This window comes from Brassica napus, chromosome A10 (genome assembly GCF_020379485.1).
Source record: "Brassica napus cultivar Da-Ae chromosome A10, Da-Ae, whole genome shotgun sequence".
NCBI classification, from domain to species: Eukaryota; Viridiplantae; Streptophyta; class Magnoliopsida; order Brassicales; family Brassicaceae; genus Brassica; species Brassica napus.
The window spans coordinates 8603925-8676013 of NC_063443.1; the positions used below are offsets into that span (position 1 = coordinate 8603925).

The 72089-nt window shown below is 33.3% G+C and overlaps 4 protein-coding genes, 3 long non-coding RNA genes and 1 pseudogene across 19 annotated transcripts; 6 read left to right on the top strand and 2 right to left on the bottom strand.

Moving 5' to 3' along the window:
* The first annotated feature begins 13570 nt into the window (after nt 1-13570).
* On the top strand, nt 13571-22295 carry LOC111201415. Of its 5 annotated transcripts, none has more exons than XR_007317133.1 (7): nt 13652-18319; nt 20728-20968; nt 21053-21284; nt 21380-21458; nt 21592-21741; nt 21856-21949; nt 22067-22295. It is a non-coding gene; the product is annotated as an uncharacterized LOC111201415 (long non-coding RNA). The 5 variants fall into 5 exon arrangements; XR_007317134.1 differs by having other exon boundaries at nt 13653-18319; nt 21592-21687; XR_007317131.1 differs by having other exon boundaries at nt 13653-18319; nt 21380-21741.
* LOC106370245 lies at nt 18270-20078 on the bottom strand. Its single transcript, XM_013810291.3, has one exon. It carries the CDS (start codon nt 20061-20063, stop codon nt 18996-18998), a length of 1068 nt encoding a protein of 355 aa, XP_013665745.2. The 5' UTR covers nt 20064-20078; the 3' UTR covers nt 18270-18995.
* Nucleotides 22296-25999: 3704 nt separating the features above from the next.
* LOC106447621 lies at nt 26000-28177 on the top strand. 4 transcript variants are annotated; one of them, XR_007317137.1, is made up of 6 exons: nt 26000-26849; nt 26934-27165; nt 27262-27340; nt 27474-27623; nt 27738-27831; nt 27949-28177. It is a non-coding gene; the product is annotated as an uncharacterized LOC106447621 (long non-coding RNA). The 4 variants fall into 4 exon arrangements; XR_007317138.1 differs by having other exon boundaries at nt 27474-27569; XR_007317135.1 differs by having other exon boundaries at nt 27262-27623.
* Nucleotides 28178-29852: 1675 nt separating this feature from the next.
* On the top strand, nt 29853-32029 carry LOC125579141. 5 transcript variants are annotated; one of them, XR_007317142.1, is made up of 6 exons: nt 29853-30702; nt 30787-31018; nt 31114-31192; nt 31326-31475; nt 31590-31683; nt 31801-32029. It is a non-coding gene; the product is annotated as an uncharacterized LOC125579141 (long non-coding RNA). The 5 variants fall into 5 exon arrangements; XR_007317143.1 differs by having other exon boundaries at nt 31326-31421; XR_007317140.1 differs by having other exon boundaries at nt 31114-31475.
* Nucleotides 32030-40209: 8180 nt separating this feature from the next.
* On the top strand, nt 40210-40848 carry LOC106370244 (arabinogalactan protein 22-like). The gene is made up of 2 exons (XM_013810290.3): nt 40210-40438; nt 40560-40848. The coding sequence occupies exons 1-2, from the start codon at nt 40321-40323 to the stop codon at nt 40631-40633; spliced, it is 192 nt and encodes a 63-aa protein (XP_013665744.1). The 5' UTR covers nt 40210-40320; the 3' UTR covers nt 40634-40848.
* Nucleotides 40849-47393: 6545 nt separating this feature from the next.
* LOC106375430 lies at nt 47394-49730 on the top strand (annotated as a pseudogene).
* A 1025-nt stretch (nt 49731-50755) lies between these two features.
* On the top strand, nt 50756-53047 carry LOC106371305 (plastid division protein PDV1). Of its 2 annotated transcripts, none has more exons than XM_022693246.2 (2): nt 50756-51496; nt 52259-53047. In XM_022693246.2, exons 1-2 carry the CDS (start codon nt 51188-51190, stop codon nt 52739-52741), a joined length of 792 nt encoding a protein of 263 aa, XP_022548967.2. In that variant the 5' UTR covers nt 50756-51187; the 3' UTR covers nt 52742-53047. The 2 variants fall into 2 exon arrangements, with proteins under 2 accessions (XP_022548967.2, XP_013666812.2); XM_013811358.3 differs by having other exon boundaries at nt 52271-53047.
* Nucleotides 53048-64362: 11315 nt separating this feature from the next.
* On the bottom strand, nt 64363-65889 carry LOC106370243 (ethylene-responsive transcription factor CRF3-like). The gene has a single exon (XM_013810289.3). The coding sequence runs from the start codon at nt 65626-65628 to the stop codon at nt 64540-64542; it is 1089 nt and encodes a 362-aa protein (XP_013665743.1). The 5' UTR covers nt 65629-65889; the 3' UTR covers nt 64363-64539.
* Between the last annotated feature and the right edge of the window lie 6200 nt (nt 65890-72089).

Genomic DNA, 72089 nt, shown 5'->3' on the forward strand with positions numbered 1-72089 from the left:
TGTTTTATATGCACATCATGAGTACTCTTATATTTGACTAGTCCGGTCTAACACAACGTTAGGTCTCTGTATGGGTTGAAAAGCCTTAGGCCTTTATCTAAACGCTAAATCTTGGTGTAGGTTTCAAAACTTTATGCCTTGAATTAGCGGGACGAGTTAGTGGTTGTACTGGTCTAAGTCGTGGAGTAATTTTTGTGACTCTGACCGGATTGCCCCTATCCCGTTACGTAGCGCTTCCGAACCATGGTGTTGGGTTGGACGGTCAATCATGTTCTTGTTTGATTGTTGGCTGTACGGTCAGTTATCTATGTTTTTGGTCCACTCTTGAGGTATCCTCGTGAAATCAAAGTCTCCAACGGATACCCGGTTGATTTTGAAAATAAATAATTTCTCTCTCCACCTATTGTCATGGGCCCTAATTCCATCTTTGATCTTATGACTGGACCGAGGAGAAATCAGGATCGTTCCCGGGAAACCGGTGTTTCATTTTATGATACAAAGCTGGCGTAGCTCCTCTAAGCCGAACTCCAAGCCTTCTTCGTATGTCCTATCATATAGGGTCAGAAGGTGTGTGACTAAGTTAGGACACATATGTGTAAACGCCATCCTAAGATGAGCTAGAGCTTCAAGGATGTAAGTCGGGATCTGGAAGGTGAGGCTGCAATCTTTGAAATATGTGATATAGGCTTCGCAGTACTGTGGGAATCAAAATTTGCACTATCAGTAATGAAGAAAGAAAATCTTTTTACGGGGGTCTGGATTTCTTTTCAGAGCCAACGACAAGTACTTAAAAATATGCAAAAATGAAATACGATAATACGAAAACAAATTTAAAAACAAGAGACTTTTATTCTGAATTTGCGTATGAGCATTCTAAAGATAGAATCATACATGACGTTCGTCTGGAAGCGAGACTACAACAGATATCAAATAACACCTGCAGTAAAATCTATCTAAGCTTTCTAGAGTAACCACACATATTAAGAAAGCCTATGTGAGTCACAGCTCGTTTAGCAAAAGACGAAAATAAAGCCTAAGTTTCTAATTGCAGAGAGTTTCAGTAGCTAAGTTTCTTTTTTTTTCCTTCTCTTTCCCAGCCTTGTTTATATAATCCTCCACGGTCGGCTGTGTTGCCATTTTCCCGCAGATCCATATCTTTCATTTTCTTTGATCTTTCCTTATTTGTCGAGATTTAAGCTTATCTCTTTTGGGAATATTCCATTATCCTGTTTTCTTCCTTATTCTTCTCCAAGAAACGTAAAATAACATTGAGATTATGATACTTTTCAATTTAATTCTTAAGTGGACTGTTTCATGTTTTAGGTCGTTTCGGTTCATTTTATGACTTATGCATTTTTACGATTTTTCTCTAATTTTTTTCAATTTGCTCTGAGTTGCAGTTTTTTGTGCCGCTGGTCTACAAAATGATTCGTCAAAAATATATTGGTGTTTAAGTTAACCATTTCTGACTCGATGTTTGGCTTAACTTTACGGAAAATAAAGTATTCCATGATTTCCGCAAAATCTCAACAGCATCTCTGACTGCGACGAAACGAAGAACTTTCAAAGTAGATCTAAGTGAGAACATAATGGATAGAGAAGGAGGGTATTATGGGAGTAATGGGCGATGTTGAGCAGTGATGAGAAGCTAAGGGCGATAATCGACTGCTCAAAGGGCGATGTGCAGAGAGAGAGAGAGAGAGAGAGAGAGAGAGAGAGAGAGAGAGAGAGAGAGAGAGAGAGAGAGAGAGAGAGAGAGAGAGAGAGAGAGAGAGAGAGAGAGAGAGAGAAAGAGAGAGAGAGAGAGAAGAGAGGCGATGTGGCCATTTCTTTTCCTTGTGTTGTCTCTTTCGTTTTACGTTGACATTTTTGTATGCTTTCAGAATTGTTTTTGTAACGGCCCGGTTCCGGCCCATAAAATTTCCCAAAGAATATGGGTTTCTCTACGGCCCATTTGGCAAAACCCTAGGGCTTACCCTCTCCTTTCCTATAAAAAGAGATGCAGTCTCCCTTTTTGCCTCATCACAAATCTGAAGCGAAGCTCTGCAGAGAATTCCCGGAGGCCGAAAACCCTAGCCGTCGAGCTCTCTCTCCTTCTCTCCTGCGCCGCCTCTCTCTCTTCTCTCTCTCCCGCGCGTCGCTCTCTCTCTCTCCTCGCCGTCGCCCTCTCTCTCTCCTCGCCGTCGCCCTCTCTCTCTCCTCGCCGTCGCACGCTCTCTCTCTCTCCCTCTCGCCGGCGCCGTGAAGTGGTGGTGCTAACCAGATCTCAACCTCCTCAAATCCTCGTTTCCAGATCCAGATCCAGATCTAAGACTAAGGTGGAGTGTCTCGATCCCAACCTTCTTTCATGATTCTGTATACTCCTATATGTTGGAGTTAGGTTTGATTAGACCCTGATTGGGAGTTAGGTTGATAGGACATGGTTTTGCTAGGATGATAGATGAATGGATCATGATGCATAAGAACCCTCATACTGACAAATGGGACTGATGAACTGAATTGAATTGTTGTGGTGATGATTGATTGGTATTGATTCTTGTATGTTTGGATGTGTTGTCCCATGTGTTGTTGTGATTGAAGTTAGGATGCTAGAGAGAAATATATGCTAGGATGATAGATGAGTAATGTTTATAAAGTTATTGAAGTAGAACTTGAATGCGATGTGTATTGTGTGTGACACCGATAACGGGTGGCGTCTAGTGATTGAGTCCAAGTACAAGTCTAAGTGAAAAGGGAAAGTAAATGAAAAGAATGGGAAGGAATAAGTGTAAATGATAAGGATGTGAAAGGATAAGTGAAAGTATAGAAGAATAACGTTAAGATTAAGCATGGGTGGGCTCATATAGAGGGTCTAAGGAAAGTAGGTGGGGTAGTAGTCCACACTAGGCTACCCATAGGAGATGTGGCCAATCCACATGAATATGGGGTAGTAGTCTAGTTGGGGCTACCCACTGATGAAAAGGATGAAAAGATGAAAAGGATGAAAAGAGGAAAAGGATGAAAAGATGAAAAGGATGTGCATTGTAGGGTTTTTAGATCATGGTCGGGTAACAGGGAGTTAAAGGTGTCATAGGATTGAGTTGGAATGGGAAGATGAGTCGGATAAGTCTAGGGTTTGACGTGTGTGGCAATGAGTGAGATCATTGTATTGATGGGTCGCTAGGTTGTTAGAAATGAATGGAAGTGAATGTGGAAAATTATAGATGACGTTAGGAAATGATAAAATGCATTAACTGATTGTAGTGGTTAGTCAGTCCTAGTTCCCGCATAGAGTAGTATAGAGTGTCATGCGGGCAGGCTGGTCTAGAACCACTTCACTGAGTAACTTGTTGCTCACCCCTCCATTTCCATTTTTTCCCTGTGCGCAGGACTGTAAGTAGAAGTATATGGATGTGGGTGTGACGGTATTTCAAAGAAGGTTATGCGCTCGTCTCTCGGGACCAGTAATGGGACACGTAGGGTTGTCTAAATGAGTAGACACGTGTCCATAACGCCCCTTCGATAACCCCGGTCGGACGCCGGGGGATCGGGCTGTTACAATTGGTATCAGAGCGGGTTAAGATCCCTTAGTTCTGTCCTAAGGGATCGGCATTTCCGATGTTTTTTTTTAAAAAAAAAAAAAAAATCGTTTTCGAAAAAAAAAAAAAAAAAAAAATTTCGTTATTACTAAGTGTTTTTGGATTGTGAAAGATTATTTGAAAATCCCACTACATCCATACTTCTATTATGGTTCTGATTGAAATTTTATTGCAGGATGTTTTCGCTTGACCATTACGAGTGGAGGATGCCGCGTATGCACTACGGACGGAGGAACACCAGGGAGTATGCCCAAAGGCGTCACTATGACATGGAGGGTAACTTGGTGCTACCCATGTTTCCGGATCCTGAAGAGCAGTATAGGGAGTTTCCATTCAGGTACCCGCACGAGCAGACTGTGAGGCATAAGGTGTTGATGCCACATTTCCAGAGGATGGCTATGGAGGAACGCCTACTGCAGGGCAATGCGAGGTTCCAGCTTGCAACCGAAGAGGGGCCCCCGAGGAAGCGTGGCCGTCCATGCAAGCCGCCAAGTGCAGCAGGGGGACCCCCAAGGGTGTTCACCGGGAAGTGCCAGTGTGGAGTGCTGATCAAGAATGCTCAGGAGGACCGATCAGTCGCTGGATACACTGAGGACTTCATCAACCAAGCCAAGCTGTGCAAACCGAAGAATGCAGAGACGTGGTGCATATGGTATAAGAACGGGCTACGCAAGGAACTCCAGGCGCAGTTGAGGGGTGATTTGGAGCCCTTGGAGTTCGCGCTAGTGAGGCGGATGGCAGGTTTCGCCATGGAGGCAGAAGAGAAGATTGCAGCCGATGTGGCCGCTCTCTCGAGCATGGAATGAGGAAATCCGGGTAGGGACGTCGATGGCCATGAGGTGCCGGTCGGGGAACTCGCTAAGGGAAAGCGGGGGCGTCCGCGAAAACCACCTACAGTGACATGTGATTGTGACGTACTGGTCCAGATGGTTCAGAAGCCACGCAAGGTGAGAGATTACCTGGAGGAGTTCTTGGATACGGCCAAGATGTGTCAACCGAAGCCAGCTTAGGAGTGGTGTCATCTGTTTAGGGCTGGACTACGTGGGGATATTCGTGAAGAACTCGTGGGAGTTCTGGAGCCTCTGGAATTTGCACTGGTGAGAAGGATGGCCAACCAAGCACTGCACGCGGAGGAGTGGTTGGCGGAAAGGGAGGCGGAGGCCGAGTATGATCGCGTCGCAGATGGCGATGAAGACCTTAGATCCGAGACCCGCTGCCCCTCGCCATGTCAATGTGGCTAGACGAGACCCCAGGGACGATTCGTAGGAGTAGGACACGCGTTTCGCTATTGGTTTTATTTCATTTATTGGTTATTGGAGTTGGTGTTCTTTCCATTCGTTACGGCATTCTGTGTTTGTGCAGATGTGCGGAGTTTTCTCTTACAAACTATTGTAGTCCTACTCCTTTTTTTTTTATTTATGACATTCATTCGTTGGTTTTAAAGATTCCAGTAGAGCTATCATGCTTTGTATGCCTCCCTTGATTGTTGTGTGAATGTGTGAATTCATTTCGGTAACGAACGATTGGTCTGAAAGATGTGGGCTTTGGAATTCGGGGACGAGTTCTGATTAACGGGGGAGGATTGTAACGGCCCGGTTCCGGCCCATAAAATTTCCCAAAGAATATGGGTTTCTCTACGGCCCATTTGGCAAAACCCTAGGGCTTCCCCTCTCCTTTCCTATAAAAAGAGATGCAGTCTCCCTTTTTGCCTAAAACCCTAGCCATCGAGCTCTCTCTCCTTCTCTCCTGCGCCGCCTCTCTCTCCTGCGCGTCGCTCTCTCTCTCTCTCCTCGCCGTCGCCCTCTCTCTCTCCTCGCCGTCGCCCTCTCTCTCTCCTCGCCGTCGCCCTCTCTCTCTCCTCGCCGTCGCATGCTCTCTCTCTCTCTCCCTCTCGCCGGCGCCGTGAAGTGGTGGTGCTAACCAGATCTCAACCTCCTCAAATCCTCGTTTCCAGATCCAGATCTAAGACTAAGGTGGAGTGTCTCGATCCCAACCTTCTTTCATGATTCTGTATACTCCTATATGTTGGAGTTAGGTTTGATTAGACCCTGATTGGGAGTTAGGTTGATAGGACATGGTTTTGCTAGGATGATAGATGAATGGATAATGATGCATAAGAACCCTCATACTGACAAATGGGACTGATGAACTGAATTGAATTGTTGTGGTGATGATTGATTGGTATTGATTCTTGTATGTTTGGATGTGTTGTCCCATGTGTTGTTGTGATTGAAGTTAGGATGCTAGAGAGAAATATATGCTAGGATGATAGATGAGTAATGTTTATAAAAGTTATTGAAGTAGAACTTGAATGCGATGTGTATTGTGTGTGACACCGATAACGGGTGGCGTCTAGTGATTGAGTCCAAGTACAAGTCTAAGTGAAAAGGGAAAGTAAATGAAAAGAATGGGAAGGAATAAGTGTAAATGATAAGGATGTGAAAGGATAAGTGAAAGTATAGAAGAATAACGTTAAGATTAAGCATGGGTGGGCTCATATAGAGGGTCTAAGGAAAGTAGGTGGGGTAGTAGTCCACACTAGGCTACCCATAGGAGATGTGGCCAATCCACATGAATATGGGGTAGTAGTCTAGTTGGGGCTACCCACTGATGAAAAGGATGAAAAGATGAAAAGGATGAAAAGAGGAAAAGGATGAAAAGAGGAAAAGGATGAAAAGATGAAAAGGATGTGCATTGTAGGGTTTTTAGATCATGGTCGGGTAACAGGGAGTTAAAGGTGTCATAGGATTGAGTTGGAATGGGAAGATGAGTCGGATAAGTCTAGGGTTTGACGTGTGTGGCAATGAGTGAGATCATTGTATTGATGGGTCGCTAGGTTGTTAGAAATGAATGGAAGTGAATGTGGAAAATTATAGATGACGTTAGGAAATGATAAAATGCATTAACTGATTGTAGTGGTTAGTCAGTCCTAGTTCCCGCATAGAGTAGTATAGAGTGTCATGCGGGCAGGCTGGTCTAGAACCACTTCACTGAGTAACTTGTTGCTCACCCTTCCATTTCCATTTTTTCCCTGTGCGCAGGACTGTAAGTAGAAGTATATGGATGTGGGTGTGACGGTATTTCAAAGAAGGTTATGCGCTCGTCTCTCGGGACCAGTAATGGGACACGTAGGGTTGTCTAAATGAGTAGACACGTGTCCATAACGCCCCTTCGATAAACCCGGTCGGACGCCGGGGGATCGGGCTGTTACAGTTTTGCTTGTTTTATGAAAGTTTTTGCATAGAAAATTTCCAAGTTAGTTTTACGAAAGATTTATTGTAAAACTTGTTCTGCTTGTTTTACAAAAAACATTCCAGAGGAACTTCCCAAAAATTGTTTTACGGAAAACTATTTCGTAAAAACGTTATGTTTCTCTTAAAAGCCTTCCAAAAAAACTTTTTCTCGATAAATTTATTTGGACATAAATCTCTTTATTTCCTTCATGTGAGGAAATATACGGAGTTTGTCGTATATTTGTTCACGTAGGCACGACATATGAGGTATTATTATCATGACATTTCTGGCTCATTATTTTAAATGGTATGATTCTCTGGTGATTTTAGTTGTTGATTTCTTTAGGACCGATGTTGACCCCAACAAGTACCCATGCCTTATACGCTTGGTAGTCTATTCCTAGAGGGGAAGTGATGTATCGAGCTCGTACTATGCTCCCCAATGCTCATGTAGATCATCGAGGTCTCTGCTCCTAACGATGGATCCAAGATGAGGGCTTAATTTTTCTCTCGCCATCACTCTGTTGTACGAATCGAAGGAAGAAAACGATGAAGTCAAAAGAACAGATAAGAGATAAATCAAGAGAAACAAAAAGAAACATGATAAGAGAGAGAAGGCCATGAATATGGATAGTTATAAACTCGACAACCCATGGAAACCGAAATAACGCAGTTATCGAGATATAAAAAGAATTCTCTTTAATTCTCAACCGCATGATGGGAGGCGTGCGATCGTGGCACATTAAATCAAAGCCAATGATCATGACAGGTGTCAATAAGTGAACTGTCTAAATTAAACTCCCCATTTCACCTAGGTCTCTTTAATTATGATGAACGAGCTATGCTAGATAATGGACCCTAATATTCCAATATTCAGCTCATACGTACTCACTAAAAAGGCTGGGAGAAAATTGTTGAGTCCTAATCTTGTAGCCACCTCGGACGGAGGAGTCGGATGGGCCGAAAACAAGCAACAAGCTCAAACCCGACGGAGAGCTCCATGCGCGGGCTTGACCGAGTCAACAAGAATCCCGAGATATGTGCAATTTAGTTATCAAAAGAAGGAGGAGATGTCGGAAACCGTTAACAATTCAGTCATGATAGTATACTCACACATACCAATTGACCTCGAGCTCTCAGTCCTAAACATTTCTCGCTTATTACTCTGTTCTTGTGTCAGTTTTATTCCTAATACTATTCATAAACCTTGTAAACCCATTTATAATCAATATAAGTCCATTTTTCTGTATTTGAATCTAATTACATCGTTGTGTACGAAAAATATTGTTTTCTATCAAGTCTTTCTTCCTTGTTTTTTGTAGACTAACACTCTCAATTATTACAACATGTATTTGTATACTCTTAATTGTTAACAGACTAACATGTTTTACCTAGAATCTATAACTACAACTCCTGGCTAGGGATTTCAATTGGGCCTAGGAATTGTAGATATAAATTCTAGTTAAAACATGTTAGTGAGTTAACGATTTAGAAAAAAAACATGTTGTATATTATAACAAATTTATTAGAACTTTTTGAAAAGGTATACAAATGCAAGTGTTAGGTGAATTTTACTGTTCGAGAATCCAAATAAAAAATCAATAAATTATGTACATTAAGAAAATAATTTTCTTATCAATAAATTCTGTACATTAAGAAAATAATTTTCTTATCAATAACATTAACATAAAATAATATGTTAAACGTAAACGTCATGGTATTAAAAAAATGAAACTCAACACCATATAAGTATGCGATTTATATTTTTTTTTGGAGAGAAGAACCAAAGTTTTTTTAATAGATTTGAAGAAAACCTTAAAATTTGAAATGGTCTCTCTAAATTTATTCATTAGTTAATAAGTTTATATATAATTTTTATTTTTACATATATAACAATAAGAAATTTATTTAATAAATAATAAAATATAAAAATATTAATTTTTATTTCAACTGAATCTTGTAACACTTTCATGCATTCTCATATGTATTATCACTGAATATCATCGATTCATTAGATAACATATCGTCTCCTCATCATCAGAACTGAACTAACCCTATCAATAAATTCATGCTCATCATCCTACCTTCGCCATGGTCACTTTATGCTTTTCATCACCTTGAAGGATCACTATGATATCCATCAAGAATCATTGAGAGAAATCACATCCAATTGCATATAGGAGTCAAAAGAACCGGATAAGAAATTACAAACAAAAATCAACCGATTCAATGACGATTGTAACGAAAGCAACTTACATACAATCGGAAAGAAATTTGTATAAAACCAATTAGAACATGGAGCTGAGATCGAAATCTATTGCCTTACTTCTTTTGTCTGTTGTATGATGCCTTATGTGATTAAGAATCCCATGGTAGAGCCGTAGCGAGACCATATTTGCAGCACTTGAATTTCAGAATCTCCAAACTATATATCTACTTCTATACTTTCAGTCTGGAAGACTTTCGTTTGCAAAGAAAAAACACAAAAGAGAGAGTTGGATCTTTCTTAGTAAAAACGTATTTTAGCAGTAAGAGGAGATAGTTGACCAAAAAAAAAGAAGTAAGAGAAGACAATATATTTAATGGGAAGATGAGAAAGATGTCCATGTTAGCAAAAGTATCGGGATACGGGAGTTAAAAACTTCCGCCTGTGCTCACTTTGACTCATTCAAAATTGTTTGGCGAGAAAGAATATTTATGTTAATATTTTTGTTTTCCAAAAAGAGATTCGGAATATTCGTCTTAACTATTTTCTAGGTTCTGATTCAAAAATAATAATAACTAGGTGAAGATTCGCACCTTGCGAGGAATGAATACGCGAAATGAATACTACATATACAAATTAATTTTAAATATTATTATTTATTTTGGGTTCATTACGTATTATGAGATAATAAATATATTGAATAATTTAGAAGTGAGTAACTATTATGTATATAACTAAATTGAAGTAATCACATAAATCAAAATAATCCCTCTTATTTATTTACAATTATTTTATTGGTAAATAAATAAAAAAAACATTTTATTTATTTTATATGCTATATAATTAAATTAAAATGATATTGACATAGATATATAGTATATTTCAATATTTGAATTTATTAATTGAGGCTTCCTACTTATATAATCTTATTAAAATTTGTATTTTTTGTATCAAAAAACAAACCATTAATCACAAAAATTTTAGTGTGAGATCATTAATAATTTTAGTAATTTTTAATCATTTTTAAAAATTCTTTGCAAATGTCAAAATTAAAATATTAAAATCTAAATACTTTTGCAATGGAAATTTTGAAATTAACATATTTATTTATTTTTATATGGTAAATATTTGAGTTTTAATAATATTATAAAAAAATACATATGTATATATATATATATATGTATAATCTGAAAATTATTAAATGAAACTTCTTATTCATATGATTTTATGATCATTTGTATCTTGTTATAACAAAAAAAAGTTAAACCATTGATCTCAAAAAATTTAACGTGAGAGTTTCAACAATATTAGTAATTTATTGTCGTTTTATAAACTTTAAAATATGACATATAAGAAAATATGGTGTTGAATCTAATTAAAAAAATCATTGTAGTATGTAAAATTTTAATGTATGTTGATTTATTAGTTGAAAGATAAAGAAGATGATGTAGAGTGTTTAAATGTGAAAAGTAATGTGTTGACATTTGAATACTATCCAACATGTTGAATTACATTTGCACGAGTCTCATAGTACTCTATAATCCATGTCTCTTTCTCCTTCTTCTCTTCCACCGGGTCTTTCCTCGCCTGTGGCGTCTTTTCCGGAATCTTCACTTCCATCCTTGAATCCATTTATTGAGACAGTTTGACTCCAATCTAAGTTAGCATGAATAGCATGACTTGACATTTTATTTTTTACAATATGCTACCAACATCAATTGCTTCTACCTTCTTCTCCTTACCCTTCAGATTTCTTGATGATCCAATGACTCTTTGTTTTTTTTCTTCTTTTGAAACTTTAATAAGATTTTTATCATCGTAATCTTAACTTCATCAATTTTTCTCTCAAATAGCATTCTCTCACGTTTTGTTATATCCTAGCAAATATTTGAGAATAGTTTTGGCATTCTAAAGACCACAACAATAGAAAGACATATCTCAAAAATATTTTGAAAGCTTGATAAGTTGAGAAAAACAGCAAGAAACTTCATCTTGTTACTTCTCAATGTGCTTAATGCCAAAGTTAAGGTCTTGCATGGACAAAGAGATATAAATCAAGGAGTTCCATTTAGTAAGAAAATCATGATTTTTCTTATGAATTCAATGACAAAGATTTGATACATGATGTTTGTTATTTTAATTTGTATAAATATTGCATCTCTTTTTCTGTTTAAAACACTAATAATGCTAGTTAAAAAAAATTTTACCCTTATAAAAATAACCAATTTATTATGCATGCATATCTCTTTTACATATAAAATAGAACACATTATAAAGACATTTATTGTTTTTTCTCAGTCAATTATAATTTTTGCCTCTTTCATAAATATCTGAAGATAGATTCACATAAAAGTCATTAATTTTTTTCTTTCCTCCAAAGATGTATAAATTTCATATTAACGTATGGTTATAAGATTCATCAACTTACTTCTCACATTAAAAAAACTCCACATCATCTTCTTTTTCTTTCATCTAATAATTCAACACATATTAAATTTTTATAGTAATGGTTTTGTTTAATAAAATTCAACACACTATTTTATTAATTAATGATTAAATTGTATGTCCAAATTAAACAAACACAATCTCTAATTTATAAAGAATAAAAATAATCACTAAATAGATATTAGGTTTATTTAATTATTAATAATTAAATATGGTGTTGAATCTAATTAAACAAAACCATTGTAGTATGTAAAATTTTAATGTATGTTGATTTATCAAGTGGAAGATAAAGAAGATGATGTAGAGTGTTTAAAGGTGAAAAGTAATGTGTTGACATTTGAATATTATCCAACATGTTGAATTACATTTGGAAAGGTTTCATAGTACTCTATAATCCATGTCTCTTTCTCCTTCTTCTCTTCCATCGGGTCTTTCCTCGCTTGTGGAGACTTTTCCGGATTCTTCACTTTCATCCTTGAATCCATTTTTTCATGCAGTTTGACTCCTCTCTTAGTTAGCATGAATAGCATGACATGAAATTTTCATTTTCCTAATATGCTACCAAAATCAATTGCTTCTACCTTCTTCTTCTCCATACCCTTCAGATTTCTTGATGATCCAATGACTCTTTGCTTTTTCTCTTCCTCTGAAACCTTAATAAGATTTTTATCACAGTAATTTTAGCTTCATCTATTTTTCTCTCAAATAACATTCTCTCACGTTTTGTTATATCCTAGCAAATATTTGAGAATAGTTTTGCCATTCTAAAGAACATAGCAAAATATAGAAAAACATATCTCAAAAATATTTTGAAAGTTTGATAAGTTGAGAAAAACATCAAGAAAGTCTTCATCTTGTTACTTTCAAGTATGCTTAATGCCAAAGTTAAGCAAATCCATGTCTCTTTCTCCTTTTTCTCTTCCACCGGGTCTTTCCTCGCTTGTGGCGTCTTTTCCGGATTCTTCACTTCATCTTTGAATTCATTTCTTCATGCAGTTTGACTCTTATTTGAGTTAAGATGAATAGCATGACTTGAAATTTTTCTTTTCCTTATATGCTACCAAAATCAATTACTTCTACCTTCTTCTTCTCCTTACCCTTCAGATTTCTTGATGATCCAAGAGATGACTCTTTGCTTTTTCTCTTCCTTAGAAATCTTTATAAGATTTTTATCATAGTAATCTTAGCTTCATCTATTTTTCTCTCAAATAACATTCTCTCACGTTTTGTTATGTCAACAAGCAAGTTAGATCTCTTTGAAGGAAACATAACATGATTCAACAAATTCAAAATGAATTCATCTTAAGATTTTTGTGTGTGTATGTTTGTGTGTGTGTGTGTGAGAGAGAGAGAGAGAGGAAACAGACCTCAAGAAGAGGAAAATAGTTTATATTTGACTGAAAAAACTAATGAATGTATGTATATTGTGTTGTGTTTAAATGGCAAGAGAATTGTGGCATGGTAAATTGGTGCTTTCACAACAATAAAATTAGAATTTGTTTAGTTTGCATGTGTAATTGTTTTAGGCAGAAAAAGAGAGGAGACTTTAAAGATAATTCTAAATAACAAACACCAAATAATGTAACGTTTGAGAAGGTTGAAAATTCAAGAACTAGGGAGACTGAACATGATGTTTTGTTATATATTTGTAAGTTTATCATGCAAATATGTATAGATTTTGAATGACAAACTAAGTACCTATGGTTTTCTATAATATACTCTTCTTTTGATGATAATAATACCGTCTTTTATTTCTTTTTCCTTTGGTTATTTTATAGATATATAGTTATTTTAAATTTGGTTCTCTATTTTTATTGAGTAAATTTTCTTTATATTTCAAATGGTATCAAACTAAGAAAAAAAAATCTAACATCCATATCATAAACTAAATTACCCAAAAACAGAATCAATTTAATATTTTAAAACCAATTATATTAAATTATCCAAATTATCCGATATTTTATCTGCATACTCCAAATTTCTCGATATTTTATCATCAATATCTGAATTACTTGATATTTAATTAGAATTTATGAAATTATTCAAAATTACACAAAATTTTATGTAAACCACAAACCAAACTGATCCAAACAAGACTCAAACTAGATCCAAAAATTTTGAGTATTACCTGATTTTCAATATTTGTTTGGAACCAGCTGAAAAAAAAATCAAACTGCACTAGAACTGAACCAAATCTGAAAAAAAAACGATTTTGAACCAAATTTCATAACTCTTATCAGTTCACATATCTCTATATCCAAAAATAACCAAAACTTTAACCAGAACCGAAAAAAATCAAACAATCAAAACCAAAAATGAATGTTCAGGCATACTTAATGTTTATTGATTTTTAAAAATGACATTTTACTTCGTATATTATATAAACTTATAAGAATAATAAGAAAAAAAATTGAACTTAAAAAATTAATGCTACGAGATCATAGATCAAAGTTATTAACCGATTTTTCAAAGCTTTTAACTTTTTGAATAAAGGAAGCTTTGCAGATGGACAATCGAGACTCTTCCCAATTTAAGTAAACAATGCACATTGTAAATTATATTATTAAATATTATTACACTCATTCATGTAAAAAGCGTTAATTCATCGTAATCTATTATGTTCATGCACGTTTATGTCTAATGTACAAATATTACTAAGTTTGTTAGGCAAGAAATATTACCACACCTCTAACTTTGTAAAGTAATTTTTTCTGGTTTCATTTGAAATAAAATTTATATATGAACACTAATTCATAATTATCAAACATCAAACATGGATTATTGTTTATATATGGAAAATTTTAACAAATGTTTGAAAATTCAACTTATGATACGGATAATACTTTATCTTTGTTCAATACTGATAAATTTATCAAGTACTGGGAATAATAGTATTCAAACAATAGCGAAATAATGAAATTAGGATACTGAAAAATGTGAAAAAACTAAAGAAAATGTGCTACTTGCAACTGAGTTGGTATTTAAATGATCAATTTATTTTATCAGTCTCTTCAAAATCTGTTCATCTCTTCATGAGAAACATGCAAATAACATAATGTTTATTTTTGTTGAAAGATGAATAGTATTAATCAACAAAAACAAAATTTAAGGATATGATATAAAATATCCTAGAAAATATTTGAGAACAGTTTTGGCATTCTAAAAAACATAGCAAAATATAGAAATATATATCTCAAAAATATTTTGAAAACTTGGAAAGTTGAAAAACAAAAACAAAAACAAAAACGGGATAGCAAGAGAGTCTTCATCATGTTACTTCCAAATGTGCTTAATGCTCAATGAGTTCCATTTAGTAAGCAAATCATGGCTTTGCAATGAATTCAGCGATAAAGATTGAATACATGATGTATGTTATTTAAATTTGTATAAATATTGCATCTCTTTTCCTGCCTAAAACACTGACACATGCTAGTTAAAAAAAAATCAAATTTTACCCTTGTAAAAATAATCAATTTATTATGCATGCATATCTGTTTATCCCATATAATAGAATACATTATAAAAACATTTATTGGTGTTTCTTTGTCAATCAATTTTTTTTATCTCACTCTTGGGGTATGTTTCCACTTTCACAAATATTTGAAGACATATTCACATATAAAATTATTTTTGTTTTTTTAATAAAGATATCACTTCAAAATTCCAGAAAAATAAAAAAAATATTTACCCTTACAGTTTATTCATTGTGAATTTTTTTAAAGGAATATAATATGCAAAAACTATAGAAAATAAATTTATAATCTTTATTTTCACTCCAGCTCTTCTTAAAGAAATGCATAAATAAATAAAATTATAAATAGTTGAAAGAAAACTTTACCTGATTCTTATGTGTTTTTTATTACATAATAAACATTACAAGATCATTTCTAAAGTATTATGGCAAAGGTTGAAGATATGCCTCCCTTCCCTTATTTTGGAAACTCAATCGGCATTTGTGGCTGAAAGCTGATTTCAGATAATATTCTTATCACTCGGGAAATATTTCATGGATTAAGGACCAACAAGTCATGCCAAAATAAATATATGGCAATCAAAACATATATGAGTAAAGCGTATGATAGGCTGGAATGAGATTATATACAGTTCCTTTTACCTACACAAAATGGCGTTTGATCCTCACTAAGATCAAACTAATGATGGCATATATATCCACGGTTCAATACATGGTCTTATTAAATGGTCTCCCGAAAGGGCATATAATCCCACATAGAGGTCTGCGCCAAGAAGACCCTTTATCTCATAGTGTATTCATCATGTGTAAGTAGGCGCTAATCGTAAATATTAAAAAAAAATTGAGAGAGAGAGAAAAAAACTAACGGGAATGAATATGGCTATGGCTTGTCCTCCGATATCTCTTTTACTCTTTTCAGATGACAGCTTAATTTTTTTTTTGTAAGGCTCAAAGGATGAGTGTCAAAACATTCTCAGGATTTTAAAGGAATATGAGGCAGTATCAAATCAACTGATAATCTTCCAAAAATCTTCTATTCAATTTGGACACAAGATTGAGGTTTCCTCAATCGGCATGATATGCAGAAAATTCTAGGGATACATAATTTAGAAGGGATTGGATCGTATTTAGAAATACCAGAGAGTCTGGGAGGCTCAAAAAATACAGGTATTTGGTTTTATTCACGATCGTTTGAACAACAAAGTTAATGGATGGACTTTTAAGTTCTTTACCAAAGGAGGAAAGGAAGTAATTATAAATCAGTGGTTTTGGCTTTACCAAGCCATGTGATGTCTTGTTTTTGTCTACGAAAGACCGAATCAAAGAAACTAACGAGTGCGGTAACCCAATTCTGGTGGAGTCTATGAGGAAGGACAAAAGGCATACATTGGAAATCATGGGACAAATTATGTCAAATTAAGAATGAAGAGGTTTGGGATTTAAATATCTCACGGATTTTAATACGGCCATGGTAAGAAAGAAGTTATGGCGTTTAATCGAGAAACCGAATACTTTCTTCTCTCGGGTTTTCAAGATCGGTACTTCAGAAAAGCATCACCCTGGAACCGATTAGATCATACTTCATATCATATGGCTGGCGTAGTATTGTCTCTGCTAGATCTTTGGTAAGCAAAGGACTAATGAAAAGAGTGGGATCAAGATCAACTATATTAGTATGGAATAACCTTTGGCTCTCAATCACTCGCCCGAGATCAGCAAATAGTAATCATTATAACCTTTACCCTGACCTAACGGTCTACTATCTCATCAAGACAGAATCACGAACATAAAATTCATAGGTAATACAGTCTTTGGTGGATCCCCAAGATACAAAGATTAAAGAGAGTATACCTTTGAGTAAGATACAACTAGCCAACATAGACGGATGACATTTCACGAAAGATGAGAACTACACGGTCAAATCTGGATACCAAGTGGAACGAGTTTACCTTGATAAAAAAAACAAATATTAGTGTTTTGTCCCACAGTCGCTTCTCTGAAGGCGTTTATTGGAAAATATGATGTCCACCGAAAATGAAGCAATTTCTGTGGCAAATAGTATCAGGATGTATTGCAGTTAAGAAAAACTTACGAGCGAGAGGAATGCAAGGGGGCATATGTTGTACGAGATGTGGGGGCACCGAGGAATCAATCAACCACATTTTTTTGAACGTCCACCAGCAATCCAAGTTTGAGCACTCTAAAAAATCCCATCGAATCGAGCTATTTTTACTACTCATCCACTTTTCGCAAATATGGATCATTTATTTTGGAGAGTTCTCCGACAAATGGAAGATATCAATTCATTGGGATATTATGATATATATGGAAGGGACGAAATAATAAAGTTTTCAGTAACGTGGATATTGATCCAATGCATACTTTAAAATTGATAGAAACATAATCTCTTCTTTGGGCGGAGTAACAAGTTTCACTGACACAAGGGCTTCCTCAAAATCCTGAGGTAAATGTCTATACTTTACGAACTATACAAGATAGATAGTGTTTCACGGATGGATCATAGAATGACCAGAAATGTTTTTCAGGAAAAGGTTGGTACAATACTTTAGAAGGTTTTGATGGTTTGATGAGAGCAAAAAATACAAGGACTAGCTCGTCTTCCTTCACTCAGAAGTGGAAGCGCTCATTTAGAAAATGGAATGTATGAGAAATTTACGTCAGTTTCAGGTCACATTTGCAACATATTGTTTTCAGACATTAAATCACCTAAACTTTAAATCAATATGGTCTTAGAGTATCTAGCATTAAGATCATATCTAGCCTTAAACATACTAAAAACCATTAACTATCTAGTCCAAAAACATAAAGATGACTACTCAGTAACCTCCATGAAAACACAAATAACTACGAAAACAATCTGCATATTCATTCATACAAAGGAAGATACATAATCAAGAAACACTAAGAGATTAGAGAAAGCTTCCATAACACAAATAACTATAAAAACAGTTTGCATGCATAATTGCATAAAGCAGGGGGCTAAAGTGTACATATGAAAGTTTGGAGTGAAATCGTAAGGTTATTTCAGTAACTTATGAAGTTTAGGGTCCAAAATGAAAACAATACAAAGATCAGGAACCATACGGCAATTACGAGGAGGTCTCCTCAATCGAAAGTTTGGGTTCAATTTGAAAGGATATAATTTCAAATCAGAAACATCTTGGGGAATGGAAAACGACGAGAATACAGGGAGGGACCAAGGTTGCGAATTGATGGAACATCTCAATCGAAGAACACTGTCACGGCTCGGAACTGAGGTCACGAGGGTGCTGGCTTGTAGCGGGTCCCTGCACCGGTGGGAGCTAACGACGATTGTTTGACCTTGTGCTAGTGAATCTCCACTCTAATTTAAACAAACAACAAGGTATGACACAAAGTGGATTATGATTCTTGTGCTTCGACCTTTCTCCTTCGATACCTTAACTATTCTTGCTTCTTCATCACTCACCGAATCACAATCATCATCACCAGCTAAAACATTTTTGCACTAGCTAAAACGGCATATCTGGAACACTTGTGAACTCCTCTGCTACTAGTCCTACCATTTGAATTTTTTACAATAATAAAAGTACAACTTTATCGTTTCACATAGCTGAAAATGTCTGCTGTAGGCTTCTTTAAATGTTTAACTGTTTTGCACAAAACACAGAATGAGATGATACTTTGCAGTTCTGCTTCAGAAATATACAAATGGTGCTTATCCTCCCACTCAAGCCTTTCCTTTTTTTTCTTGCTTTCAAAGATTCCTAACAACAACATGAAACACATGCCTTGTAACATCTAAAGAACAACCTCAGCAAGGGATAAGCAAAACACATCAGACTCTCATCGTATGCACAAAAGCAGTGGTGCTCGCATCACTACTTGGAGAGACTCTTGGGAATATTCTAGAGACGCTAATATTTTGTTAAAATCACCAAAGCACAATGCATAGATAGCTTTCCATTATAAAGTCACAACACAAAAAAAAAACACACACTCAATAGAGCTTAAACATATAAAACTAAAAAGACTCTTTATACTCCAAACTACTATTCTTATCAGTTCCACTTTTGAGCAGCCAGATCGACAATAGTGATTTCGTCGACATCCATGATTTTGACGCGACTAGGACGCATGTGGCGAACAGAGCAAGCAGGGACACAGAAAGATTCAGTCATTGTGAGGAAAATGCAGAGATCACCAATATCTTGAGTGTAAACAGCGTTACCTTCCTCGTCTATCTTGAAGACCATTAAAGCTTTTGTTTCCATTCTCTCTATGGTCTTGGACGTCCTTTTGTACCATTTGACCATGAAAGTTTCACCGGTGGTTCTTGACTCCACCAAGTGTTCGCTGGTCTTGCACGAGTACAGAAGCTCCCGTTTGGCCTTGCTCAGCTCCGGAAGGTTTTGAAATTGGAGTCTCTGAATCTTTGGTGTGTCCTTGTGTTTGCGGAGATCCCATGATCCAACAAGGTGGCCTCCAGATCCGACAATGCGAAACATGTCCTCTTTCTCAGAGTACATGACAGGGGAGGAGAAGAAACAAGGGTTTGAGATTCTGATGTGGATTCCCTCCACTTCGACTTGAGCATGTCTACGACTTATGAGTTGACATATGCTGAGTTGAGGTCCCAAGAACTTGACAGCCACAACACGGTACTCTTCCTCTGGAGAAGATGAGGACATCGCCACGTTGGTGACCACTTGGGCTTGGCAAAGAGGCAGACTTTCAAGAGCAGGTAACCAAATTCTTTCATGATCAGGACGCTTCCCCCGGTGTGTGTAGAGACACACCCTGCCGTCCACCAAAGACGTTATCCATCCACTGGTTGATCCTATCAATTCCGGTGCCTCCATAAAATCATAAGGCGAATCCAAATCAAAAGGAATCATGTCACCATCCCTCCTAACCATGATTCTTGCGAGTTGTGGTCTACAAGGATCAGCGCAGTAGATGAATTTAGGAAGGGTTTGCGTTTGCGGCAAGGATGCAGATGAGAGGCTATTAGAGTGAAGAGGAGAGCATCTTACCAACACTGGTGCCCTCAGGCATAGCTCCGAGGGCTGGTTGAGAATTAGAGACATGAATAAATTTACCGTAATTGATAAATTGGTGATGTTCATTGCTCACACTAATAATTTAATACAGATGAAGTGACTTGTTCACCAAGTTTTCCATCTCCATATTAATTAACGCTAATTCTCATTTACTTCACTTTTCCATATACTGTATTTTCTCTGGTTTCAACGGGTAGACTTTTAAACATTTATGGCAATATTTTGAAAACAGGGAAAATGATGAAGCCGTTAAACATTTCAGTCATGGTTTCACCCGGTTTAATCGGGTTTTAGTATTAATACTTCTAGAAATATATATCTATATTAATAAAGTTTCTCAGAAAGGCTCCAGGTGAAGCCACGTCAGCAGACCCTGTTCATTTTATTGACACGTGTCCAAGAGGGAGGAGCTTCACTTTTTTCTTATGGGAGAGTTTGGTTTTTTTTTTGGGCTTTAGTTTGAAAGAAGAATTCTTCTTTTACGGGAGAGTTTAGTTTTGTTGGGCTTTTGTTTTTAATTTGGGCTTTAGTGATCTTGCTAGGGTTCACGGTGTATCTTCACGGCATTGCCATCTCCGCCTTCCTCTTTCCATCCTCTTTGCTTTCTCACCATCTCTGTAACGTAGTCTTCCTCATTGAAATCGATCTTTAATTTGATCATTAATTTTCACCCCACCTCTCTTCCCACTCCATCTCATTTACTCTCATGGTCGACCCGGTTTTGTAACAGATTGAAGGTGGCTTTATAAATAAGTGCGTCTTGGAGCTATGAGGATCTACAGCTCTGAGATTTATAGCTTAAGCAATCCGACACGCCTTCCGATATGTCTTCTTATGTTCTTCTCGCTAACTTGAGAGCAGGCCGTTGCTCAAACACCGCTGAAGTTCGTCTTCTGAGGTTCTGGGAAGCTCGCAACGACAGGAAAGATGGAGAGCTTATGAGCCTTGACATGCTTCTCCTTGATGAACAGGTAAATCCGATTGTGTTCTGTTTCTTATTTCTGTCAGTTAGATCTTGATGTTTAATTGTTTGGTTTATTCTTGACTCGTCGCAGTCTACGCTGATACACAGGAGCATGAACTCAAGCCGCGTTGACACTTTCCGGAGGCGGCTCAGTGAAGGCTCCGTCTACTCTCTCAGTGGTTTCGACGTGGCACGGGCTAACCAAAAATTCTGACTCTCTGACTCTCCGGTGTCCATACGCTTCAATGATGGGACTGAGTTATTCAGGTTTCGCAGCCATGAACAGCTTCTGGCATTGGCAAATACTAACAGAGAACTCCCAGGTTTATCTCTTCTGTACTAATACACTTATCCAATTGCCTTTTCTCACCTCTATTAACGTTTGTTTTTTTTATTTAAAAAAAAAACAAATTTCAAGATATCGTTGGTGAAGTAAGGAGCACGATCACCGACGTACGCGGTCCTCAGCGTGTAATGGTGACTCTGCGTTTGGAAGGGTAAGCTGAATATTTGTTTATCCAGTAATTGACATCAAACAAACTCATGTTGTTTTAGCTTTGTCTTTGATTTCCATGGTGTGTATTGGGCAACACTGGATCTGAATTGAGTTTCAAACGACATATATTACAGTGCGTATAGTGCTCTAACGAGAGGATCAGTCATACCATATACGCTCCACGTTTTGGCTTTGGATTGAGATACAACAATTGCTTGGCTCTCTGTTATGTATGTATTATATGCAACATGACTTGATCTTAGCTTTTCTTTTCCTTCTCTGAGGTATTGCAACAAAAAGAATTTGCCATGTGGTTAGAATTGCTATGATACAAGAGTGTATTGTGTATTTGTTATTCTCCTCTTCTTTTTCATTATTTTCTTACTAATATATGACAGTGAGGATAACCTGAGAGCAGCACTTGGTAGAATGGGATTGAGTTCGCGAGGAATGGAAGGTGTTATTGATCAAGTGCGGAACAAACATTATCAGGTGATTCATCTTTATATCTCTAACTAAACCTTCAATCTTTATATCTCTAACTAAACCTTCAATCTTTAATCTAACTAACGTGGTCTTCTTTATGTGCATGTACAACAATACTAAAAGCTTGCATGCACAATGACCTTTGAAGCTGTTTATGGCACATCGTGTGATGCTGGTATCAACCATCCAAACCAATACTTCGAGGAGAGTCGGAAGATTTTGAAATCCAAGACGCCCCTGCTCCGGTTTAAATTATGAATACGATGAGGAATTGTGTTGAATTAGAATCACAGTTTTTCAGAAATTTCAACTCCTGAAAACCATGCCTGCAGTATGCACAAACCTTTCGGCTTTTGCGCACTTCAAAGTCCCAAGAATTAGATTAGTACCAATGTTCAATGAGAATGAAATTCAGATTTATTAGAGAAATAAGTTGATCCATCTTAACTTATACTATAATTTTTATTAAACTAACTATTAAATTGATAAATAGTATACAAAAAAATATTTTTACACTTTCCTTAAATAAAAACTACGGAATTGCCTAATATGGTTAATATATATATATATATATATATATATATATATATATATATATATATATATATATATATATATATATATGACAATTAATGATTATGAATAATAAATATTTGATGATAACTTTTGTATCTTAGCTCTTTTTTTAGTTTTATATTATTAAAAGATATTAAACAACCACATTAACCATATAATAAACAAAATTAAATTTTTTCTTATATGTTATATTTTGAATCTTTAAAACAACTATAAATTACTAAAAACGTTAAATCTCTCACACTAAAATTTTGTGATCAATGGTTTAACTTTTTTTGGTAATAACAAGATACAAATGATCATAAATCGTATGAATATGAAGCCTCATTTACTAGATATTCATATTATATATTAATATAGTTTAAAATTAAACTATATAACATAGAAAAATACTTAAATATGATTATTTCAAAAATTTTATTGAAAAGTATTGAAACCTTAATATTTTAATTTTAAAATTTGCATTCAAAAAATCGCACATTAGAAATTTTGTGTTTATCACATGAGTATGAATTCTCAATAATAAATATTTATAATAAAATATAATATATATGTTTTTTTATCATCATACTATATATCGATGTCCATGTCATTGAAATTTTGTTATATACCATATAAAATAAATAAAAAATGATTGTTTTGATTTATTTAATAAAAAAGTATCTTAAGTAAACAAGATGTATTGTTTATTTTTATGTGTTTACTCTAATTTAATTATGTATTGTTTATTGTTAATTTAATTATGTGTTTACTCTATATTAATAAAGTTTCTCAGAAAGGCTCCAGGTGAAGCCACGTCAGCAGACCCTGTTCATTTTATTGACACGTGTCCAAGAGGGAGGAGCTTCACTTTTTTCTTATGGGAGAGTTTGGTTTTTTTTTGGGCTTTAGTTTGAAAGAAGAATTCTTCTTTTACGGGAGAGTTTAGTTTTGTTGGGCTTTTGTTTTTAATTTGGGCTTTAGTGATCTTGCTAGGGTTCACGGTGTATCTTCACGGCATTGCCATCTCCGCCTTCCTCTTTCCATCCTCTTTGCTTTCTCACCATCTCTGTAACGTAGTCTTCCTCATTGAAATCGATCTTTAATTTGATCATTAATTTTCACCCCACCTCTCTTCCCACTCCATCTCATTTACTCTCATGGTCGACCCGGTTTTGTAACAGATTGAAGGTGGCTTTATAAATAAGTGCGTCTTGGAGCTATGAGGATCTACAGCTCTGAGATTTATAGCTTAAGCAATCCGACACGCCTTCCGATATGTCTTCTTATGTTCTTCTCGCTAACTTGAGAGCAGGCCGTTGCTCAAACACCGCTGAAGTTCGTCTTCTGAGGTTCTGGGAAGCTCGCAACGACAGGAAAGATGGAGAGCTTATGAGCCTTGACATGCTTCTCCTTGATGAACAGGTAAATCCGATTGTGTTCTGTTTCTTATTTCTGTCAGTTAGATCTTGATGTTTAATTGTTTGGTTTATTCTTGACTCGTCGCAGTCTACGCTGATACACAGGAGCATGAACTCAAGCCGCGTTGACACTTTCCGGAGGCGGCTCAGTGAAGGCTCCGTCTACTCTCTCAGTGGTTTCGACGTGGCACGGGCTAACCAAAAATTCTGACTCTCTGACTCTCCGGTGTCCATACGCTTCAATGATGGGACTGAGTTATTCAGGTTTCGCAGCCATGAACAGCTTCTGGCATTGGCAAATACTAACAGAGAACTCCCAGGTTTATCTCTTCTGTACTAATACACTTATCCAATTGCCTTTTCTCACCTCTATTAACGTTTGTTTTTTTTATTTAAAAAAAAACAAATTTCAAGATATCGTTGGTGAAGTAAGGAGCACGATCACCGACGTACGCGGTCCTCAGCGTGTAATGGTGACTCTGCGTTTGGAAGGGTAAGCTGAATATTTGTTTATCCAGTAATTGACATCAAACAAACTCATGTTGTTTTAGCTTTGTCTTTGATTTCCATGGTGTGTATTGGGCAACACTGGATCTGAATTGAGTTTCAAACGACATATATTACAGTGCGTATAGTGCTCTAACGAGAGGATCAGTCATACCATATACGCTCCACGTTTTGGCTTTGGATTGAGATACAACAATTGCTTGGCTCTCTGTTATGTATGTATTATATGCAACATGACTTGATCTTAGCTTTTCTTTTCCTTCTCTGAGGTATTGCAACAAAAAGAATTTGCCATGTGGTTAGAATTGCTATGATACAAGAGTGTATTGTGTATTTGTTATTCTCCTCTTCTTTTTCATTATTTTCTTACTAATATATGACAGTGAGGATAACCTGAGAGCAGCACTTGGTAGAATGGGATTGAGTTCGCGAGGAATGGAAGGTGTTATTGATCAAGTGCGGAACAAACATTATCAGGTGATTCATCTTTATATCTCTAACTAAACCTTCAATCTTTATATCTCTAACTAAACCTTCAATCTTTAATCTAACTAACGTGGTCTTCTTTATGTGCATGTACAACAATACTAAAAGCTTGCATGCACAATGACCTTTGAAGCTGTTTATGGCACATCGTGTGATGCTGGTATCAACCATCCAAACCAATACTTCGAGGAGAGTCGGAAGATTTTGAAATCCAAGACGCCCCTGCTCCGGTTTAAATTATGAATACGATGAGGAATTGTGTTGAATTAGAATCACAGTTTTTCAGAAATTTCAACTCCTGAAAACCATGCCTGCAGTATGCACAAACCTTTCGGCTTTTGCGCACTTCAAAGTCCCAAGAATTAGATTAGTACCAATGTTCAATGAGAATGAAATTCAGATTTATTAGAGAAATAAGTTGATCCATCTTAACTTATACTATAATTTTTATTAAACTAACTATTAAATTGATAAATAGTATACAAAAAAATATTTTTACACTTTCCTTAAATAAAAACTACGGAATTGCCTAATATGGTTATATATATATATATATATATATATATATATATATATATATGACAATTAATGATTATGAATAATAAATATTTGATGATAACTTTTGTATCTTAGCTCTTTTTTTAGTTTTATATTATTAAAAGATATTAAACAACCACATTAACCATATAATAAACAAAATTAAATTTTTTCTTATATGTTATATTTTGAATCTTTAAAACAACTATAAATTACTAAAAACGTTAAATCTCTCACACTAAAATTTTGTGATCAATGGTTTAACTTTTTTTGGTAATAACAAGATACAAATGATCATAAATCGTATGAATATGAAGCCTCATTTACTAGATATTCATATTATATATTAATATAGTTTAAAATTAAACTATATAACATAGAAAAATACTTAAATATGATTATTTCAAAAATTTTATTGAAAAGTATTGAAACCTTAATATTTTAATTTTAAAATTTGCATTCAAAAAATCGCACATTAGAAATTTTGTGTTTATCACATGAGTATGAATTCTCAATAATAAATATTTATAATAAAATATAATATATATGTTTTTTTATCATCATACTATATATCGATGTCCATGTCATTGAAATTTTGTTATATACCATATAAAATAAATAAAAAATGATTGTTTTGATTTATTTAATAAAAAAGTATCTTAAGTAAACAAGATGTATTGTTTATTTTTATGTGTTTACTCTAATTTAATTATGTATTGTTTATTGTTAATTTAATTATGTGTTTACTCTATATTAATAAAGTTTCTCAGAAAGGCTCCAGGTGAAGCCACGTCAGCAGACCCTGTTCATTTTATTGACACGTGTCCAAGAGGGAGGAGCTTCACTTTTTTCTTATGGGAGAGTTTGGTTTTTTTTTTGGGCTTTAGTTTGAAAGAAGAATTCTTCTTTTGCGGGAGAGTTTAGTTTTGTTGGGCTTTTGTTTTTAATTTGGGCTTTAGTGATCTTGCTAGGGTTCACGGTGTATCTTCACGGCATTGCCATCTCCGCCTTCCTCTTTCCATCCTCTTTGCTTTCTCACCATCTCTGTAACGTAGTCTTCCTCATTGAAATCGATCTTTAATTTGATCATTAGTTTTCACCCCACCTCTCTTCCCACTCCATCTCATTTACTCTCATGGTCGACCCGGTTTTGTAACAGATTGAAGGTGGCTTTATAAATAAGTGCGTCTTGGAGCTATGAGGATCTACAGCTCTGAGATTTATAGCTTAAGCAATCCGACACGCCTTCCGATATGTCTTCTTATGTTCTTCTCGCTAACTTGAGAGCAGGCCGTTGCTCAAACACCGCTGAAGTTCGTCTTCTGAGGTTCTGGGAAGCTCGCAACGACAGGAAAGATGGAGAGCTTATGAGCCTTGACATGCTTCTCCTTGATGAACAGGTAAATCCGATTGTGTTCTGTTTCTTATTTCTGTCAGTTAGATCTTGATGTTTAATTGTTTGGTTTATTCTTGACTCGTCGCAGTCTACGCTGATACACAGGAGCATGAACTCAAGCCGCGTTGACACTTTCCGGAGGCGGCTCAGTGAAGGCTCCGTCTACTCTCTCAGTGGTTTCGACGTGGCACGGGCTAACCAAAAATTCTGACTCTCTGACTCTCCGGTGTCCATACGCTTCAATGATGGGACTGAGTTATTCAGGTTTCGCAGCCATGAACAGCTTCTGGCATTGGCAAATACTAACAGAGAACTCCCAGGTTTATCTCTTCTGTACTAATACACTTATCCAATTGCCTTTTCTCACCTCTATTAACGTTTGTTTTTTTTATTTAAAAAAAAAAACAAATTTCAAGATATCGTTGGTGAAGTAAGGAGCACGATCACCGACGTACGCGGTCCTCAGCGTGTAATGGTGACTCTGCGTTTGGAAGGGTAAGCTGAATATTTGTTTATCCAGTAATTGACATCAAACAAACTCATGTTGTTTTAGCTTTGTCTTTGATTTCCATGGTGTGTATTGGGCAACACTGGATCTGAATTGAGTTTCAAACGACATATATTACAGTGCGTATAGTGCTCTAACGAGAGGATCAGTCATACCATATACGCTCCACGTTTTGGCTTTGGATTGAGATACAACAATTGCTTGGCTCTCTGTTATGTATGTATTATATGCAACATGACTTGATCTTAGCTTTTCTTTTCCTTCTCTGAGGTATTGCAACAAAAAGAATTTGCCATGTGGTTAGAATTGCTATGATACAAGAGTGTATTGTGTATTTGTTATTCTCCTCTTCTTTTTCATTATTTTCTTACTAATATATGACAGTGAGGATAACCTGAGAGCAGCACTTGGTAGAATGGGATTGAGTTCGCGAGGAATGGAAGGTGTTATTGATCAAGTGCGGAACAAACATTATCAGGTGATTCATCTTTATATCTCTAACTAAACCTTCAATCTTTATATCTCTAACTAAACCTTCAATCTTTAATCTAACTAACGTGGTCTTCTTTATGTGCATGTACAACAATACTAAAAGCTTGCATGCACAATGACCTTTGAAGCTGTTTATGGCACATCGTGTGATGCTGGTATCAACCATCCAAACCAATACTTCGAGGAGAGTCGGAAGATTTTGAAATCCAAGACGCCCCTGCTCCGGTTTAAATTATGAATACGATGAGGAATTGTGTTGAATTAGAATCACAGTTTTTCAGAAATTTCAACTCCTGAAAACCATGCCTGCAGTATGCACAAACCTTTCGGCTTTTGCGCACTTCAAAGTCCCAAGAATTAGATTAGTACCAATATTCAAACCAAATATGGTCCTCTCCTCTCTCACGCGATGTCTCCCTCGCCAGCATTATACATTGGATTGGGACTCAGTCTTATTTTATCAGCTCAGTGGCATCGCTTCACATTTAAAAACCTTCGTCTTAGTGACACCATTAGAGTCTTTGCATGATCAACATGTCCTAGAATATTAAAATAAGCCAAGTTCCCAACTTCAAATCATCATGCAGTTATTTTCATATATTTTACACTTCAACGGTTGTGTTGTCAAAATTTATCAGAATATTCTTTGTTTGTTTTCTTCGAAATCAAAATCTTTTACATTTTTATAAAGTGAGTATCCTACTAAAGATTTAAGTTTTACCAAATATTCATAATGAACAACGGATATCTAAATAAATACAAATTTTAAAAATATTAATCTAAATAGATTGAAATTAATTATGAGTAGCACCACAATTTTGGATATTTGCTCTATAGATGTTTTGTTTGTAATTTAATAGTTTGATAGGGAGAGAAATATCGATTTTAGTTTCTTTGATATAAAATATTATATGAGGTCTTTGAAATTATTTCTGATGTACAGATAACTAACATATTTGGTCTAAACCATATACTGCTTAGCCATTATTGAAGTTACATTATTAATTTGGTTTCTCTAATTTGGTTTAGATTTTTTTTAAAATAATTATAAATGATTTCTCATAAAAAAACATTAACAACTAACATTTTTATACAACATTCTATAGCTCAAAAATGGCTACATCAACTACATACAAATTAAACAGAAAGACAACCGCCCGCCCGTAGGGCGGGCAAACCACTAGTTGTTATATATTTTTTGCTACATAAAATTGTATATCACGATTTGCCTTTATTGTTGTAACATGAAATTAGGTTAGGTCATGTATCCTTATATATTAATTGAGAAAATGTTTTGTAGTCACGTCTCATCATGAGAATGAAATTCAGATTTATTAGAGAAATAAGTTGATCCATCTTAACTTATACTATAATTTTTATTAAACTAACTATTAAATTGATAAATAGTATACAAAAAAATATTTTTACACTTTCCTTAAATAAAAACTACGGAATTGCCTAATATGGTTAATATATATATATATATATATATATATATATGACAATTAATGATTATGAATAATAAATATTTGATGATAACTTTTGTATCTTAGCTCTTTTTTTAGTTTTATATTATTAAAAGATATTAAACAACCACATTAACCATATAATAAACAAAATTAAATTTTTTCTTATATGTTATATTTTGAATCTTTAAAACAACTATAAATTACTAAAAACGTTAAATCTCTCACACTAAAATTTTGTGATCAATGGTTTAACTTTTTTTGGTAATAACAAGATACAAATGATCATAAATCGTATGAATATGAAGCCTCATTTACTAGATATTCATATTATATATTAATATAGTTTAAAATTAAACTATATAACATAGAAAAATACTTAAATATGATTATTTCAAAAATTTTATTGAAAAGTATTGAAACCTTAATATTTTAATTTTAAAATTTGCATTCAAAAAATCGCACATTAGAAATTTTGTGTTTATCACATGAGTATGAATTCTCAATAATAAATATTTATAATAAAATATAATATATATGTTTTTTTATCATCATACTATATATCGATGTCCATGTCATTGAAATTTTGTTATATACCATATAAAATAAATAAAAAATGATTGTTTTGATTTATTTAATAAAAAAGTATCTTAAGTAAACAAGATGTATTGTTTATTTTTATGTGTTTACTCTAATTTAATTATGTATTGTTTATTGTTAATTTAATTATGTGTTTACTCTATATTAATAAAGTTTCTCAGAAAGGCTCCAGGTGAAGCCACGTCAGCAGACCCTGTTCATTTTATTGACACGTGTCCAAGAGGGAGGAGCTTCACTTTTTTCTTATGGGAGAGTTTGGTTTTTTTTTTGGGCTTTAGTTTGAAAGAAGAATTCTTCTTTTACGGGAGAGTTTAGTTTTGTTGGGCTTTTGTTTTTAATTTGGGCTTTAGTGATCTTGCTAGGGTTCACGGTGTATCTTCACGGCATTGCCATCTCCGCCTTCCTCTTTCCATCCTCTTTGCTTTCTCACCATCTCTGTAACGTAGTCTTCCTCATTGAAATCGATCTTTAATTTGATCATTAATTTTCACCCCACCTCTCTTCCCACTCCATCTCATTTACTCTCATGGTCGACCCGGTTTTGTAACAGATTGAAGGTGGCTTTATAAATAAGTGCGTCTTGGAGCTATGAGGATCTACAGCTCTGAGATTTATAGCTTAAGCAATCCGACACGCCTTCCGATATGTCTTCTTATGTTCTTCTCGCTAACTTGAGAGCAGGCCGTTGCTCAAACACCGCTGAAGTTCGTCTTCTGAGGTTCTGGGAAGCTCGCAACGACAGGAAAGATGGAGAGCTTATGAGCCTTGACATGCTTCTCCTTGATGAACAGGTAAATCCGATTGTGTTCTGTTTCTTATTTCTGTCAGTTAGATCTTGATGTTTAATTGTTTGGTTTATTCTTGACTCGTCGCAGTCTACGCTGATACACAGGAGCATGAACTCAAGCCGCGTTGACACTTTCCGGAGGCGGCTCAGTGAAGGCTCCGTCTACTCTCTCAGTGGTTTCGACGTGGCACGGGCTAACCAAAAATTCTGACTCTCTGACTCTCCGGTGTCCATACGCTTCAATGATGGGACTGAGTTATTCAGGTTTCGCAGCCATGAACAGCTTCTGGCATTGGCAAATACTAACAGAGAACTCCCAGGTTTATCTCTTCTGTACTAATACACTTATCCAATTGCCTTTTCTCACCTCTATTAACGTTTGTTTTTTTTATTTAAAAAAAAAACAAATTTCAAGATATCGTTGGTGAAGTAAGGAGCACGATCACCGACGTACGCGGTCCTCAGCGTGTAATGGTGACTCTGCGTTTGGAAGGGTAAGCTGAATATTTGTTTATCCAGTAATTGACATCAAACAAACTCATGTTGTTTTAGCTTTGTCTTTGATTTCCATGGTGTGTATTGGGCAACACTGGATCTGAATTGAGTTTCAAACGACATATATTACAGTGCGTATAGTGCTCTAACGAGAGGATCAGTCATACCATATACGCTCCACGTTTTGGCTTTGGATTGAGATACAACAATTGCTTGGCTCTCTGTTATGTATGTATTATATGCAACATGACTTGATCTTAGCTTTTCTTTTCCTTCTCTGAGGTATTGCAACAAAAAGAATTTGCCATGTGGTTAGAATTGCTATGATACAAGAGTGTATTGTGTATTTGTTATTCTCCTCTTCTTTTTCATTATTTTCTTACTAATATATGACAGTGAGGATAACCTGAGAGCAGCACTTGGTAGAATGGGATTGAGTTCGCGAGGAATGGAAGGTGTTATTGATCAAGTGCGGAACAAACATTATCAGGTGATTCATCTTTATATCTCTAACTAAACCTTCAATCTTTATATCTCTAACTAAACCTTCAATCTTTAATCTAACTAACGTGGTCTTCTTTATGTGCATGTACAACAATACTAAAAGCTTGCATGCACAATGACCTTTGAAGCTGTTTATGGCACATCGTGTGATGCTGGTATCAACCATCCAAACCAATACTTCGAGGAGAGTCGGAAGATTTTGAAATCCAAGACGCCCCTGCTCCGGTTTAAATTATGAATACGATGAGGAATTGTGTTGAATTAGAATCACAGTTTTTCAGAAATTTCAACTCCTGAAAACCATGCCTGCAGTATGCACAAACCTTTCGGCTTTTGCGCACTTCAAAGTCCCAAGAATTAGATTAGTACCAATGTTCAATGAGAATGAAATTCAGATTTATTAGAGAAATAAGTTGATCCATCTTAACTTATACTATAATTTTTATTAAACTAACTATTAAATTGATAAATAGTATACAAAAAAATATTTTTACACTTTCCTTAAATAAAAACTACGGAATTGCCTAATATGGTTAATATATATATATATATATATATATATATGACAATTAATGATTATGAATAATAAATATTTGATGATAACTTTTGTATCTTAGCTCTTTTTTTAGTTTTATATTATTAAAAGATATTAAACAACCACATTAACCATATAATAAACAAAATTAAATTTTTTCTTATATGTTATATTTTGAATCTTTAAAACAACTATAAATTACTAAAAACGTTAAATCTCTCACACTAAAATTTTGTGATCAATGGTTTAACTTTTTTTGGTAATAACAAGATACAAATGATCATAAATCGTATGAATATGAAGCCTCATTTACTAGATATTCATATTATATATTAATATAGTTTAAAATTAAACTATATAACATAGAAAAATACTTAAATATGATTATTTCAAAAATTTTATTGAAAAGTATTGAAACCTTAATATTTTAATTTTAAAATTTGCATTCAAAAAATCGCACATTAGAAATTTTGTGTTTATCACATGAGTATGAATTCTCAATAATAAATATTTATAATAAAATATAATATATATGTTTTTTTATCATCATACTATATATCGATGTCCATGTCATTGAAATTTTGTTATATACCATATAAAATAAATAAAAAATGATTGTTTTGATTTATTTAATAAAAAAGTATCTTAAGTAAACAAGATGTATTGTTTATTTTTATGTGTTTACTCTAATTTAATTATATACATAATACGTAAGTGAATACAAATAAATAATAATAGATAAAAATTATTTTTATATATAATATTAATTCCACGCAATTGCGCGGATCTTAAGCTAGTGTATATATATTGGTAAGACATGAGACCAGTACACAATATATTTTTACACCAACTTATATAACATATTCGGGCTAGTATTTGAGAGGATTTGAAATAGGCGTTTTACCAAGATCCGAAAACTTGAATCGAAACCGATCCGAAAATACCCGACCCAAAACCAAACCGAAAATTTATAAGTACCTATTGGATACAAAATTCTTCTATCCAAAAGAGCTAGAACCGAATAGATCCGACCCGATAAAAGAACCGATTAATACCGAATAAAAATATGAATATCAAAAACTATGATTTTTGTGTTCAATTTTCTATATTTTATTTTATGATTTAGTTGAAATATATTTTTGTAGTATTTTGAAGTAATATGAAGCTTTAAATGGAAAATTTAAAGTTTTAAAAAAAATTTATTTTAATTATTAATAGTTTATTTTAAAGTATTTTGCAAAATTTTAGATATATATATATATGACATATTTTGACTAAATTTGATGGGTTTAGGTATTTCGTGTCTTTTTCAGATCATAGATATCCAAATCCGACTCGGACCCAATATGGATCTGAAAATTAAAAGTAATTTTATATGTATTTTAATTATAGTCATGAACCGACTCGGACCCGAGAAGAACCAACCTGAACTCGAACCAAAAATTCACAAGTACCTATTGGATCTAAATGTCTAGGATCCGAAGCACTCATATCCGAAGTACCTATTAAGAGCTTCAAATTGATTGTTCATGGTGGTTGGTGTATTGATGACAATGGCAATATGCTGAATACTTGAGGAAAGATGAGGGTGATAGAGTAAAATATGCATTTAAAAAAAATGATGGCATTTTCATGAATAATCTGAACTTTAGGGATGAAAGAGGCAAGTCAAAGTTTTAAACAAAACATGGGTTTGAGGGTGATAGAGTAAAATATGCATTTAAAAAAAATGATGGTATTTTCATGAATAATCTGAACTTTAAGGATGAAAGAGACAAGTCAAAGTTTAAAACAAAACATGGGTTAGTTTTGTGTTTGACTTCAAGTTTTGAGTCATATTTGCCAAAAAACCCTTTTAATTATTACTTAAAAGGGGTCAGCCCAAAAACGATTACCAATTTCTTAGAGCATGATTATCTCCACCTTTTATGAAGGTTCTTAAGAGGTAGGACCCACAAAAAACTTAAGAGTTGGTGCTTAAACCCCTTCTCTAAGAGTTTGGTTCTTGAATTTTCGTAGGTCCCACTGACACGTGGCGATCCACGATTGGTTAATTTTTAACTTTTTAAAAAAAAATCAAAAAAAAAGAAAAAAAATTAAAAAAGGGTTCTTAGGGTTAAAGATGCTCTAAGGAAATCATTACTCATTCAAAGGTATTTAAAGTCGATTACTAGAATAATGGTAAGACTTAGAAAATTACAAAAGTCATGGTGACAATATTTTTGTGTATCTGCTTGCTCTGTTCGTCACATGCGTCCTTTTTTTTTTTGTAAAGCAACATCTATCTTATTAAAACTCAAGTACAAAATTGGAGTGTTTGGAGACTTGAATAGGACTTTTAAAAATTTGGAGTGTTTGGAAACATTGATTGCAGTCTTTTAAAAAAAAATATTTTTGTTTGAAAACAAAGATAGTAGTATTAAGAAAAAAAGTAATGGGCTTATGTTTTTTTAAAAAATTGAAAGTTATCTAGGCCACTTTTAAAATATACCAAAATGGGTCAATCTAATTCCCTAAAAAATTTTTTTCTAAACTAACCATAAAATTAAATTGAAACTTTATATACATATTTCAAATCAAAATAATAATTCAAATTTGATTTATATCAAAAATTGATTCAAAACTATACATATAGTCAAAAATGGATTTTTACTAAACTATTTTTCAATAACCATTATAAAAAAATATTGTCAATATATATAAGAAAAATATAATACAAAGCCCAATTTGAAATACCAACTCAAATTATGGTTTTCATATTTCATATTAAGTTTTAAAAATATAATATATGTAATTATTTATATGATGGTATGTATAAAATACTATTAATTATATGATTACTTATATGATGGTACATATAAAATACGATTAATTATATGATGATAAAATACGATATATAATAATGACTAGGGATGGGCTTTTGGATACCCATACGGGTTTACTTCTGATCGGTTTGTATTTTGGGTTTTCGGGGTCAAAGATTTCAGCCTTATTAGAATATTTCTAAATTTTGGTTTGAGTTCGATTTGGATCTTTGCGGGTTTGGTTTGAGTTTGGATAACTAATTTAAATTATTTTTAAAGTCTTAAATCATTATATATTTTAAATTTCTCAAAATGTATAAATAAAATAATATATTACGTATAAATTTGAATAACATATGTCATAATACTTAAACTTAACATATCAATTGGCTTGATTTAAAATTTTGGATACGAAATCAATAATTATTTTAAGTATTTTTGGTGATTTGAGTATACTTTAACTATTTCAGATATTTACTTTTGACTATCTATATATATTTTCAAGTATTTAAACCAATTTAAAAGTATCATTTTTGATGTTTTATATACGTTAAATCTAAAAATAATTAATACATATAAGTATATAAATCTATTTTTAGATAAATTCGGATACCTAAATACTTCGGTTCGGATCAGATTCGGTTCTCTAAATAACAAAATTTTGAATAATTAGAATATTTAATCAATTTATGTTTGGGTTTGGTACTATATCTTTGGATCGGTATCGGTTATGTTCTTCGGATTCATTTTTCCAAATCCTAATAATTACATGAAAAACAAATATCAACATATTTTTCAAAATATACACCCGCGCGCCTGCGCGGGTCAAAATCTAGTTCATTTCTTATACATTAAACAGAGAGTTTGTCTGGCCACAAGGTCAGCTCTATTAATAACTAGTCTAGGGATAAATTTAAATTCAACAGCAGTAAATAGAGCAGATAAAAGGTTGAAAAGAACAGCGATCTCTAAATGTCTTCCTCTTGAATTCACAAGGTTAGTGAGAATCTGAAAGTCTGAAAAGATCAAGAGAGCGTTAATCCCACACTGAAGAGCAGATATCATGGCGTTTCGTAACGCCAAAGTTTCCGCAGCAAGAGGCGATGCCACATAGGAAGCAGTCGCTGAAAAAAGTCTTTTCCTGGAAAGGAAGAAAGACAAAAGTGATCTCTTCCATAATGGGAAGGAGGATGAATGTGATCTCTCCCAGGCTAAGGAGGAAGTTGTTGAAGCCTTTTGGTATAAAACGAAGTGAAATATACCCTTAATGGCATGATTATCGGGAATGATAAAGCTTGTAGAATTTGATGGGCTGGAGAAAGTGTCAAGGCCCACTAGAGAAAACCATTTGGCCCAGCCCATATTTTTATTCCCATGAGGAATGGAGAGTAGAACGCCGGTGAATTACTGTAGCTCAGGTAGGAGGAACATAGCTGTGATAGAGGTCGGTAGCAGGTGGAGAATAGAGATAAAGCTAAAGGGTGGTGACGATCTCCGAGATCTGCTCGGGAAAGTTCTCGCTCTGGTACCGCACAGATCTGTAGAGATGGGCGGCGAGGAGGGATATGTCATGTCGAGGGATACAGGTGCCGGAGTCGTCGAAGAGGGAACATCTTGTGGCTCCGATGGAGCGTCCGGTGGGTCAGGAGGTTCTGGTGGTTGAGCAAGGTCGGGAAGCTCCGGAGAAAACAGATTTGGAGATTCCGGAACAAGCGAATTCAAAGTTGAATCCTTCACCTTCAGACTTGAACCAGTGGTAGCAATATTGGAAGAAAGGTTTCTCACCGGAGACATAGATCTTTCAGGAACACAGCCGGACGAGAAACGCAGTCTTCTAAGTTGTAGGAGGTCTTCACCTTTTGGTGAGAGGGTTCTTCGGGTAAACCCAGCATGAGTCCCGAGAGTGAGAAGCATAGCTTCTCAGGAGAGAAGAACAGCGGAGAGGGTCAGGCACCAAACGTCCATGCTAGATCGGAGTTGAAGCTTTGTGTGGATGGCGGCCGCCTTGGAATTCGTGTCTGAGAGAAAACACTAGGGCCGCCACATGCGTCCTAACCGCGTCAAAATATGGATGTCGATGAAATCACAATTGTGGATCTGGCAGCTCAAAATTGGAACTCATAAGAATAGTAGTTTGGAGTCTAGAGTCTTGTCTTTTCTTCTAAAAAACATTTCAAATGTCAAATATATTTATCATAGCTATTATCTGTGAGATTGTTATGCATATGCTCTTGGCGAAACTTTCCTATCATCTATCATTAAAGAAAGCATTTTTAGTTAATATGTTTAAGCTATATTCAGTGTGTTCTTTGTGTTTTGACTTTATAATGGAAACATATATATGCAAGTGACATTGCGTTGGTGATTTTAACAAAATATTAGGGTCTCTAGAATATTCCCAAGAGTCTCCACAAGTAGTGACGCGAGCACAACTACTTTTGTGCATATGTTCAGTTCAGGCTTTACCGTGATTTCAATAAAGCTGTATATAAGCAGCCCTTCGCTTACACACTAAGAGTCTGATGCGTTTTGGTTACCCTGCTGAGGTTGTTCTTTAGGTGTTACAAGGCATGTGTTTCATGTTGTTGTTAGGAATCTTTGAAAGTAAGAAAGAAAGGAAAGGCTTTGTGTGGGAGGATAAGCACCATTTGTATATTTCTGAAGCAGAACTGCAAAAGTAACAAAACAGTTAACATTAAAAGAAGCCTATAGAAGACGATGCAGATATGTGAAATGAAAAAGTTTACTTTTATTATTGTAAATATTTCAAATGGTAGGAGGACTAGTAGCAGAGAAGTTCACAAATGTTCCAGCTATGTCTTTTTATACTGCAAAAATGTTTAAACTCTTTGAACACTCACTCATAGAATTAGTTCCACAGAATCAATTGCTCCTATCCATTTTTCAGAGTATGATGAACATGCCTTTTGATTCCTTCCTTTTGCAGTGTGCATAAAATTAATATAGAGATGCATTTGAATTTGTTCACTCTTTTTGTTCGGTCCTTAGAATAAAAACACACATTTTAGTTCAGTCGTAGGAAAAAACTAGAGTATGATGCACATATCTTTTGGCTCAATCCTTTTATTATTCATGTTTTCCATATTCAGCTAAGCCTATCATATGAGATTTCTTAGTCGTCAATTTTTTTTGTTATGTACAGACTTGTGAGTCTATTTTGTATATATTTAGAGGCAGCATCAGATCAGATTACTCACTTGCAGGCTCATCATCATTAACATAAAACATTCCAAAGCTTGATCTCTCTCTCTCTACACAATCTAAAAAAATATTGTATTCTTTGCTGAGATGTTTTACATATCACACTTCCTAATGTCATGCAAGAGATCATTTGCTAACTCTACAAAATTTCCACTATTAAATTCGAGCTATGAGTACCACATTATAAACTTCTCATCTCATAACAAACCACTCGCACTCATCATTTGAAGTTGTCTTTTAAAACACTATCATTGTTGCTACATCGTTATCCAAAATAATAGAGAACACTTTAATATAAACCATTTTCCTGATTTATGTTTTTGAATGATGAAATTATAGGCACTTGCATAGGACAATTTCACTGGAGATCCCTCGGGTGATTTGAAGAAATCAGTTGAGCAACTGCAAAGTTTCAAGTTTAATTTGAGATTTGCACAGATTTAGCATGATGCAAAACAAATATTCCAAATCTATGAAAACAGAGAAGTTTCATTCTTCGATGTTCCTCCATCTTCTTGACCATGACTTTGGATGTAAATCTCATTGTGGACATGTTTGTTTGGTGCACAAGGAGATTAACCATCCATTGGACGAAAAGGATTATTGGTTTTCGAGGTTGAGTGGAATTAGGAACTAAGGGGGCGACTGATTTTCCCGCTACCACCCGCAAATGCATCTTTTGTGGTTGGTAGTGGTTGTCGGCGGTTTGCAACAATCACTCAAATCCATTTAAACCGCTTCAAACCGTTTCGAATCTCATAAATTCAAAAGCTGGCTCCAGCTAGCGTTTGCGGTTGCGGGAGGGTAAAATTTTTTTTTCTTAAAAACAATATATATACAAAAATAAAAATATTTAATAAAAAATTAAAATTGAAATTATGAAAATATTAAAATATATCTATTATATTTTAATTAATATTATAAAATTTTATAATAAAAACAATTTCAATAAATTTTTAAAAATTAAAATTATAACTTTCTAAATATAAATTTTATATTTATTATAATTTTATGATTTTTGATATTTTTATAATTATATTAAATGTAAATATTGTTAATTTATTATTTGATTGTTACCGCATTTGGTAGTTAACCAGTCATAAGTCACCCGCAAACGCACCAATTTTTAACCGCAGTACCAGTCGTACAAATCTCTTAAAACCGCTAGAAACCGCAACCGCCCGCATCCACAAACTCCCTCAACCGCAACCGCTGCGTTTGAACCAGTCAGACTCTAAATCATCTTTTGTTTCTTTTGGCTTTAAATGAAGGATGATCTGGGCATATTATAATGAATTTCGAAATGAAATAAAATTTCGACGTACGATTTCTAACTCTAGCTAAAAGCCTAAAACCAAAGCATGCTGTTGTTCGAATAATATACAAAAGCACAAATGTTTGGTACATGATATTACTATCTAGTTGTTCGGGAATCTAATTAAAATAAGTAAATTTTATTTATTGAAAATGTACTTTAGCATCATATATATATAAATATATGTGTGTGTGTGTGATATGTGGATTCGGAAGTTTTTTAGGAAAAAAAAAAGAACCAACAAACTTTTCTGAAACATGGATTAGATTTCTTGTCAATAAATGAATGTTTGATTCGGTTTAGCCCTGAACCTGATTATTACAGTTCAGAAAATGAAAGTAGGACCGATACAGTAAACCTTCCTGAAAGGGAAAACTGCAAAAGCAGCAAAGTATGAGGGAAACAGGCTGGAGATACTTCCTTTTTATTTGATTCTTCTCAAACACAGCTTAAGAACAGAGCATAATTAACCGTTTCTCTCGTTAAACGTCTAGTTTATAATTAAATTAAAAAGACAACGCATCCACCAACAAGTGATTAGACAGAGAGGATTTGTGCGCTAGGTGGGTCCAAGACGTGTGGGCCCTACATTCCTTGACGCATGTCTTTTACTCCTATTTAAACGAATCTTAGCCTACTCTTGTTCTTTCACCAATCGGCATTTTTCTTGATTTTTGGTGAGAGACTTCATTAAAGAGAAAAAGGAGATTCCCTCGCCGGAATAATCACCGGAGATAAAGAAAAAGAATGGCGTCTCTAAAATTTCCATTGGAGATTCTCGCCGTCTTCGTCATTATCTCCGTGATTCTCTTGCCGATTGCTCATGCGCAATCACCTTCGCCTGCTCCTGCACCCACCAGCGATGGTATTATATATATATAAATTCTTCGATTAACTTTTTTTATTAATATTTCCATGGTGGATCTAAGGAAATTAAAATGAAGATGATTATTGATATTTGATATTTGATATTTGGGATATGGCAGGAACATCGATAGATCAGGGGGTAGCATATGTTCTAATGATGGTGGCTCTGGCGTTGACTTATTTCATCCATTAAACTTGATGGATCATCCAATTTGTTCTTTCTTCACAGTTATTTTGTGTTCTTAATTCTTTTGACCTTCTTTTGTTTATTTTGTTCTTGTGACGTGAGATTTGTAGAAAATCAAATGATAGCTAGGTTTTGAACATCATGCTGTTGTTCTGTTTTTGTTTGTTGGATGATTCGTGTAATTTATTTCTTCTTGTTTAATAAAAAATGTAATTATAATATTTTCTGTCATCGCATATTTTGATCATCATTTATTAATAATACTGATAGGAGAATGCAATACAAGATGGAATCTATAAATTAATAATGTTCGGGCTTTAAAATTTTATTAATTTAGATATATTAATTTACAAAAGTTTCCTTATTTAAATTTTTTATTTTAAGATATATTTATTCTAAGATAAAATAATATTCGATTTTAGTATATAAACATTAATTGTTATTTTTTGAAATTTGACATTTATACTAATTTTATTATATTATTTGGTTTATATAATATATATTGCATAGAACTTAAATGTTGTTTTAGATATAATATTACTAAATCTCATCAAATATATATTAAATGTTAAGAAAATATAAATATAATTCTATTGTGAATATAAAACAAACATTATAGTAATAGATTCTTACTTATATAAAATACGCATACTCCATCTGTTTCATAATAAGTGTCATTCCAGCTGCTTTTTCTTGTTTCATAATAAATATTTCTCGGAAATATAACTTTTGTATAATTTTTAACGAAGAGTTTCCACGGTAAATTCTAGAGTTATTTTATAGACAAGTGATATATGGTGATTTAGACATCTTGTATATATGCTTTCCAATTGGTTTTCAAGTCTTTATCGAGTCTTCCTAGTCTTTTACGAGTCATTACAGGAATAGAGTTGCACTGGATGGGAGATGGACCAATTGGAGCAAAAGAGGCAGAAAAGAGTGCAATTTGGTGATTTTCACGCAGAACAATCTTGATGGTTGTTCCAAATCGTGCGAAACTTGTTCCAGCGGCAGCAATTTTTAAGGAAACTAGAAGTTATTTCGAGATTTGCCCTAATTTTCCTATTTTCTCTTCCAGCCGCATGTGACTTCCATATATCTTCTTTTTTCTTTTTTTCTTTATTTTTTCTACGTTATTTTCTACACAAAACCAGACCCTAAAGCTCCATTGTTGGGATTTGCTACCTTGTCAAGAGAGACGGCTCCATCTCTCTCGTCTAGAAAAGATTACCTTGTACCCTCTTTTTGTTTATGTTATTCTTATGCAGTATTATTCAATATTGATGCTTGTGTTTTCTTGTGTTATCGCTGAGTAGTCGGCTACCTTGTCTAGGGTTCTAGGGTGTTTACCACGTGAGCTAAACATAAATAAGTGAATCATATTATTGTCTTCATTCATATCCATCCTTACTGCTTGCATTAATCTGGCCATTTAATGTATGAACTTAAGTTTAACATGTTCATTAACCGTGTAATAGGTTGCTAGATCTGTTATGAATGAGCATTGTATCCCTAATCAGTGAAAGTAGATATTAGGGTGTTTTGTGAACCTATCGGACTTGATCTCTATTGCTTGATGTCGCATCTTGATCCAAGCGAGAGCTTAGGTATCAAGATCGATCAGCATAGGGGGCAGTTCCACGATAGTGGGCAGTTCTACTTGAGTGATCCGAGTTCTCGACATGTTCTTAAAGTGCTTGAATAATTGTTTAGCTCATAAGTATTAGCACCCGATGAAGTAACCCTAGGCTGGCTTCTTTTAAGTTGAATTCACATTTACATTATTTTACTTGTATTGCACGTTACCCACAAATCAAAACCCCATCAAGATTGATCAGCATAGGGGGCAGTTCCACGGCAGTGGGCTGTTCTACTTGAGTGATCCGAGTTCTCGACCTGTTCTTAAAGTGCTTGAATAATTTTTAGCTCACAAGTATTAGCACCCGATGAAGTAACCCTAAGCTGGCTTCTTTTAAGTTAAATTCACATTTACACTATTTTACCTGTATTGCACGTTACCCACAAATCAAAATCCCATCATTGTTTTAGCTAAATTAAGAACTCATAAGAATAAAGTGTAAACTTGTCCTCTGAAATTGAATCTCAAATATTACAACAACACTATTTGCTTGCAGTAGGAAAGACACAATTTTAGTGTATCAACAAGCTCGAAGTAAACACTAGGAAATACCAATCCTGAACAACAACCAAGACATCGAGAACCCGAGTCACCGTATAGAAACTGGTTCGGCTATAGGACCAGCATGCGATCAGGTCGCCATAAGCCGATGGCGACCAGCCCATCACGAGACTGGATCACCAGCTGGCGGCCAGTCCCTTGCAGGACGGGGTCGCCAGCTGGTGACCGGTCCCTTACAGGACGGGGTCGCCAGCTGGTGACCGAACCCTTGCAGGACGGGGTCGCCAGCTGGAGACCGGACCCTTGGAGGATGGGGTCGCCAGCTGGCGACCGGTCCCTTGCAAGACGCGGTCACCATCTGGCGACTGTTTTTCATAAACTTTGCTCGCCGACTGGAGAGCACATACTATGATTTATCAAACACCATGCACTATCGTTTCGCTCCCGTAGCTTCTTCCTATGACCGCACTGTCCCTTGTTTCGTCTCGATTGGAGTTACCATTGAAACTTTACAGCTAAAACCGCAAAGACTTGTTTTTCTCATATAAGTTTAAATCGATCGTATGAAGTAACGACAGTTGAATTAAAACACATGATGCCTCTATTATACGATTGGATTAAACCTTTCTACGAAACCGACGTCGTATAGAAGGCAATGTCTCAAAGAAATCGTAAAAACTCTTAAAGCCAAAAGACGGTCCAAAAAGGTTTGAAACGCGGCTAAAAGCCCACTTGCGGTTTCAGACGAGAATAGGCCTAAGATCACTATGTCGGTTTCTTTCATGTTCGCAGAAGAAGATAAATGTTAATTTCAGGGGATAAGTGTCAAGTTTCGAGGATAATTACAAAGATCGAATAAAAATAGAATATTTCCGCAAAATGATAAACTTGACCTAGGGGAAGAAAAGGAAGACACAAACTGACCTTGACAGGAGTATATAAGGAGTACAGAGACGAGAGGCACAAGAGAGAATTTTTACACAGGAAAACTTAGAACTTAGAATAATAGGAAACTTTCCGTTTTTGTTATCAAGGTGCGACTCAACTAGGTTTTTGTAGTCTTAAGTTTTTAGAACTAGGGAACTCGCCGACAGCTCTTGCCGCCAAGGCTCTTACCTTGTTGTAACGCTCATACGCAGATTCAGAATAAGACATCCTTTCCTTTCTTTTTCTATTCTTATATTTTATTTCGTCTGTTTATTTTGTGTCCCTGATTACTTGGCATGTGGTTTAGCAGACATTCGAGACCTCTGAAAAATTAGAGTTTTCATAACTTTCTTAATTTAAATGGAAATCGATGGTGTCAATTTTGGTTCCCACAGTTTGGCGCTAGAAGGAGGGGGGTATGGATCTCATCTGCGAAACGCTCAATCAGACATGGCTACTGATGACCTAAACAACGGACAAACTCACAACAATGGCGACGACGTCAACAGTCCAGAAAGGAACGTCTCTGCGGTTAACGCTGATGCTAACACTGCAGCGTTCGAGGAGTATAAAAAGATGATCTCCACTTTTGAGAAAAAGTCAGAAGAGCAGGAAAAGCTCATAGGATCTCTCGCTAAACATGTATAAACCTAATGGCGAGAACCTGAGCAGTTCTTCCACGCGGAACCACTAGGTTCCGCGGAAGAAGACTTGACTTTGCCATTCTGTTGTACAAAACGGGGAACACACAGGGAAACCCGTCAGGACAAGTTCTCAACGAAACGACCCCTGTCGCACCCCAGAAAGACACAGAGAACCTTCCGCCTCTCGAAGAAATCGCTGACGTGCATCCGATAAGAACAAGGAGCCGCACGGCTCAGGAAGATCCCTTGTTTGACAAGCCCATGACAGATGAACAATAAAACATCTTATGGGCAGAACATGAGAAACTAGGTTTTTGCAGTCTAAGGTTATTAAAACTAGGGAACTCGCCGGCAGCTCTTGCAGCCAAGGCTTTTACCTCGTTGTAACGCTCATACGCATATTCAAAATAAGACATCTTTTGCTTTCTTTTTTGATTTTTATATTTTATTTCGTCTGTTTATTTCATGTCTCTTATTTCTTGGCATGTGGTTTAGCAGATATCTGGGACCTCTGAGAAATTAGGGTTTTTCTAACTTTCTTCACTTTAACGGGAAATCGACGGTGTGAATTTCGGCTTCCACAATAATTATTATTTTAAAAACACTATTATCATAAGTGAATTTGATTACTTGGTAAATGAAAATAATAATATTAATTTTAATAAACGATAAGTTATTATAAAATATTAAAATATATCACCAAAATTTAGAAAATGTAATATAATAATTATAAAATAAATATTATTTTAACATTTTTTTATTTATGCATGAAAATACCAATATATAATCTATATTATTATTTATGAAGTGATTTTGCTTAGTTCTCATGTTTTCCATGATTTTAGGTAACTTTTGCTTATTTATCATTGATTATCGCTTATTTGTTATATTTTCCACAATTTTAGATAATTTTCTTATTTGTTATGTTTTTAATAATTATAATTTTACTTATTTTTCACATCCTCCATAATTTATGTTATTTATTATTTGTTATGTTCTTAATAATTTTAGATTGTAATTTTATTTATTTGTCAAAATAATTTTAGATGATAATTTTAGTTTTGCTTACTTGTCATGTTCTTCATAAGTTTAGGTTATTTTTATTATTTTTCATGTTTTATTATTTTTAGAAGACTATTTTTCATATTCCATGATTTAATTTAGGCTGAGTCCTTAGTTTTAATAAATAATTTTTTGAATTGTTAGTTTTGAACATATTTAGCGATTATTTAGTAAATCTTTTCATTATATTCATGGATAACTATTATTAACGAGTATTATCAAATTTTAGCAGTAATTTTATAGTTTTGTTCATCTTATGTTTACTTTTAATATTAAATATTTTAATGTTTTATTTATTATTTTTAAAATAAAGATTGCTTCTCTTTTATACTAGCGGATTATCTTATCAGTCAAAAAATATGAGTCCAAAAAATAAAATCTTTCGCTGTTAAAAATAAAAAAAATACGCGTTTTACTAGTCATATATAATTTATTAATTTTAGTTTATAAAATTTTAATTAAATAGAAGTATGTTTTAAATTATTGTAAATTTTGTTAATATGTGTCAATATGAACTCCGATGAAAAAGAAATTCATATAAAATATAATTAAGACTTTGATGAAGAGGGGTTTGCTTTCATAGGCTTCATTAATAATTTCGTAATCATGGATCAATTGTAGATTTATTTTTTATATTATTTTAAAGTAATAATAAAACTTTATTATATTATTATGATGATGTTAAGTTTTATATGTATAGTTTAGTGATAAGAGTAAATAAAAGATTTTACAAATACCAAACCATTATCTTTGTTGCATGTATTAAAAAAAGTAGATTATATTTTTAATTTAATTAAATAATTTTGATTAAAATTAAAAATTACCTTAAAATTTGAATTAATTGGATATATATTAGTCTGCACAAGTGTGCGGGCTACCATCTAGTTGGTAAATAATAATATAGAATATCCAGCATAGTAGATTGCAGAAATATCTTACTAGATAATTTTAATATCAATTTTACTTTATTAAATTAATTAAAAATTTACGTAATTTGGATTTCGACAATTTGAAATTGATAACAATTTTATTAAAATTACGAAATCCAGTAATGTCATAATCTCCGAAATCATTAAAATTTCATAATTCAAAAATGACCCCAAGAAAATCATTTGAAATTTTTGACCTTGTTATGTCATAATCTCCGAAATCCAGTAATAAAGTATTATATATTTAATTTAGAAAATAACACTCTATATCAATAATGGTTTGAATCATGGACATAAACAAATCGATCTTTTTACAGTGTTACTACTCGGCTAGTGTTGGCCATGGCAAGAAGACCATTTTTACAACAAAACTACACTATCTCTACCGGAAAGATCATTGTTCATATTATCTGAAGGTGACAAGTTTGAATTTCAAGGCCAACACGTATATTATTATTATTTTGTCAATATAACATACATAGTGGCCCAAAAATATTTTTGTTGTTTTCAGCCTACCAATAACATACAATTCCGACGTTAAAATATATTTGCTTGCAATGCTTGAAATCCACCTACATCTCTCAGATTTCTGAGTTGTAAATATTTTTACACTAGCACATAGTTGTATATTTGCTTTAGTATTTATGTGGCATATATTTGTTTATTTCTGATGTAGTTTTAAAACTATGGGTATGAATGGTGACCGCTAAGAAGGAATGGAATGAGAGGGAACACTGCATTCCTATTCACTCCTTTTTTTTTTCACCATTCACAAGTAACATTTGATATATAAGGAACACATACAATTCCTCTTCATTCCTCTTTATTTAGGGAATAATAGAAGAAAAATATTCCCTATCAATATTGGCAAGGAACAAAATGGAAAATAAAAAAAATGGCAAATCTCTATTAACGTGAGTTGAACTATACAGAAAATTAACATTTTCTTTGAGCCGGCCCTGGTTACAGCGTGTTCCTTATGACTAATATTATGTCCATTCATTGTTGTATTACTATGAAACATGTGAATTAATTATAAGAATACATATATACTTTAGTATCTGTGGAAGGATAAGAATTGTGAAGTTATGCTTGAACTCGTCATTGCGGAGCTAAAAGCTGATGACTACCGTAGTAGAATGCCAGATGTGGCAGCAAGAAAAAGAATTGAAAAAAAATACTTCGAGCTGATAGGTGAAAAGATCTCTTGGGAAACTAGCAAAATTGGTTACTTGCGTAAACTTTGGAATATTCACGGTCAATTGGTAAAACGCACCGGTGTTGTTGTTGATCCATCTTCTGGACAAATAGATATGGTGGAAACTTGGTGGAGTGATCGGATTGCGGTAATTCTCTACTGTATATCATATATAATTACTTTATTTTAAATATATTAGTTTTATACTAATTTTTATTATTCACAGGAATATGGAGGAACTAAAGGAAGACTAGTTCATGTTTTGCAAAAGAAGCCTTTGCCATTTAAAGATTTGTTGGATCAAATTTTTGGTGAACATGATGTTGATCCAGATGAACGTTATTCACCACATATGCTTGGCCTACAACTCCAGCAAGTTCAACCTACTTTAGATGTTGATGGCATAACAATGGTGGACCAACTGCAAGAAACTCAAACTGCTGAACCAATAGTGGATCTTACTAGTGATCAAGGATGCAACCGATCAATCCGAAGCATGTCGTCACGTCGTCTTGCAAGAAGAAAAACTAGTTTTGAAACACAGGTGGAGAGTGGATTTCAGCGTGTCGTAGATACTCGGCAAGAATTTTGAGAAGAACTACGATCAAGAAAAAATCAAAAGATAACATATGGTGATGCAACATCAGTTCTAGAAAAGCTACCAATAGAACAGCTTGGGGTATTTTGGTGGGCAGCAAATAAATTGTTAAAGAATGATGCTGATATACGTGAAGCCTTTGTGAAATTGGAGAATGAAGAAATTAAGATCAAATATATGGAGAGTTTACTTGGCACAGACAGACATGGGAGTCCATGCAATCAGGTTGATTTGTTGACGACAAGTCAAAACCATTTTCAGAGTGTTGGAATGGGTGGAAGTACTGCAATAGGAGCTAATACTGGAGGTGGTTACATGAGTTTTCTTGGTGTGCACTCCACTGCATTGGAAGAGCCACGTAGAGAACCAACAAGTTTTGTCAATTTACTTAATGAAAGCAATGATGATGGCCTCGTCTAAGCTTTCTAGAAATACTTTATTATATAAGTTTTGACTTTAAGAATTTGGTTTTGGTGTTTACAGATATTCTTTTTAGTGCTTTGAAGCTTTATTGCAGGTTTTCTTTTTATACAGATAATAATTTATTTATGAGCACTTGAGTTTATTTTCTTTATCTCTAAATAATAATATCTATGTAAATATTTGCAGGAACTTCGTATCCTAGAATTACGTTCACGTGGAATTCAAAACTTAAATGAAGATGAGTTGATGGAGCTAATATTATTGGAAGAAGAAGAGTTTCTCCAAAGGTACATGCATCCTATATTAGAGTACTACAAGACAAACTTTTTTAAAGAACCAATGAACAAAGATTGGGGAAATGGTTGGAAGTTGATACGGGGCCAAATCTACCATAACGAAGTTTCATGTCGTACTCTTATCCGCATGAGTTCAGAAGCCTTTATTCGTTTATGCGAAGTTCTTCAAACGGAGTATGGATTACAAGAGTCAAATAATATCAAATTGGATGAGAGCGTTGCAATTTTCTTGATTTTGTGTGGCCAAAACGACACTCAACGTGACATTGGTTTAAGATTTGGTCATGCGCAAGAGACTATATGCAGAAAATTTCACTATGTTCTTGGAGCAGTGGTACAATTGGCAGTTGACTATCTACGACCAAGAACAACTCGTGAGTTTGAAGCAATATCGAATAGCTTACATGGAGACAAGCGGTATCGCCTTATTTTAATGGTTTTGTCGGGGCTCTTGATGGAACACATGTACCAGTAATGGTGACTCCAGGTCGAGATGTATTACGTTTTGTGAACCGGAAGGGAACAGCAAGCCTTAATGTTTTGGGAATTTGTGATCATGATATGTTATTTACATATTGCTACGTTGGAATGGCAGGATCAACACATGACTCTAGAGTGCTGGACACCGCTATGCGAGAGGATCCAATGTTTCCCCATCCTCCAAAAGGAAAATATTATCTTGTAGATTCTGGTTATGCAAATAGGCGTGGTTATCTAGCTCCATATCGAAAAGAAAGAATAGAAGGTACGCGATATCATCTCCAAGATTTTTTTAATAATGAACCTCCAAAAAACAGCAAGGAAATGTTTAACAGATGGCATGCGTCACTACGTTCAGTTATTGAACGTACATTCGGTGTTTGGAAACAAAAATGGAGGGTTTTAAATGAATTTCCAAAGTATGATATCTCAACGCAAAGAAAGGTTATATTTGCAACAATGGGGCTCCACAACTTTATTCGTTGGAACAAAATTAAAGATATTGACTTCGAAGAATTTGATGTGGGGGGGGGGGGGGGGGGGGGGGGACTATGAAGATTGTGCGAGATCATATCGCTGAACAAATCTGGACTGATAAAAGACATGCTTCTCGTCGACTATAGGTTTGTATCTTTATAAATACAAGTTTGCAAATAATTCTAGATACATGCAATGTAATAGGCATTACATTATAGTTTTTTCTTGTGAAAAATAAAACACATGTTTGCTGTGCACGTGAAAGATACATGTGAAGGAAGAGACACCAAAACCTATGGACAAGAAAGTTTATTTATATTTAAAATATTTTTAAACAATAGTTTTTAAATTACTTCAATTAAAAATACTTATTCCTTTTAGTGGTTACCATTCATTGCAATATTTTGTTTCATTCCTTCTCTGCATTTATTCCTTTTAATTTGTTCCTATTCATTCCTTTTGATTTCTTTTCCCTATTGTTCCACTTGTTCCCGAAAAGGTCACCAGTCGGACCCTATGTGTGTTCATTTCGTGCAACTGAAGAGATGTAATAAAAAAATTTAAAAGTCACAGGACCGTAATATCTAACATGTGAATATGTGATGGTTTTTATACAAATTGCGAGCACATAATATCATAGAGGGTCTGCCATTTAATTTATCAACTGGAGTGATATATAAGACTCAGAGACACAACCATGAAAAGGGAGAATGAATGAGCTCAGCTTGAGCCCCTCTCACTGCTTCTCTGCGTCTTCACTTGTCTTTCGTCACCTTCAGATCACAGCTAAAGATAGCTTGTACAACCCAACAAAGCTCTCATCAACCTCCTAATTAACTAGACTAAACTACATTTGAGACGTCCACGCATTCACATTTGATTGTTTGTGCGATAGTTAGAGCAACATTATTGGTGGGATGAAGAGAAAGAAAGTCATTTGTTTTTTTTTTTTTTTTTTTTGGTCGTTGGAGAGTAAAAGACATTCCTTAATTAGGGGTTTTTTCCTTCTTTTTCTTCTTCGGTTTTCACCCTCTTTAGAGATTTCTCTAAAGAATGTCTTAACGGACTCCCAATGTTGCTCTTAGCCTCGAGACCAACGCGGATGACACTTTTGGGCCTGTCATTGAACGCCTCAGTAGAGAGAGCCCAAACAAATTAACAAACTTGGAGAAACGCGTCGCTCGCACACTCGATAAACAAACACGTGCATAGTCCGTGCCGGATAAACCGTTATAGCATTTCCGGGTCGGGTCGCGTTTCGGAAAATCAAAATCACCGGAGCGATAGTTTCACTCAGTCCACAATTAAAGTTTACCCGAAGAAGAAGAAGTCCTTTTTCCCTCTTTTTATCTTTCTCTCTTTTTTTTTCTTTTGTATGGTAATGAAATGGGAGAGATGGAGATGGAAGAAATCGAAGCAGTTCTGGAGAAAATCTGCGATCTGCACGACAAGCTCAGCGACGAGATTCACATGATTTCGCGCTCTCACTTCCTCAAATCCGTTAAACCAGCAACCAGATCGGAGAAGAGGAAGAGCCAGGGCATCAACTCCGCCGAAGAGAAGCCACAGGAGGGATACGTCTTCATCAAGGGCTTCCCCGTTCACGATAACGACGCCGCGATTCAAGAGGCCAAGAGCCTTAACGCGATTCGAACCGCGCTTGAGCACCTCGAAGACCAGCTCGAGTTCTTCCATGTGAGTTTTGGATTCGATTCTATTGGATTCTCTGATGTGCGCGAAATTGAGAGATTCGCTGGCCGATTTCGAATCTTTACTTTAGTTAGGCTTTAGGAATATGAAATTATTATTAGCTTAAGTGCTGTTCGTTTGGTTGAAGCAGCTACCTGCGGCTGCGTCGGTGTCAATTTTTTTAATAAATTCTTGTTCGTTTCATTGATGCCGTACTGCGTCTAAACGCTGCGTCTTCGTGTCGATTGTCGAAAAAATCTGCATCTGCGATTAAAACTGCGTCGGCGTCTACGAAACGAACAACAACTATTTTCATTAGCTCTGTTCTTTTCATGGACGCAGCGTCGGCGACTGCGGCGAAAAATTAACAAACAAGAAAAAGCAATCTAAGTGCAGGGTCGTTATACATCTCCCGCCGGCGGCTGCCGCTACTCGTATTTTCCGTGTTTCATCATCGCTGGATTTATCAGCGTCTCCTAAACATACGTTGACGTGTAGCTCGCGTCAATTATTAACATCCTTCAACTTTCTGTTTTAACTTGTTGCTGACGTGTCATGTTTAATCCTCTTATATTTTTGTGTCATAGACGCGGACGCTGCGTCCAGTAAAAGAACAGAGCTATTGACGCTCACGCCGACGCCGAAAACTGCGGCAACCAAACGAACATGACTTTATTCTTTTTCTTTGCCATTCATAGAGGTTCTGTTCTGCTGGTCAGTTTCTTTATGTTCGTTCAGTTTATAACTTGATCCTGACATTTTTGAAAGATAATGTCTCAGACGATACATACACAGCAACGAACAGAGAGGGATGTAGCAGTTGCTCGGCTTGAACAAAGCAGGATGTTACTAGCAAAGCGATTGGCTGAACACCACGGCAAGAGCTACGGAGTTCTAGATGAAACTCTTGCCTTCGTTGGGAGCATTAAAACCTCCACAAATTTCGTTTACAACTCCTCTCCAAACACAGCCGGGGCATACTCTCATGGACCAAAGTCCAACTTTGTAATCAACGCCTTTGCGTGGACCTTCGGGTTGGCCAAAAGAGCACTTGGATTCAACCATGTGAGAGGCGTACTAGGAAACGCTGCTATATTCGCTATAAGCATGGTCGCTATGCTACATCTTCAGCAAGTTGCTTCTAGTGAACATCATCGTCTAGGGAAGAAACAGAGGAAAACATACAGAAGAGAGATGTCTTCTTCTGACATAAGCTTGGACCACTTGGACGTCATGATGGCTCGTGGTTAAAGATTAAAGACCAGATATCGAACTTGTCTACACGTGATACTCTGACTTGCAGCAATGGGAATATAATACCAAAAAGAGAAGAAAGGATAAGAACTTGGAGGCGAAGTATTGGAATTTTCTGAGCTTGAGCTAATGATTCTTTTTCTTTCACATGCTAATATTTTTCCTTTCTTCTCGTTTTCTTAATTTCAGTTATTGTGGTTTAAGTTTTGCTTGTAGTTAGCTTGCGTGTTTGGTTTTGGTTGATTTCAAGTGTGGTAGGATTTTTGTAATCACAAGTTTCTGAGTCGAGATCTCTTTGGTGCTGTGTGTACGATGTCTTTTCTGTGGTGAGCAAATTCTCTTGTTAAGGCATTGTGAAGATTGACAAACTTATTGGGCCACTGTATGTTTAACTATGTTTAACTATATCTGATCAAAAAAAAAAAAATCTATCCCACGTTTGCTTCATCTTAGGCCCATTTACTTTGATGTCACATCACTCACTCTATCGTTACACTGAGGTTTTTTAGAAAATATTAGAGAACATGCAACGCGAATCCGTAGATGCAATCCTTAAAAAAAACAAATATTAAAATATTGATTTTGTTGGTTTCTGTGCCGGATCGAGATCGAAAAGTCCGAACCTAAGGATTGATCCAAGTGGAGTATTGTTACTGTGTCGCGGGTCCCACGATACGTGGCGGCCCACAATTAATTTTTTTTTTAATTTTTTTTAATTAGAAGTAAAAAAGAAAAAAACTAATAAAAAAATAAAAAAATCACATAGGAAATCGAGCCATATCAGACTCACCGTTGCGGTTGGTCTTAGGACAGTTTTCTACTTTCTAATAACACTAGGGAGTTTATGCTCGTCACACACTTTCTCTTCCTCCAATACACGTTTAACTTCTTTCAATTCATAAAACAATTGAAATCTAACTAAAGCTTAACTGAATAATAAAATAATATTTATATTTAATCCTTTTAATATGAGAGCTTATGGTTTTTCTCTCTCTTTATTTCTCTCTCTATCTATTTATCTATATCTTCTACCTTCAGATTCAGATCTGTCTTCATGTCTATGAGAATGATTTTTCTTTTTTGTAAATTAAGCTACATTTGCGTAAATTTGTTTTGTTGTTGTTGTTGTTGTTCATTTTCTTTTACTCTCGAACATAATAATTTAAAGTATTTGATCTGTAACTTAGTACTCTTATTTCTATATTTTTTTTTTTGTCATTCTAGACTTTGGACAAGAATCATTTGCTGTTGACAAGATCTTCAAATATATTTCTTTCAGCCTTTTCAAAGAACCCATCTTCTTAAGGAATAAGCTTCATGACTTTTCAACTGTTTCGTTGAAAGAGTTTCTAGCTAAGTATAAGAAGCAGATTTCATCAAGTTTTGTAGTTGAGGAAAGTGGAAGCTACCAGCTTAGGAAGATGAACTCAAGTAAGCCTTAAGGGCTTATTGATGTGTCTATTAGTATATCTGTAGAAAGACAATATTTTGGAGGTTGTACTAGTAATGTCTCTGAATTATGTTCATTTAGCATTTGTCTAGAATATGTTAGGTTTTACTGGTAGTGTCTTTGAACTATGTTTATTTAACTTGTGTAGATGGGATGAAGGTGAAACCGACATAGATGAGTTCTCATCTTATGTGTTATGCTTGCTGCACAAGATTTCACTCAACGATACAAGTTAAGGAGGCCAGAGAATATGTATTTCCAAGCTCATCGTTTTTTAAAAAACTTATTAGGTGTACAAGTGAACTAATGTACATGTAAAGTTTTGGGAATTTATGTACACGTGGACTGTGAAAATTATGTGTACATGTTTGATAATTATGTATACACGTTTGCAAGTTTTCCTTTTTTTTGTACACATGTATGCCACAATTTCTATTGTACACATGTACACTCACGGATGTGCACAATTTTTTTGTTGTCGACATATGAGATTATGATGGAGATACGAAAGTTTAACTATGTTTTTATCAGAAATCCTTTTAGTATTGAAAGAACGTGTAACCATTAGTCCGTCAATTCTAAAGTGTACAATTTTACCATACCTACAAAAAGATTTCTATGTCATACGTCCGAGTTTTTTTTTGTACACATGTACGCCATAATTTATATTGTACACATGAACACTCACGGAGATTATGATAGTGAAGGGCAGTATTTGTAATTTTGTATATATTCTTCTTCATCGACACTCTTTACACAGTCTGCAGCCATTAAGGGCTTATTGATGTGTCTATCAGTATATCTGTAGAAAGAAAATACTTTGGAGGTTTTACTAGTAATGTCTCTGAATTATGTTCATTTAGCATTTGCCTAGAATCTGTGAGGTTTTACTGGTAATGTCTTTGAACTATGTTTATTTAACGTGTGTAGATGGGATGAAGGTGAAACCGACATAGATGAGTTCTCATCTTATGTGCTATGCTTGCTGCACAAGATTTCACTCAACGATACAAGTTAAGGAGGCCAGAGAATATGTATTTCCAAGCTCATCATATTTTTTAAAACGTATTAGGTGTACAAGTGAACTAATGTACATGTAAAGTTTTGGGAATTTATGAACACGTGGACAGTGAAAATTATGTGCACATGTTTCCAAGTTTTCCTTTTTTTTGTACACATGTATTCCACAACTTTTATTGTACACATGTACACTCACGGATGTGCACAATTTTTTTGTTGTCGACATATGAGATTATGATGGAGATACGAAAGTTTAACTATACTTTTATTAGAAAGCCTTTTAGTATTGAAAGGTCGTGAAATCATTGGTCCATCAATTCTAAAGTGTACAATTTTACCGTACCTATAAAAATATTTCTATGTCATACGTCAGAGTTTTTTTTTGTACACATGTACGCCATAATTTATATTGTACACATGAACACTAACGGAGGTTATGATAGCGAAGGGCAATATTGTAATTTTGTATATCTTCTTCTTCGTCGACACTCTCTTTTCACACAGTCTGGAGCCATTTTTGTTTTCATACATAAATCACCATTGTTTTGGATGATTTGCTTTGATTCAACCTCGTTTTTTATTATTACCATTCAAATATGATAGGTCCTTGAATAACAACTGATTTTGACTCAAATCACCATAACATAGATGTTTTTTTAATTGACTTTGTGGCCCAATATACTAAACTCGCGGCAGCGGGAAAGTCATGATGTTCCGGTCTTGGTAGTCTGAAATAGTTTAGGATCAAATGAAGGACGACAAGAATGCTAACCCAAGAAAAAAAATCCAAAAAAGCAACACAAAAAAGTTCCATATTTTCTGGGTTTTAGCATTTAAAAAAAAATTAAAACAAAAGCAAAAAAAACAATTTATTGTTGTTACGCTTAGTTAGGGACACATATAACGAAAAGTTAACTAGATCTATAAAGGTGACACAAAAAATGCTTATGGTTACACTTTTCCAAGGCCAACAATGTCTTTAACCACCAAAAACTACCTTAGTAGCATAAACTGCTCTTTTGTGTAATAAAAAGTCAAAAACTGACTCATAGTGTAAATCACTCGTTTTTTACCAATACTAGGGATTTCCCAAAATCGGACTACTTCCGGGTTTTTGACTAATATTTTTTATTTAATTTATGTAGTACCTATATATTTTATCCATGTTATATAAATATGAATTATGATTAATATTCAAAAACAGTTATTCTTCAAAACTATATAGGAACGTGTATTTCGTGTATCGGTTCGCTTTGATTTATTTTTGTTTCGTTCTAGAATATAGGATCTATTCGGGCATTTAAGATATTCAGTTTGATTTCAGCGTAGCTATTTCTGTTTTCGATTCAGTTTAAATAACAAAGTTAGGAACCAGCTAAAACCTGAAATAATTTTGGATCTAATCTAGTTCCGGTTTGGTTTCAGTTATTCAGTTAATTCGGATTAAAAAGTAAAAAAATGTTTCAAATTAAATAACAGATTCTTTGAACAAAATTTGGATAACTTAAAATATTTTAGATAAAAATATTTGGATAATTTGTTTTATAAATAGTATTTTAGACATATTTTAAAAAAAAAATCTAAATATAGTTAATATTTATAATTATATATTATATTATAAAAACTAGTATTGATCCCATGCTTCGTATGGGGATATTTTTTTTCTTAGAAATATAATATGGATGAATAGTTGTAAGTATAAATGGATAATTGCACATTATTTGGAAGAACACACTAAAAATATAAGCATGATGATTTTTTGAAGTTTCGGTTTTTTCAATCATTTTAAAAATTATATATATCGAAAAAATGGAGAGGCATTCACCTTTTATCAAGAGCTATTTTTTCCATATTTGTATTTGTGTCTGGCTTGCCTTCTTTTTCTTTCTTTTTTTCTTTTATGTGCAAATAGGTATGAAGTAAAATTTATGACACTCTTAGACAAATATTCTATTGAGAAAGATGACATATATGTCGTGAGATGATGATGAGAGAAGTGGGAGATATATTTGTTTTTTTATAAAAATAAATAAAAAGAATAAATAAAAATCAGTCACAAACAAAACTGTTTGTTTTTAATAATTTTTTTCACTTGATATTTTTTGTTAAATTCTAAAGTATATGTCATATGTCAAAATTTTATTAGATATGTGACTTGTACTTTAATATATAAAAGATTCGAATATTCATTCGATTATCAGTTTCAGTTCAATTTTGGGTTTTTGCTTCTACAGATATGAGTTTTTTTGAGATAATTAATAGGATCTTTCCAACCCAAACTAAACGTGGTTCTTTGCTTAAGTTTTTCAATTTCAGATAAATGTGCCTATATCTATATTTGATGGTGAACCATAACATGAGATGAATGCATAATTAATTAAGGATTAGTTATGATCTAATCTTTTTAAAAAAAAAATATGTGTCGTCAATGCCAAGAAAATTCGGGTGGTATATGTCGATATACACTCGGGTGGTACATCACATATACTATAGTTTGATTGTTACTTTGTGTTTCTTAAAAATCCGGGTGGTACCTCACATATACTATAATTTGATTGTTACTTTATGTTTCTTAAAAATATGTGTACCAAATTGTTTGTGTAATTTCTGTGGTCTAAGTTGGCAGTTACACCATTTTTTAGTGATTTGCATCACATACATGATATTTGAATGACTACCATATCCAACTCCAATATTACCTTCTCTCTCTTGTATTTAATGCACAACAAATAGAAAACTGTCATTAAAATCGATTTACAAAATGTCTGTTTTGTTAACTTAACAGGTGTAATAGATGAAGCCAGTTATGTGTTACATTAGTCTTTCACATCAGCCAAGGTTTTATGCTTTTTGTAGCAGCTTATATTAGCAACATCAGCTATGTAAAACCCAAGGCCTAGACCCATTCATCAGACCATGATTCACTGATCATGCTTACTGATATCACTCAAATTATCCTAAGAACTGATTTTTAATCTCTCAAATAAGAGGTCGAGTTGTAATACTTAGGGATCATATCCACATGGAGCGTGGGCACACAATAAACTCAATCAATCGTGATTAAGATAGGCTAATAAAATCATTTCTTCGCATGTACCTGCAGTATTATTATAGCAAGCAGTAGTGAACAATGCAGTTGTTCAGTTGATTATAAATCAAGAGTTTGTTTGTTACGGAAGCATGGTTGCTAGACTTAAGGTTTCAGGTTATCAGAATTATAATGATATCGATATTAAGGGTTGATCCTAGAACTCAAACTTAAGTAATAATCTATCAACTTCTGTTAGGATTCTAGTTAGCTACTCTAGAACACAAGCAGTAAGAAAAATTTAGTGAAGGATTCAATTATCACCCTAACAATTCTATATTTTGGGCTAATCCTTCATATCCCTAATTATTCCTAAACCTAGCAGGTGGATCTACTCGAACATGAATTTTGTACATAAATCATAGAATAGATGCAATAGAATAAATATAAAAACCAAAGGAGTTCCAAAAGGACACTGAATGAGTTCCTATCTGCTCTCCTAACCTAATAGAAACGATAGAATAAAGCTTAAAGAAAGCATAGTCGCCAAAAATGGCTTAGAAAACACATAAACAAGGTTTTAGGCCGTCCATGAGTATTTTGGTAATTTGTGATGGCTTTTGGGCTTAAGTCGGTCTTGAAATATACTCGGCCCGCGTTCTGGCATCACCATCGATCGACACCAAGGCTGTGTCGTCGATCGACGTTTCATTCGTCTCCTCGACAGCTTCCTCTCGCGAGGCAGACTAATCATTTTTAATAAAATGGAAACTTAACACTGACTTTACTAAAAACGACTTTCTATTTGTCATTTGAATTTTTTAATTTGGCTAGAAAGCCGGCCTTCCTCATACTCGTTAGAATTTGATCCAATCCTGATCCTCAGAGGACTATTAAAAACGACTTACACGACTGATGTTCAACTTAGTAATCAAACCGAATAACAGATTCCAAAGGCTAGGTTTCACAACTGAAAAAAAAACGTTTTTTGTTTCGCGTGCAAGCTACTACAACTAGTTTTTTTTTTGACAACGCTACTACCACTAGTTTATGAAAAAAAGATTTTCTAATTTTATTTTGTATCACTTAGTTGGACTAACATGATATATAATAATGTAAATATGTTTTAATAGTGTTTAGTAAGTGATAACCATATACTTCTCTAAATGTTTTTAATGCCCCGACTGTCTACGACTAATAGGCAATCCACGCCCGATCACTCAGCCCATGGATCCTATTCGGTTAGCAGTGCATTAATTTTTTCAGAGTCTCGAAAATCATGTTTATTGACCATGCAATCACCACATGACATTTTCTTGTGCTTTAGCCTCAATCACATGGTATTGCATATCACTTTCGGATATGTCATCCATCTTTCCACTACTTCAGCTCAAGTACGCTTAACTCTAGAGTTTTAAACGGATATGTGACGGAAAAAGTAAGTGTACTTTAATGACATTGGTAGTCAAATAAATTCCATTAAGCTTTCCACATACATAATTCGGAATGTTACGACTTTTTCTTATTACTCTAAAATATTGTATGTTATATATTTTTTTTCAGGTTGAAAAGCTGTTAATTGGTTACTTTATATGTATAATTGCTTCATCTGTTCTGCATATATATCAAACGCTACAAAAAGCTTACAAAGTGTGTCAATGAGGTAGGGGTCTAGGTGTTGCTACTCATCATGCCAACAAAGTTCTGTTTAAAGTCTTTGACCAATATTTGTTTGTTAGCAAATCTCTGTTCATTAGTAAGTTTCGTTAGTGTGTTTTTCTGATTTTTTATTTGAACATTTGTGTGTGATGAAGTAAAATCATTTTTCAGATCAAGTAAAATATTTTAAATTACCCAATATAAATTTTATATTATGTAGAATTAAAAAGTATCAATATTGTTAACATGAAAATACAAAATACACATATAGTATAATGTTAAAATTAATAAAATAAATATTTAAATAATTTAGTTTTGAAATACTTTAATAAATAAGCTAAAATATCTTGATATATGTTCGATATTCAAGTATTTTCATTTAGTTTTCACGAATTTGACAGATTCCATGAGCTTCACAATCGTAGTACACATTTTGTTATTCAATTTATATCTAAGAAAGTATTTTTTTTTTGTTTGATTCGAAGTTAGAATCGTTTGAAAATAGTATTTTGTTTACGCCAGTTTGGCAAATTTTGAGTTTATTAACTGTAGACGAGAAGCCACGGTTATACAAGCGGTTATATGCAATAATAATTTGTATAAAGGCGGTTAAAACTTAATGCTAAAAAATGCCTCAAAGTAATACTAAAGGTGAAAATATAAAGAAAAAGTTACATCAAAGTGTAGAAATTTTTATTAAGAAAAACCAACTAAACCAACTTGCATATGGGTGACCTTTTCGATAGTCCAAAAAGAGGAACTACATATGCATATTGAAAATGATACGAAAAGTGGGAAAATTGAATGTAAAGAACTACAGAACTCACGTGAGTAGAGAGACATCATGATCCTTAGCTTCCCATGTTATATAACATACGTGAATTATCACTAATTTAAGATATCCCTATCAAGCATGCATCATACATATAAATATATAATGTTGTATGTATGAATTTATATATATATATATGCATATTAATGTGAATTACAAACAGAAGAACAGCCATAATCACTCGTATATGGATATGTTAGTTTAATTCAAGATCAATGGGAATAATCATGATTGGTACGTGGTATAACTTCAAAACATTGGCTCCTTCGGTTAAGCAAAAAAAAAACATTGGCTCCTTCGGTAAATATAGAAACTGGTGGTTAAATTTAAATCTATTTAAGGCACAGTTTTCTTTGTCAGACTCCAATACTTTAGACTATTTAATTCTTTAGAATATTTAATTCAAATTGATTTTAAGTGATACATAGAATAATTATAAACGTTGACAAGTTTTATAAAAGCCAGAATAGTCCATAGATTAAGGAATGAAAATTATGGAGTAGAATTTACATACTGGATATCGATCAAGATGTTAGAGAGCTTTTTGACAATAAATGTAACATAAAATAAAATTACTTATAAATACCAATACTTGAACTTGTTCTTCCCAAACCGTTCACTTTAACAAAATTAAGACTCTTTTCTTGTTAGATCTTAAACAAACCCTTTTTCAAAAAAAAAACTTGATCTTAAACACAACTTAATATGGAGACGTACGATCACCGTGTTAATTTGTGTTAATCTGATAGAAATTTTCATTTTTGACCAACAGAGAAAAAATGTGATTAGACCACAACTAATTTGATAGATTTTCTTATCAACGATAGATAATGCGTACCTATAATATATATATCATGTGGGTAATGATGGTGTGATCATTCGAAGTAAAAAGCATACGGGTGAGCGGTTGAACTCAAATATACTATTGTGTAAAATTTGTATAATATTTTTTTGCAAATAAAAATTTGTATAATATTGTAATAAAAAAGTATAAACTATAGTAACACAAACAGTATAATTATGTTATTGAATAAAATAAACGCAGCTAAAATATTATTTGATTTGTGTGTTTTGTTGAATCCAATAAAAGAACGATATGGTAACCATTGCTGGGGACAAAAACAAAAAAAAAAACCATTGCTGGGAACGAATAAGGAGTACGTATGATGTCTCTGTCTCGGCGATAACAGACCATTAGACCAAGTGGTAACCTTATTGAAATCCTCTTGGGACAATGTCCTTTCACGTCACAAAAGCGAAAGCCAAAAACATGTAATCACTCTGTATTACAAAACCAAATCTATCAGTATTTTCAATTTGTAGTACTAAAAATCATGTGGAGAGGAAAATGAAAAAAAAAAGACAATATAGATTGTATTAAATGTGATGTAAATTGAAGGTCTATGTGTGTGCTTAACTTTTTTCCACGTAAATATTTTTTGCTTGAAACGTTTATGTATCAACTACTTTTCTCCGACATTGAACGAATTTTCAAATAAAATTCTAATACTTTTCACTCTTTATTGTGCTTTTAAGAAATATACCAACCGGCAAGAAGCTAACAAGCCAACACGACGGAAAAAAAAAAAAGCGACGTCCAAAATCTTCGTTTGCTGCATAAAGTTCGTAGATGGTTCAGACCAAAAGAAACTTGACGATATAATATAAAGAGTACGAAACTCAATTACTTTGATACTTGATATATTATTGGAATTTATATAGGAAAACTTTATGCTATGTTGGTCAGACCTAATTTTAGAAATGCCATTGCAAATGGTTAGTCTATCGATATTATAGGTCTACGGCATATGTAACTTGTTTATTACTGCTACAAGTTTTTGACATTCTGATGCGAAATATAATTTCGGAGGTTTTATATGGATAGTTTCAATTTTGATAGGACCGAGTATCTAAGATGAAATAGGCTGAATTCAACGTAGGGGTTTATACCTTTGAAATATGAGATGCAGTTTTCCGAATAAGTTAAGAATCGATCATTGTTTAGAAGTATTCTACACATGTAAAATGACTTCGGTAGCTTCCAAAAAAAAATACACTATCTCCAAACTCTATAACGCCTAAGTTAGACACCAGGCACAAAAGTAATTTATCCAAAAATGTGAATATGTCAGATCTTAAAATCAACTTAAAACAAAAACTTTCACTATTAAAATATTTGCGTTATCGAAAACTTATGTTTACGAAAACTCTATAACTCTACAAAAGAGCTATTGATCAATTTTGTTAAAAGATTAATAAATGTTCATGTTTTTTCAAGAGAAATGTTCATGTTTTTTAAGGAAAGAAGAAACACAAGTTTGTAATGACATTTGGATTGTAGGATTTTGATAGTTATTTATAAAAACAAAATAATTTTTTTTAAAATCTCTTAGAACTGCAATCAAGTTAAATTTAAATTAATAAAGAAATTATATGATTTTAATTAAATTTTTAAAATGAGTTAGTCTTTAATAAAGAAATTATATGACTTTATTGGTTGTTCTATTTCGATCTAGTTATTCCAACCACCTCAAGCTTGATTAATAGACGTTTGTCAAAAAAAAAAAATCAGATCAAACCAAACCCAAAAGCTCTTCTGTTCAGTGGCCACGACCGTAAATTGCGCCTCATAGTATGACATTCACAAAGAGAATGCCACTTTGGCTTTTCAAAATTAAATAACTAACAAACTAAATTAATGCAAATGTTAAAAAAATGACTTAAAAGTAAACACGTTCGTGCAACTAACAACACATTTAAATAACAACTAGATTTTGACCCGCACGTCCGTGCGGGTGTATTTTCTTTTAAAAATATGATACTATTTGATTTTTATGTCACTATTTAGGGTTGGGCAAAAATCTCGAATTCGAAGAATTGAACCGATTCCAATCCGAATAAGTAGTACTAAATCCGAACCGGAATTGATTAAATATCCGAATTATTCAAAAATTTGGTATTTGAAGAACTGAAATTTAATCCGTTCCGAACCGAAGTATTTTGGATATCCAAAATAGATTTATATACTTATATATATTAGTTATTTTTAGATTATATATATAAAAATATCCAGAATATATATGATACTTTTAAATTTGCTTAAATGCTTGAAAATATATACAAATAATCAAATGTAAATATCATAAATAGTTAAAATATACTCAAAACTCCAAAAATACTTATATAATCATATAAATAATCACATAAATTATATTTTAAAATTTAATGTGAAATATAAAAACCATAATTTAAGTTGGTGTTTGAAATTGGGCTTTGTATTATATTTTTCTTATATATATTGAAAACATTTTTATAATAGTTATTGGAAAATATGTTAGTAAAAATCAAATTTTGAATATATGTTTATTTTTGAATGAATTTTTGATATAAATCAATTTTAAATTATTATTTTTATTTAAATATATATATATATATATATATATATATATATCAAGTAACATAGACCAATTACTTTTTAATATAATGGACTTCCAATTTTTTTAGTAGCATAAACCCATTATTTTTTTTTCTAACTTACTGCTATCTATGTTTCCAAACAGTACTATTTTTTAACTACTATCTATATTGCCAAACAATCTCAATGTGTACTTCAACTTTAATAATATAGATAAAACAAAACTCATTAACTATTTTCCACTATTTCTCTAAAACTGTTTTACAAGTGCTTAGACAAAATTTAAAATTATTAAAATTAAAAAGAAATAATTAAAAACATCAAAATTTCTCAGTCACGCCGTAGATATATTTGCTCATGGTTTCTCTGAAGCTTCTTTTGGCTGATGATATTAAACCAGTAATAAATCTGATATCAATGAATCATCAAAATCACTGAACATTGAACCAATATCTTTGATACTGGATGAAGTAAACTCCTCTCCAATGTTCATCATCATACTTTCACCACCCAAGAACATATCATTGAATATATCTTCATTTTCAGAAAATACTTGACCCATTGGTTGATCGAATACTGAAATCTCAGGTGGAGATTCGTTGAAATAGCTGTCGAGAAAGGGAGTATCCAAAGGGAACGAATCGTCTGATTCACCTGAACCGGAACTAAACCCGGTATGCCACCATGGTGCATCTGAAGTTTCTGGTTCCGGTTTAGCTGATTTAAACGGTTGTTGTATGTCTTCCGATGGTCGGATATTGAGAACCGATGTAGGAGATGAAAGATGTTGAAAATCTTCGGTTGATTCGGAACTGGATGTTGTTGTTGTTGTTGTTGTCGTTGTAATGTTGTTTTCCGGTTTATCAATAACCGGGTTTTCCGGTTCTTCTTCTTCTTCTTCTTGAGACTGAGGCGGTATGGAGAAATTGGTTAAAGCGTCCGGTCCACGGAGTCTAATGGCAGCGTTATCATAAACCACGGCGGCTTCCTCCGCCGTCTCGAAAGTACCAAGCCAAATCCTCCGACGTTGCTCGGGATCGCGAATCTCCGCCGCCCATTTCCCCCACGGCCGTTGTCTAACGCCGCGGAACTTCCTCCCATTTTGAGCGGAGGGGATTGCTACCTTGAGTGGACGACGGTGACGACTGGTCGCCGGAGATTGAGTTTCATCGGAGAGTCTCTTCCTGTATTTCATTGAAACTCCGGTGGTATTGATGTTGTTGTTGTTGCAGGCTGGCTCGACTTTGATCTCGTTAACGAATCTCTTGACTCGCCGGCGAGGAAAGAGGAAGTCTTCTTCTTCGTCACTTGATGAATCGGTTGCGTAAGGATCGGTTACAGAGACACGAACGATTCTCACTGAGTCCGGTCGAGTTTCGCCGGAGGGATTTTTTGCCGGTGACTTTTTGGTGTATTTAGTGACTGATGTTTTGTGCTCTGTGTACTTCAGTGGTCGAAAATCAAAATATTCTTCCATCATTTTAGTTTTTTTTTTTTCTCTATGTTCGCATCAAGAAAACGAAATGAAAGGGATTATAAAAGGAAGAAGAACTTGTGAATCACGGTAAGTTTCGGGGTTTGTTGTGAGGAGATTTCGAGAGAATCAAGAATAAAATTATATCACGAGATTTTTTTGTTTGAAGTGAGAAAGAAATCAAAGATTTTATTTTTTCTCTTTTGGTGAGTGATAGAGAGAGAGAGAGAGAGAGAGAGAGAGAGAGAGAGAGAGAGAGAGAGAGAGAGAGAGAGAGAGAGAGAGAGAGAGAGAGAGAGAGAGAGAGAGAGAGAGAGAGAGAGAGAGAGAGAGAGAGAGAGAGAGAGAGAGAGAGAGAGAGAGAGAGAGACGTGTTTTGGAACTACAGTGATTTTTACTATTTTGATGATGTTTTCAACTTTGAAGAAGACCTTCTCTCATGCTCACTCTTAGCATCCTCCTCATTTATAGGATTAGATGGGAGAGAGAGAGCGTTTTAGCCATTAATATTTTAATAACAAAATGAAAAATCTGATATTAACATTTCTTTTTTCACTTCTCCATCAGTGGCATTTTCGATATTTTGGGTCAGTACCAAAGGATACTTGAGGGTGTTTTAAAAATACGGGACGCCGCATTCATGATAGCAAGTTGCATGGAGACATGTGGCAATTTTAGATATTTGGCCTCTCTTGTTGCTGACTCAGCGCGTGGCTTTCAGTCTTGAACTTTGCAATTTATGTCACGTGACCCCCAAGATACCCGGTCCCTGTTTTTCTTATTTCACTTTTATCAGTAATTTTATAATAATGAAAACAAATGACTTCCTCCCAACCATTTTTATTAATTTGAAGCTGTTCTAAAACATCTTTAGTTTCATTTTAAACTCTATTTTAGTAAAATATTCTCTAACTCATAAACAAAATTAAAATATGAGTTTATTCTACAAATAAATTAGTTAGATTTCTTATTTATTTTTATTATCTATACTATTAAAAGAAAATTATTCACCAAAAATCTACTTAAAAAAATTGTTGTACTCTTTCATTAGTATTTATTGGTCTTACTTTTATTTTCTCTAACTGAATAACATTATTGTTACTTGCCACATTGAATACAACGAAACTACAGCAATATTGTTCTGCGGATACTCACTCGTATTAACATCTCTTGCTAATAATTTGATACCTTGATAGATTTTTTTGTTTAAAAAATTGACACCCATATTGATTTTGATATGAACATTTTAATCCTTGATAAAATTTCCCTTTCAATATTCACGATGACCTCTCACCCATGTTTATTTGTATGTTATTATTATTAATACTAGATTTTTTAACCGCGCTACGCGCAGATAAGATATTATATGTATTTCTCAATTCTAAAAAAATAATATATAATATTATATTATATTATTTACATAATATAAAATAAAACTACATAACATATTTTTTTTTTAATTTTCTTTGTGGAAATCATTATGTTGTTTGATTGTTGTATTTGATTCACATATTTCCATAGTTATTTGTGATGGATGAATAACTATATTTTTATTATCAGAAAATAATATATATTTATTATATAATATAAGAAAAATAAAAATTTTTACTTTTAAAACAAACTTGTCTCATGTTGGGGCATCGGTTATAGACATATCATATTTGAATGAGACATTTTTATAGTTATCAATCTTCTTAAGAGTCAAGAAACAAATCTGAATATCAAAACAATATCTCATACGATCTCTTTGTGGAATAATTGCTCTGAAGAAATAGAATTTAGGCATTAAAAAAGACTGGAAATGGATGTGCAGATATGTTATCTAAATCAACTTTACAAAATACTATTTATAGTTCATATATCATTTATGTCCATCCTTTTTTTGTTAATCATTTCTTAAACATCTTGAAAATAACTGATGCTAATAAATAATAAACTTTTGGCTGGTAAAAAAAACAAATTTGTCTAATTATCGCTTAATTTGTCTAACTGATATATATGTATTTCTCAATTTTAAAAAAATAATGTATAATATTGTATTACATTATTTAAATAATATAAAATAAGACTACCTAACAAAAATATATTTTTTAAATTTTCTTTGTGGAAATCATTATGTTGTTTGATTGTTGTACTTGATTCACATATTTGCATAGATATTTGTGATAGATGAATAACTATATTTTTATTATCAGTAAATAATATATATTTATTATATAATATAAGAAAATGAAATTTTTTACTTTTTAAACAAAGTTGTCTCATGTTGGAGATTCGGTTATAGACATATAATATTCAAAGGAGACATTTTTACAATTATCAATCTTCTTACCAGTCAAGAAACAAATCTGAATATCAAAACAATATCTTATACGATCTCTTTGTGGAATAACTGCTCTGAAGAAATTAAATTTATGCATCAAAAAGGACTGGAAACGATGTGCAGATCTGTTATCTAAGTCAGCTTTACAAAGTACTACTATTCATAGTTCATATATCCATCATTTAAGTCCATCATTTCTTAAACATCTTGAAATAACTAATGCTAATTAATAATAAACTTTTGGCTGGCAAAAAAAAAAATTTGTCTAATTATCGCTTAAATATTTTATTAATATTGTCTAAGAAGCTTTCAATTGATATCATAGTTTAATTTTTATTAGTTTTTTTTGTTAATTCTAGATTTTTTTTGTATTTAAGATTTTTTTCATATTAAGCTTATATTTCTTTCACATAATATATATATGTCATAAAAATTACCATCAAATAAGTTTTACTTATTTATTATTTTGTTTTTAATGAAAATACACTTTTTAAATAATTTAATTTAAAATAAAATTATATATTAATTTGTTGTATTCTAACAATTTGATTGATTTAATTAATTTGATTTGGTGGATAATTTAAAAAGTTTTCATATGAATCGGAGAAAGCAAGCTTATGTTGTTATATTATATTTATTTGTGTATATGGAATTTATATATAATGCTAGTTTAATAAAGAAAAAACATTATTTTTTTGTAACTTAAAAATATACATTATTACAATTTGAAATTATTCAAAATTGAATAAAATGGTAATTAAATAAATCTAGTTGTTTTTTATCTTGTTTAGTTGGATTCACACGAAAAGAAATCGATAGGTTAAACAAATGTTTCAAAATGTATTGTGTTATTGTTTTGTCTATAAATTACAAAATTTATTGAATTGATATATTTAATTATTGCACCCTTAAATAATATTTTATTAAGACATTAGAGAACTATGTTTTAAGTTGTTTTGTCAAAATTGTACAAAAATCTATGTTTTTTTCATATTTGTCACGAAAATTTATATGTTAAACTTACTTTTACAAAATTGTTAACTTTGTCACGAAAACAAAAATCTATACATTTTCATATTTATCAATGTTCTCACACTTTCAAAAAATATATTAGCTCAGTCACTTACTTATTTTTTTTTCAAAACAAAGTATCGGAGTCTTGAAAGTTGAATCCATATTATTGTAAATGTACATAAGAGTTTGTGATTACATATTTACTGATTTTTGTATATGTGTCCAAGAAAGTTTCAAGAAAGTTTCGTATTTACATATATATATGTCATAAAATTTACCATCAAATAAGTTTTACTTATTTATTATTTTGTTTTTAATGAAAAAACACTTTTTAAATAATTTAATTTAAAATAAAATTATATATTAATTTGTTGTATTCTAACAATTTGATTGATTTAATTAATTTGATTTGGTGGATAATTTAAAAAGTTTTCATATGAATCGGAGAAAGCAAGCTTATGTTGTTATATTATATTTATTTGTGTATATGGAATTTATATATAATGCTAGTTTAATAAAGAAAAAACTTTATTTTTTTGTAACTTAAAAATATACATTATTACAATTTGAAATTATTCAAAATTGAATAAAATGGTAATTAAATAAATCTAGTTGTTTTTTTTATCTTGTTTAGTTGGATTCTCACGAAAAGAAATCGATAGGTTAAACAAATGTTTCAAAATGTATTGTGTTATTGTTTTGTCTATAAATTACAAAATTTATTGAATTGATATATTTAATTATTGCACCCTTAAATAATATTTTATTAAGACATTAGAGAACTATGTTTTAAGTTGTTTTGTCAAAATTGAACAAAAATCTATGCTTAGTCACTTACTTATTTTTTTCTCAAAACAAAGTATCGGAGTCTTGAAAGTTGAATCCATATTATTGTATATGTACATAAGAGTTTGTGATTACATATTTACTGATTTTTGTATATGTGTCCAAGAAAGTTTCAATGGCTTAGTGGTATCTGTCATATATTTATGTTATACTAACCCGGGATTGATCATTTCCTTTGCATTGTTTTTTCATTTTTTACGAAAAAATAAATGAGATGACGTGGCAACTTCAGACTCTCTGATTGGATGATTTTTTGTGCCTATGTGGACACTTTAAAAGGAGCTTATATGTCCCTTTTATTATAGTATAGATATGCTAACTATATGTCAACAAAATCTAAACTTTTGAACCCCAAAAAGGGTGCATTTAATTTAATGTGATTTGAAACTGTCAAACATATATCAAAATATTTACAAAAACAAATTTGATAAAAACAACTTAACAAAGTGTCTCCTAAAATAAAGTTATATAAATTACGTTCAAATATATTTTTATAAGATGTTGATATTAAAATTTATTATTTAAGAGAGTTTAAAAAATATTAGAACTGCTACAAATTTATACTATTAAGTTGGCTAAAAATCAGATAAAAATACAAAGCCTCACCAATTCAACAAATGTAACTTTTATAAAATGCACCTAAAATATACTGAAAGAATAGGCTTGAGCTTTTGGATATTTGGGTTACGAGTCAGTTTCTTTCGTGTCTGGATCGGTTCAGATTTACAGTTTAAATACGTGTAAAATACCTATAATTTTCTGGTATGTATTAGGCTGAGACGGTTCTTATATTTATATCCTGAAAGAAAAACCAGAGTACCAGAAAACCCAAAAACACCCAAACCCCGAACACCCAAAACCCCAAAAAAATATTCAAAAATATTCAAAAAGCTGAAAAAATTATTTTACCTGAAATCTGACCCGATGTACTAAAACATACAAAATATTTATCTAAATACCTGAAATATATTTTATAATTTTGAAATTTTAACTATAATCGAAAATCCAAACCTGAAAGTTAAAAAAATATATGTAATACCAAAAATATATCCGAAATATCCAAATATACCTAATATACACAAAATATTTTGCATACTTTGGGTATCCGATCGGGTCTCAGTAGGATCCGGACCCAAACCGAGACCCGCATGTCCAAAAAATATCCAAGAGGTGCTTTGCCATGTACTCGGACACAAACCCAACATATATTTTTGAGTTGGTTTCAGTTGAGTTTTTTTCAATCCGAATAAAATTTTCAAACTTGAGAGAGAGCTACATTAGAATATACATACAAAATTTCAAATAAACTAGTTTCTAAATTATATAATTTTAAACAATTTTTTTGTTTCGATATAATACATATTTTGTAACATAATAATGTAAAATTCCAAAATACTAATTCACAATAAACTTTGTTTATAATCCAAGAAAAAATCTGCGATTTTGAAGCGCGAGTCAAAATATTATTTAATTTATTATTTCAAAATAAAATAGGATTAGTCTAAAATCCAATTTCATTTTGTAACTATTGAAGATGCTGTTACTAGTTGTTATCACTGCAGTAGCTTTGACCGATATGTTTGAATGGTTAATGATATGATTGTAGTTGGTAGTTTCATCTATTGAAACTCTATTTTTCAACTTGTCATGTACTAATGTTTTTTCTTTAAATGTGTTTCTAACTGTTATAAAATGAATATGAAATTTTTAGATAGAATGTTATTATCAAAATTTGAATAACTTGTATTGTCATTATTATTTTTCCTAAATAAGAAAAAAATAAATTATGCATATTGATTTAGGAAATTTTATATTTATTTGCATTGGTATTGGTTTATAGGAAAATATCTTTCCAAAAAAATACCACTATATCGATGTCAAAATCTTACCATTTCACAGCTAAAAAGTAAGATGGCAAGCAACATAGGATTTACCGCCATTTGTAATTTGGTGTGATTCATCTCTAGGTTTTTTCTATACTGTTTGTCACACTCACTATTTCCCACCTCTATTTGCTCAACCTAACAATAACCCTCTTCGTAAGAAATATAATATTTTTCTTAGAACTGATTGTCATTATGGTATTTTATTTGGTTTTGCAACTTTAAGTAGTGCTTGATTTTGAAGAAGTGGAAAAATATTTTTCTGATGCAATGTGATTGATATTTTTAATTCATAATGTATGAAAAGTACTAATATTGCAATGGGCTTGATTGGAATTACCGGGAACATAATATTTTTTGTAAAGCCATAATTAACTTAATACTCCTTCCATTCCTATAAG

Coding starts and splice junctions, on each gene's coding strand:
- LOC106370245 (XM_013810291.3), bottom strand. CDS start 20,063: ATGAACATCACCAATTTATCAATTACGGTAAATTTATTCATGTCTCTA.
- LOC106370244 (XM_013810290.3), top strand. CDS start 40,321: ATGGCGTCTCTAAAATTTCCATTGGAGATTCTCGCCGTCTTCGTCATT. Junction 40,439..40,559: donor TCCTGCACCCACCAGCGATG/GTATTATATATA, acceptor GGGATATGGCAG/GAACATCGATAGATCAGGGG.
- LOC106371305 (XM_022693246.2), top strand. CDS start 51,188: ATGGGAGAGATGGAGATGGAAGAAATCGAAGCAGTTCTGGAGAAAATC. Junction 51,497..52,258: donor ACCAGCTCGAGTTCTTCCAT/GTGAGTTTTGGA, acceptor CATTTTTGAAAG/ATAATGTCTCAGACGATACA.
- LOC106370243 (XM_013810289.3), bottom strand. CDS start 65,628: ATGATGGAAGAATATTTTGATTTTCGACCACTGAAGTACACAGAGCAC.